This window comes from Serinus canaria, chromosome 6, assembly GCF_022539315.1.
Source record: "Serinus canaria isolate serCan28SL12 chromosome 6, serCan2020, whole genome shotgun sequence".
NCBI lineage: Eukaryota > Metazoa > Chordata > Aves > Passeriformes > Fringillidae > Serinus > Serinus canaria.
This window is the reverse complement of record NC_066320.1, coordinates 1,801,399-1,871,662: the sequence shown is the minus strand read 5'-3', so window position 1 is coordinate 1,871,662 and position 70,264 is coordinate 1,801,399. Positions and strand designations below refer to the sequence as shown.

Here is a 70,264-nt window from a genome sequence, read left to right as displayed (position 1 = left end):
CCCAAAAGGGAAGGCTGAAGGAGGAGGCCCCATCCCACTCCTGGAGGGAGGAGAAGGCAGCCAGGGAAATCCCAGTGCTCCTCCAGGTGTGCTACCACCGGCTTAAAAATAAAACACCCACTCCTGGGATGTAAAACACTTAAAAACAGCTAAGCTGGCTTTTTTCAGTGCCAGTTTTACTCAATGAGAAGCTTTGGCTTTTAGTACTTAAAAGCTTTCCCTGACTCAAGTCACTGCTTCAGGTTTTGAGAGCAGCTTTTTGTGCATTAATTGTGCAATTAGCTGGGGGAGGTTGTCAACAAACAAGGAAATGGAGGAAAATGGAAGGAAGGGAAGATGCAAAAACCAAACAAGATTAGATTTCTCTCATAGATGGAAATGATTCCAGGAAAAAAAGAACCATTTTAATTGCCAATTTAACTGCCTGGCAGATGAAAGCACACAGAAAACACTTTTATACCAGACCAAAAAAAGGAGCAGCACCCTCTGCCACGCCAGGGTGGGCACTGGCTACATTACCTCTTGGTCAATGGTTTTGTATCCACACATTGTGTTGATAATGTCTGTCTGAAAAGAAAACAACAAATATGAACTGCAGCAGGAAACCAAAATCACAGAAATACTATTTACTCTGTGCTCATATAAAAGCAGTGACAGGGTTATTTCCCAGTCCAACACCAGTTTATCCCAGCAGCCCCAGGGTCAGATTTAGTTAGAGCTCCAGGTGATTTCAGAGCAATGAGTATTGCCAGTGTGTCACTGACAATTTGAGCCATTCCAACCCAACCAAAGCAGGGTGGCACCAGCATCCAAATCAGAGCTGTTGTGACACAGCTGTTTGCACAGAATGAACAGCTGGATTTCCTTCTACAGCCTTAAGGACTTAACACACCTTGTTACTAAAACCAGGGGTTAACACAGCCTTGGTGCCAAGATGACAAATTACTTGGGCACTCCCAAAATATGTGACCACAAGGAGGGCAGCCCCATCCTTTAACTTTAAACACAGAATTTGTAACAGGATGTCTTGGCATAAGCAAATGCACACAGAGGAGATAAATGCATTGGAAACAGAGGATTATGAGCATTTGGGACCCATTTCTGTCTGCTCCACTAGTGTAAGTCTTTAATAAATAATTTGACATGGACATAGCTCCTTCAGAGCCCCCCCAGCAGGAGCTGGCTGCTGTGAGCAGAAGGCTTTTACAGAGGAGTTTTCCATGACTGCAGAGCCCATGAGTAATCACAAGCCATCTCTGCAGCTTTCCAGGACAGAAACCAGCCTGTATTTGGAAGGATTTGTCAAACACAGGGAGATTGATGCATCTCCTGGTTGTTTTTTCCTGAGGCAGCCATGCACAGCCCTGGTGCTGGTGCTCCAGCATCTCCTGCTCAGAGCCACCAGCCCTCACCATCCATGGACCACACTTCCACCTGGGGCTTCTCCAGTGCTTTTCCCTGGAGAAGTTTTTATTTCAGTGCTTTTCCCTGGAGAAGTTTTTATTTCAGGGCTTTCCCTTCCCTGAGTTGTTCTGCTCCATCCAGCTGCAGATTCTTATTCTCTCACAGCTGGGACTCAAAGCATGACTGCTCAGCTTTGGTTGCTGAGAATGAATCAAAGCTCATCACAGACTTAAGCAGATCCATTCCCCCACACCAAAAATGAGTGTGCAGACATAATAAACACCTTCCTGTGATACACATTGCTCAGGATTACTGACACAACCATTGCATCTATTTTTCCCTTTATTTTTTAATTAAACAGCCATGCTCAAGGCAGATGTTGAAAGGGCAGCCCAAAGCAGGCAGCAGCAGAATATCCATCACGAGCTCTGCTCTTACACACACCCAACCTCTCTGTCTGGTGTTCAGACTGGAGACAAACCCCAGTGAGGCTGGGACTGCCTGTACTGGAGCAGCTGAGGAACAGTTCTTTATCAAATCCAGCATTACATGCATCCCCCAGATGAAGAGCAGTGAATTACAGAATTAATTAAAGCACATTTGCATGAAAATCAAGGCCTGCTCCTGGAGCTGCCAGCACCAGTTAGGACCAGTTCATCACAGACTGAGAAACTGGTTCAGACTCCAGTCCTTCCAGGATTTTACAGGCAGGTGGTTTTCAGGGATAGCTTGGGGCAGACCTGTGCCCACAAGCATGCCCTTGCCCCGAGGTCACATTTTAGATTATTCTGGAGATGTCAAGGTCACTCTGAGTGGCTTTTAATTCACACAGCAGCTGGAGCACATCACTCATGGAAGCCACCAGGTCCCAGGCTTCCTGGCAAAGCTGGAGCAGCAAACCCTGGGGAAAACACCAGCAAAACTGAGTTTTAAGCAGCTCTGGTTCAGGAGAGCCACGAGATCAGTGGAGCTCCCAACATCCCTTCTGGGCTGGGAAGTGGGTCAGTAAAATGGAGCACAGCCAACACATCTAACCCACCATTTCCTCCCTTTCAAGCTGCCAAGACCCACAGATCCATTAGGGCAGGAAAGGACCCATTTTCCTTCACTTCTCACCCCAGATTTCCTGAAGTCAGGCTCCTTTTGGAGTGAGCAGCAGTGATGCTGAGGTGCCAGGACTTACCCTGTTTCTGATGCAGCAAGTGTAGGGCACCCCACAGGCCAGTGGTCCTGGAGCTGCACAGTTGTGGTACACATTTTGGGACCAGTCTCTATAATCTTCCCCACCACAGCACTTGAACTGGAGAGAAATAAAATAAAATAAAAAAGACACAAAATTCAATGAGCTTCAACGTCTTCTCCAACCCAAATGGTTCTGTGATTCCAAAAGGAAAAGAAAATTTGTACCTTAAACTCTTTGAACAAGCAGAAAACAGAGTTAGAATAAAACAATTTTGAAAGCCCTGAGCTACCAAAAAGTTCTGTCATTTTACCAGCACAGCATGTATGAATGCACATGATAAATACAATTAAAAAGCATTAAAGGTGATTCTCCTCTGTCACCTGTTGAACTACAACCCAAGGTACTTGGTGCCAAGTTCCACCTCCCATCTTTTCTGAGCTGAAAAATTATCTTCCCAGCTCTGGACATCACCAAACACTGCTTTTACATGGACTCTGTCTTGACCTGCAATCTACCTCTGCAGTTGTTTTAAGGCTTCCAACTACATTTCCAACTGGATCTAAGAGACAAAAGGCATAAATTAATCTCACCAAAACATTGTGGGTGTAATTTAGAAGAACTGAAAGCTGGCAAACAAATACTCTAAGTTTACACTGACTTTATATAAATATTCCCTTCCTAATTTAAACTAAGGGGAAAGGAGGAGCTCATTTAATCACTCCTGTGTATGTAGCCATCATTTTGGGCAGTGCATGGAAAATTTAAAGCATTATGGAGTCTAATGACAAAATTTCCTCAGGGTGCTCTGCTTCTGACAGACTTTCCATGCTAGCTTTGTTTTTCAAAGCAGGCTGCCATCTCCATAACGATGTCCTAGAATCTGTGGATCACTTCCTAAGTCAATTTTTTCTAATAACCATGACTTGGCACGGTCACAGACACCACATGGGCCCTGACATCACATTGCTGAACACTTTTTGCTTCTTCTACAGCCTCTGAGCTGCATGGCAGAGCTCCTCAATAACCCAATAAACATTTCAACAGATCAGCCTTATTAAAAATAAAACATAAAAAAAGGCTGTGAGTCAACTCCACATTCCATGAAGTAATGCCCAGCTGGGGTCACCACAGTTTCTGAATTTTAATGGCAGGTAGATCCCCTTGCAGTGGTATTTCCCTCCAACAACCACCTCGTTAGAGAGCTCTGTGCATGCCCTCCAGCAGCCACACAACAGCCCAGGCTGTGGCAGCCCAAGTGCCACCTCATTTCTCCTTTTCCAATGCCTCCTGTTACCAAGATGCTTCTCAATCTCCTGCACCAGCCAGCAGAAGTGTTGAGTGCCAGGCCAGGGCTGGAATTTAGGCTGAATTTGTCCCTATCCAGCTGTGGGGTCACTACAAACCTGCAGGTTTGTAGGATCTGACCCTGAGCATTCCAATTGCACCTGCCAAGGCAAAAGCTGCATTTTGGGCCTCTCTTTTTGCAGTGATGTAAGAGGGTTTTAAAAGCCAGCTGGAGTGCTGGATGAGCCCTGACCACCATTAGAGATCTCACACAAGATCTCATCCCCCTCACCAGTAACAACTTGATTGGCACACCACTGGAAAAACTCAAAGCTGTGGCTCAGTTAGTCCAAGAGGGGGGAAAAAAACCCCAACAAACCTGCTTTTGAACAGAATCCATGATGTTCTTGAAGTCTAAATCATCATAGTAATTCTCAATTCCTCTTCTAATGTTATCATTCAAGAATTTGATTGTCTAGAAAGCAAAAGGAAACAAAGATTCATGGGTTGCACAATGGGCTGGAAGAGAATCAGGAGAGCAGGTTAGAGTGACAAGTGTAACTGCTGAGCACAAAGGAAAAGGCTTTTTTTCCCTTTTTTTGGAGAAAAAACCCCAAACACTCATTACAAACAAATTCTAGCACAGCCCTGCAGGGACCAACCATCTGTTCCCCTCACTGCTGGGGTTGGGCTGGCAAGCTGCAGCACTGTGACACCTCTCCCTGCTGAGACCTTCCCAGCTCCTCCCAGAGATGGTCCCATCACCCCTGGCACATGGATATCCCAGGATCCTGTCACTGGGGACCCTCCTCATCTCCTGGAGGGCAGAGCAGTGGGGTTGGGTGGTGCATCTTGGCACCATGGTCTGCAGCACGCCCCAAGCAACAAGACTTGGCTGTGTCACCACCAGGCAGGAATTTTATTTTCTGGGAATTTTCCATTAATTTGATTTTCCAAAGAGTCCATAATTGCCAGATAGAGAGCTTTGCTCCCCATGGTGTGGGAAAAAAAGGTGTGTTTGTGTGTTTTACAGTGGCTGTTTTGAGAAATATGGCAGTGTGGCGACAGCAGATATAAAACGGTGTCTCCTCAGCGTGGCACACTAAAATTAAATCAACAAAGTGTTTGTAAAGTTCAGAAGATGAGAGAAAAGGGGAAAAAAAAACAATATTTAGTTTTCAAGAGCCAGCACAGCAAAACCAAGGACTAGTCACTACCAGAATGAAACAACTTTCCTTTCAATCCAGCTGCTGAAATGGACAAAGTTGAAGCCTTATAGGTCAGAAAACCCGAAATACACCCACTCATCTTCTCAGTATTACAAACTGCAACACCCACAGACTAGCCAGAACAAAAAGGACTATCACATCCATGATGAGAAACCATACAGGACCCTCCTAGCTGGTCAAAAACCTCATTTAGACTCTACAGATTTGAAAAGGAAGTAGAGAAAGAAATGGGGAAAATGCACAAGACTTGCAAAACAAACAGGACACACACAGAGGCTATTACACTAAGCTTCCAGAAATACTTTTTTGTTCTCCCCACACTAAGCCAAACTTCTCCACTAACCTCAAAAAACAAGGGAAGGAAGCTGTCCCTAAGTGTAGCTGTCCTGCTAAAAATCAGAGCATAGGCATCTAGTACTTGCCACAGTGAAAGCATTTACGTTTTCAAGCATTCCTAACTGAATAAAATTGATTTTTCAGCTCTCTGTGCAGAAAAACCAAGGGTTGAATACAGCTACAGCATGCCTGTCAATGCTGGAGTCTCCCATAGAAATCTGTTATGTTGCTTATGGATGTGGGCAGGGAAGAGCTGTCCTTTAACTGAGGCAAAACATTTGGGCCATTAAAGAACAACAGCCTCCAAATCCGTCTGGAAACATCCCAAATCAGCAGTCAGACCCAGATGGCAAAACAGAAGAAAGCATTTTGTCATCCACCAAGAGCTGGAAACTCATCCTGCCCGTGTTGCACATTTCCAGATTTCCTCCAAGCTCCTCAACCTGGAATTCCTCTCCAGAAAGGTGGCAAACCCCAGAAAAGCCTTTCCTTACCTCTCCCACACCCACTCCTCCCTGGGGGAAGGGGAACACCTGCTGATAACAGGCCATGGAATGTCCCTGCATGGCTGATAAGAACTGCAGCATCCCATTGGGAGATGTGAGCCCAGAGGGAGGAGCCAAGCATTCCTACCCAGATATAATCTGGAGGTTCTGGAACACCAACACAGCTTCTCCACTGGATTTCCCAGAGGAAGATTCCACCTGTCTCCAGGATCCCTGCTCCAGCAGAACCAACCTGACACTCCAGGAGGGCTGCAGCCACAATTCCAATGGGACTGCTGCCAGCACCCTGACCCACAGGGTGTCAGGTTGTGTTCTGACTCTGTCAGTGCTGGTTTAGTTCACTGCATTGTTTATTTTATCTTTTTGTTTCCTTCCCTAATAAAGAACTGTTATTCCTGCTCCCATATTTTTGCCTGAGAGCCCCTTAATTTAAAACCTACAGCAATTCCAAGTGGGAGGGGCTCACATTCTCCATTTCAGGGGAGGCTCCTGCCTTCCCTAGCAGACTCTTCTCTTTCCAAACCAAGACAGCAGCTGCTGTTCAGCAGAGCTCCATCCTGCCAACACCTGAAGCAAGCAGCTCACCTGGTTCCTGAAGATCAGGGCCACCACTCCACCTGTCAGCTCGATCAGCAGGCAGATACCAAGGATGTACATGAACTGCAGGCAAACAAGTGCAAGTGAGTCATTGCACAGAACTCCAATTACTCTTGCAATTACCTCCCTTAAGCCCAGCATTCTGGACTTGGCTTTCAGCCTGGCACTTTAAAGGAAAATACAAAATTATGGGTTTGTTCTTATGAAACTGTCAATGTCCTGAGAAAGCCTTTTTTTCCTCACTTAAATTATTCTGGGTTTTGCCCAATTGGCAAGAACATTATTTTTCTGCTCTGAAGGGACTCAAAACCATCAGATTAAATTATCCTGCCAAGATTCTCCTCTCCACACCAGCATCCCAGAGAAGCACATTGATGGCTGCAAACCCCACCACACTTCATGCTCTGATCTTTGCTCCCTACAAAACCACTACTTACCTGTTAGCTTTCAATTAGTGGATAAAGCAGCACACCTTAAGATAATCCAAACCACCTTCTTCTACACTGCCAGTGCTAAATCAAAGCAAAATTCCAGGCTTAGTAGCTTTTAGTGTGTGGCTTCCCACATTTATTTGCCTGTTTATATGCACGTGCTCACAAGTGCACTCACACACAGCCACGTGTGCATCCGTGACTGCCCATCAAAGAGTGTGCAAAATGTGAAAAACATGAAAAAAAACAAACCACTGGACTGTGAGAGAGCTGCTGCATGCCAGTACTTGAAATGCTTTTCCAACCCTTCAGGCACAAAAGACAGGTGTTGAGTGAATTTAGGTCTGCTGTGTAACAATGAGCTTCATCAGGAGTGAATTTCTCAGATCCCTTGTCTGAAAATAATCCCTAAAGCTCTCCCCTGAAAGCTGCTTGAACTCCTGTGTGCTCAGTGCCAGGAATTCAGCAGACAGGTGTCTTTTCTCCTGCTAAATCTGGAATCAGCCTGGGAAGCTGGCATCAGGGACTTGCTTTTTTCAATGCCCAGCTGGGTTTGCTACCAGGATGGGAACAGAAAATGTTCCTGGCATCTGACACACCACCATGCTCAGTGGGAAGAAGCCTGAGGAGGGGCTCTCAGTAAAATTCCAGGATAACTTCAAAATCCACGGCTATTTCTGGCCTTGTCCTCCATAACAAACCAGGAATTTAGCATTTTGTTAGACTGATGTGACAAGGCCAGGCTGGGTTGGGTTTTGAGCAGCTTGGTCTGGTGCAAGGGGCTCAGACCAGGTGGGCTTTAAAAGGCCCCTTCCAGCCCAAACCCTGTGTGATTCTCTGCACGTGGAAATGAAGTTTGCACACTTTAATTTTAATTAGTCACATGTGCAGCTCCCATCTGCAACCACAGGAATTTCCCTAAAATTCACCTTTTCAGGGGCACTGGGGAGAAAAACCTCATCCCTTTCATTTCACCCTCTGGGAGCTCCAGGTCTAACTTTGAAGACACATTTCTCCATCTCCCCTCTGCACTGCACTGCCCAGGGGAGGACAGACAGACTCTGGCCACTGAGCCAGGGCTTCCCTCTCGAGCTGCTTCCTCTGGGCTGAAACCCAGCATCAGCTGGCACTGAGCAGCTGAGTTTGCACAAGGTACACAAGGCCTGATAATAACTCACATTCTGGTTATTTTCCACAACACCTGAACTGCTGGGATGCTCCTTTTCCCAGCACTGGGCTCAGACCCTCCCTGCTCCTGTCATTGGCAAGACCCAATGCTGCTGCTCCCCGAGGGGTGGGGAGGGGAGAGTCACTAAATTCAGATTTTAATAAAACTTTTTAAAAAGAAACCTCGTTCAAATATTTTTCAGTGCAGACATAGTCCTGGGTGTGAATTCAGAGGAAGAGTGGAAAGCAAAAGCAACAAGCCTTAGAAACTAGGAATAAAAATTCCAGCACTTACTGCTTGCAGAAGGCATAAATTGTCTCTCAGAGAAGCCAGTACACCCACAAAGGATACCAGGAACATCACAATGCCCAAAAGTATTAAAATAATTGCTGGGGCTAGAAAGGCACTTTCTAGAGTTTTGTACTTCTGTCTTTCAATTTCTGCATAAATCCCAACAGCGAGGATGAGGGCTCCAATCACCTGGAAGAGAAACAGATTATTTAACACAAATAACATGTTATTTTTTTTCTGCCAGTTAGCACAGAGATGACAGGCTGTGAGTACACAGGAACCTGCCACTGCTCACTTCAGGATTCATTATAAACAATGAAACAACCAAAGCAGAAGTCTGGATTAAAATAAATAAATAAATAAAAAACCCTCCAACACTAAAGAAGAAAAAGAGCTGAGTTGGAAAAAAAATGAAAGTTGTTCACTTCAAAAATATATTTCATCATGTTTTAACATTCTGGTAGTTAAACTAATCCAAATATACATCACTGGCTGAAATGCAATTTATTACCCATCTGAGATCACATTTATTACATGTATGAGCCACTGCCATGGCATTAATGACCCTCCTTTGCGTGTCTGTCTGTCTGTCCTTCTCTCTGTGTGTATAAATGTACAGAAATACATATGTGCCTCTGATATAACCCAGTTTCTAGGCTGGGCTGCAAACAGCCTCTCTGTCCCTTCATATTAACTCCTGCTGTATTTGAGCTCAGTAAATACACTCAGATATTTCCTATACCTCCACTCCTGCTGCCAGCAGGAGAAAGGCACCAGATTAAAAACTAAAAAAAAAAAACCAACCAAACCAAACAACCAAGTCTGAAATTATATCTCCTCCTTGAGCAATACCAGATAAAGCTGACAAGTGAAATAGGAAGGGACATATTTCATTTAACAAGGTAAAGATATTTCAATCAAAATAATTAGTTAAGTCTAAATCATTTGGTATTAAAACTACAGTGTGCTGCAAATCACTTTGAATTACGGTGAATTAATTTAAATTAAAAATAGCCCAGAATACTTAATTACAAAAATTGCAGTGGAAAAACTTTGCTGCCAGGGAGAGACCAGACACAAATCAATCATCCTGGCAATGTGATAAACAACACTCCCCTTTCCTGAGCTGACATTTCCCCAGGAAACACGAGTCTGCTCCCTGCACACCAGTGCTTCTTAATTATACTTCTTAATTTTCATTTTCCCTCCTTAACTTTGGATGGGACACAGTGTATCCCAGACAAAGGGCTGGAGGGACTCACCATGTGAGTTACCAGTTCATGAGCCAAACAGCTGAAATCCTTTTTTTAATTATGGGATATCTTAAAATAAATAGCAACTTACTGGAAGGTCTTGATTTTCTATGGAAAGGAATAATGACACCAAAGGACAATAAGTAGGGAATGCCACCAGTTTGTCATCAAAAGAGAGAAAATTCTCAGCAGGGTTCACCCATAAAAAGGAAATACACTGAAGCTATTTAAAAAGCAACTTAACATTTGAGCAAATTGAGAGCAACCCCAAAACCAGATCCTCCTGCAAACATTAACAGCAATAACTCTTGCCTGGTAGATCCCTTGTTTAAAAAGTAAAAAAAAAAAAAAAGGAACACTGGACATAAACCACAGGTATTAAAGCTTGGTAGGGATTGTCAGAATTTCAAATAGTGTTGTTTCAAGAACAGAACTCTTTACTGAAATGTCTTTTTCTGAACCATAGTTAAAGCATTAAATTTCAGGGGGAATATTTCCTTTAAGATACATAAATATATAGAGCATCTTTATATACACATATCCCCATCCATTTTCACTTCCATCTTGCTCCCACACCCTCCAAGATTTCTGCTTTCATTATCTTCTATTTCTTAAGCATTTAATAAAAATCTTTAGCATGGCCAAACCAAGAGCAGCATTTACTGGTGGCAAGCAGATGTGCTCACCCAGCAGCCAGCCCAGCCCAGCCTCTGCTCCTGCCTGTGCTCTCCCTTCCTGTGCCTGGGGCTGGGGACACAACCCCTGCCTGGGGAGCCAGGGGCTGTTCACATCCTGCATCCCTCACACAGCTCCCAGCTTGGCAATTCCAGCACAGGAAAAACCAACTGCCCTGACTCCCAGGGGATGAGCATCCAGCATCAAACACCAGGGGATTTCTCTGGGGCTTTTGCACACACAGAAGCTGCTTTCCCAAGAGAAAGGAGAAGAATTTCTTTATTAGCAGAAGCTTTAACCCTGTAATTCCAGTTCTTTCTCTTAAATAAAGCTCAACAACAGCAGCTGCTGTTGAAAACGCTGGATGTTGTTTCTGCTGGGCAAGAACATTTCATCACAGCCCCATTTACCCCAAATCACATCACAGCCCCACTCACCCCAAATCACATCACAGCCACATTTACCCCAAATCACATCACAGCCCCACTCACCCCAAATCACATCACAGCCACATTTACCCCAAATCACACCACAGCCCCACTCACCCCAAATCACACCACAGCTCCATTCACCCCAAATCACATCACAGCCCCACTCTCCCCAAATCACATCACAGCTCCATTCACCCCAAATCACACCACAGCCCCACTCACCCAAATCACACCACAGCCCCACTCACCCCAATCACATCACAGCCCCCCTTCACCCCAAATCACATCACAGACACACTCTCCCCAAATCACACCACAGACACACTCTCCCCAAATCACATCACAGCTCCATTCACCCCAAATCACATCACAGCCCCACTCACCCCAAATCACATCACAGCCCCACTCTCCCCAAATCACATCACAGTCCCATTCTCCCCAAATCCCATCACAGCCCCATTCACCTTTTCCAGAGGTGTCTGGAAGAGTTACAGTGACAGCTGGATTTTTAAAAAGCCCTGGGTGACAGGGGGAGATCACAAGGCCTGTAGCAAACATCTCCCCCTGGCATTCCCAGCAAGGCTTTAATTTCCTTTCTGCTTTGGAGAAGGCTGGTATTTCATTCCTGGGGGTTTAAATCCATCCTGGGGACTCAGATCTGGAACTTCACCACTCATGAGGTACCAGAGGAAGTGCAGCAGCAGGGAGGGAACCGAATGAACTCGGCATCCATTTGGGTCAAAGCCCCAAACAGCAGCACAACACCACAAATCACCCAACATTCAAGAAATCCAACACTCCCACAGCTTTACTTCCATTTACACTGATTAAAGAAAAAAAAAAAAACCAACACCAAACCCAAACCAACAAACTCAGCAAAAAGAACAGTGCTGAGAAGTGACATTTCCAGCTGATGAGATCTGCTTGGCTGAGCTGCAACAAAAGGAAACCCCGCGGGCGATGCCCACGCACCTCCCACAGCACCAGCAGGATGCTCCCACAGCACCAGCAGGATGCTCCCACAGCACCAGCCTTCCCAAAACACCCCCCTGTCCTTCCCCATCCTTCCTTCCCCCCCCCCAGCCCCCATGCTCCCCCTTCCCAGTGCAAACCATCTCCCCCGGCCAACAAATGGAAGCTCTCATTTAGAAACGAGGGCAGAGCATTGAAAATCCAGAGGGAGCGACTACAAAGAGTAAATAAAATCCTCGGGCTGCCTGAAAGAGGCTTTGTCCTCTGAGGATGGATTCAAAAGGGCCCTTTCTCTGCCCCCAGATGAATGTTTACATCCCACCAGCCGGGGCCCTGCTGCCGACAGAAAATGCAGAGCAGACAACGAGCACGGCCCTCTGCGAAGGACCTGCTGCAAAAAAGGGTCTGAAAAATAACACAGAAATAAATAAAGAAATTTGAATTTCCCTTTTCTGAGACTCACAACTGCAGAATAGCTGTGGAGGAACTCAGGGAGCCACAGGAGTCTAAGCCCAAGGGTTGGTTTGTCTGCTAAGACAGACAAAAGATATCTGAGATCCCAAAAAGCCTGAATTGTACCCGAACACTTTGCATTTCAGTCTTTGTTCATTAAATCCCAACGTGAATCTGACACTCACTATCAAACCTGGTGGATCTAAGCCTCTTCTCCCACGCAGCAAAGCAAAAATCCTTATGCTCCCAGCTGGTAAACACCGTGTCAGACAAAAACAGACGAGCCAAACTAGAACTTCAGCAGCATTTCAAGTGAAAAAGCCAGTCAGAAAAAATCCCTGCCTGAGCACCTCTGGTATCAGCACCACCTGAAGCCAGCATCTTCCTGAAAAAAGCACCTTTAGAAATCCCGGTGCTTTCAAAGAGCCCTTGCAAAGAGCCCCAGGGGCTCCTCCAGCCCGGGGGGTGCCCGGTGTGCATTTACCCCATGTCAGAACTCGGTGGCCACAGTCTGGCCCCACCACCTGCGACTCTCTGGCTTTACCTGGATGAGGAGGAGAGCAAGAGCCACCCACCTGTGACTCCGCAGCCTGGCAGCCTCACCCTGCCGAGCTCAGGACATACCCACCCATGGAGCGGGGAGTGACGCTGCGGGGCAAAGGCTCCATCTGCCCACCTGCCCCGCAGGCAGAGCCGCGCTTCCGTGCGCACCCCAACGATCCTCACCTGCCGAACCTCCAACCCCTGCCCGTCCCCATCCGCCAGAACCAGTTTGGCACTCCCTCGGCAAGGCTGTCACAGCCACGGGTGCAACACCCACGGCCACGGGTGCGACACCCGCGGAAACCCCCCTCTCTTGCCGAGGCGCTCCCCGGGCCGTGCGGGACCCCCCGAGGGCCCCGAGGCGCTCACCCAGAAGGTGGTGGAGTAGGTGATGAGGCTCAGCTTCAGGCACAGGTACGAGAGCCGCCCGCAGTAGCGCGCCTGCTCCGGGTCACCCGCCGCCATCCTCCCGCGGCACCTGCCGCCGCCCCGCCCGGCCCTCCGCCCCTGCCCGGGCTCTCCTCCTCTCCCGGGCCCTCCGCCCCTGCCCGGGCTCTCCTCCTCTCCCCGGGCCCTCCGCCCCCTCCCGGGCCCGAGCGGCCGCCCCGACGGGCGGGCCCGGCCGGCGCTTCCGGCACCGGGAGCGGCACCGGGAGCGGCCGGAGAGCTGCGCCTTCGCCTGTCGTCTTTCTTTTCCCTTTCCCTTCCTTCCTCTTTTTCTCTCCTTCTCCTTCTCCTTCTCCTTCTCCTGTTTTTTCTCTCTTTCAATTCCCTCGCGAACAAGCACCCGGCCGCTCGGGATTAGCCCCGCAGGAGAAGCCGATCTGGCTGCTCCAGCAGCGCTACCCGCATCCCCCGAGCTCTGCCATCGCCATTCAAGCAGCCGGGATAAAAATACAGCCGTGGGAAGGTTTTTGGTGGAGCATCCCAAAACTGGCAAAGCAGAATCCCTGCGCTTTTCGCCGGCACGAGGAAGCGTTCCGGGGCATTTCCCTCTCTCTGTGTCACCCAGGCGATTGCACAGGCAGGGAGGGTCACGTCCTGCCCGTAACAACAGCACCGGCCACGGGCTGTGCCTGCACCGAGCTCCATCCCCGTCCCGCCGTGATGGATCATGAGCTGCGAACGCCATCCGTGCCTCCGAGATGAAATCAGCCCTTTCCAGCCCGCCGTGCCTCGCTCCTGTCCCACAAAAGGCTGTTTTCCCCCCGGGGGATAAAAGTCTCTTTCAAAGTGGCAGACAAGTGTCACAGAGTCGGTTGTTTCACCCCGGCCCCGGAGCAGAGACAAATGGCATTGAAAATCAGTGTCTGCTGTCAGAGGAGATGAAACTGGGCAGCGTTTGTCCTTAAGTTACCGAGCAAAGAGACTGGGAAACCTCTGAGAACTGTGTAAACATTTCAGTCACACATCATTTCTTTAGGTCATACCGTGCACCAAAGTCTCGTTTCTAAAGGCTAAAAAATATCCCTGGATAATTCTCTTATAAAAGTGCTGCTGCTATCGCCTGCAGTGCTCCTACATTCTGCTTGTGGAAAACAATCCAGCCCAGGACACTCCCAGCAGCAGAGCAGCTCTTCACCTCTAATGTTTCTGACAGAAATACAATGTCCCAGAGCAGTCATCCTCTAAAACATCAACAGCTTCGATTTTCAGGGAGATTTGCAAATATCCCTGACACTTAGCAATGGCATGCAGGCTGGAAATCCCATCACATGCAGTTGCTGGGAATTAGTGTCTGTCACATGGTCTCCATGTCTCAGGGGTGTCACTCACATCCAAGCATGTTCTTGTCACTTAGGCATCCTCCTTGTTTGACTATTTAACTAAATTAATTGACTCCTTTAATACCTTAGCTTGTCCTTTGTGCTGATTCCTGCACATAAAATTCCTGCTGGATGGGGAAGCTGAGTAAAGGAGTGTCCCTTTTCCTGTTGTTTTCCCTCAGAACTGAGTCAATGTATCCAAACAAGTTCCTGTTTTGAAACTGCACAACCATAATTGGGCAATCCCTTTCTTTTCCTGAATGCCAGACTTTGTCTATACAAATGGCAAGATTTCTGGACAGAGTGTGGCAGCAAATAGTGGTTAAAAGCAAGATTTTATGGACTGCCTCAGGGTCCATGGGGATTGTGTTCTCTCCCCCTGAGCCTACTGCAGCGGAGGGCTACAGTTTGCCAACATAGAGCCTGGCAGATTGTTCATTACAGCATCTGCTCCTGGGACCATCCAACAGCACAACTAGCAGTGGTTTTGTTCATATTGTGGAAAATGTGTATTTTATGATTGGCTTTTCACAAATATTCAAATTAATATTATATGTGTTGTGTTAGAAAGTGATGCTGTATTAATTCTCTTAGGTAGTGTGTTAAATATAGTTTTAGGGTATAACATAAGGTTAAAATAGAAACTATTCTATGTAAGATACTTTTTTAAAGAGAGGACTCCCACCAGAGAGCAGCCACAGGACACCCAAATCTTTCAGAGAAAGGGAATTTATTGCTCTGTTATCAGAAGAATTGAACTTCTTCCCACCTCACTCAGCCCTGAGGACACTGTCAGGATTCAGAGGAAGAAGCTGACACTGCCCAGACAGAATCCTGTGTGTGAATGGAATTGATGCATCATGGATGAGGTGTGTGAATATGCAACAGGCTGTTGCTTTTAAGGGTTAATCCTCTGTTAACGTGGGGCCTTTTTCGGGCTTATTTTGCCCAGAAAAGGTACCCGGACTGTCTGTAACTCTTTATTTTTATTGTCTCATGTTGTCCTAATCCCAATTGTCCAAACTATTATTACTCTAATTATATTGCTATTCCCATCACCATTTTATTATCATTAAGCTTTCAATATTTAAAAAAACAAGTGATTGGCTTTTTCAACAATATTAAGGATCAGTAACTTTCACATTTCCTCACTCATGGCCAGGGGTTTTCCTAAAGACACCAGGAGCCATGGACTGCAGAGCATTTGCCCCAGGGCTTTAGGAGCTCTGCAGGAAGAAGTGAACTACAGCTATCCCTGCACCAAACCATGTCAGAGAGACCCAAAGCTTTTCAGAGGCAACTTTGCTGCTTCCTTCCAGCCCAGCTCTGGCTGATGGAGCTGCACATTGCCCCACCCAAGGTGGGTGCTCATGGTCCTCATCTCCTGCTCTCAGAGCTGCTCCCTGGACAAAGGTTCTCCCTCCAAAAGCAGAGTCCAACTTGCAGCACAGTTAAAGCCTCTACTGCCTGTGTTACCTTGTATTATGTTTCCAAAGCACAAAACCCCCCTCAATCTCCCTTCTGACCTTGCAGACCCACACCTTTTGTTTGAATCTCTCACCCTTTGCTCAGACCTGGGACTGGTGACTCAGCATTGCAATGTTTGGCCTTGACAATCCTGCCCATAATAAAAACAACAGTGAAACCAGCCAAACCCCAACCCCCTGCTCTCAGGTAATCCCTTTCTTGGTGTAACTCCCCAAAACCACTGCTGAGGCTGCTTTTACCCACTCTCTCAGGCAAATGTGACTTCCCTGAGGAATCTGGAGCCAGCCTGTGTCAAAAAATTGCCCCAGTTTCCAAGCCAAAAGGCTGACAGCACCCACTAAAGGGCTGGCCAGGCTCCAGGATGATAACCTTGTCAATGCACAACCAGCACAGGAATAAAAGGAGTGGGTGTGGATACAGGAAGGCAAATCCCTCCTGGCTCCTACGACCAAAGGGTAGCTGCTCTTCCATTGTCACCTGAGTGGCAGATCAGGGACTGGGGCAGATGGCTCACAGGAAGGTTCCTAAGGAACCTGAGCACCTTGAATGTCTTCAGAGTCAGCCAAGAGTAGTTACAGCTCCCCCACTGAAGGGTCAATAAGTGCAGCCCTTTTTCTGTTCTACTTTCTGTAAGCAATAAAGCACTTTGGTGCACTCCCAGTGAAATATGTGGAGGTTTTCCCTCCTATTCTTCAATTTTGCAGGGATTTCAGACAGCATATTAAAAAAAAATAATTAAAGAACACTATTAGCTGTCTAATTGGCATTGCAAGTCACAAGCAGCCCTCCTGAACTGTGCACAGAAGGTGGAAGGTCCCTAAGGTGGTTAATGAGGTGTAAGGCTTGGAAGAAACACCTGGAAGAGCTTTGCAATGCACTCTGGAAGATGTGCACACGTGTGCATTTTCAGTTTGTGGGCAGGGAAGTGAGAGGGATTATCTGCAGGGAAGAGGAGGAGACATTACATGCAGGACTACAGGTATTGGTTTCTTTAAAAGTGTGAAAAACGCCAATCACTTGTTTTTGAAATTTTAAAAGTTTAGTAGTAATAGAATGGTTATGAAAATGGCAAGATAATTAGAGTAATAATAATAGCAATTAGCAAATAGCAAATAGCAATATTAGAGTAATAATAATTTGGACAATTAGGATTAGGACAATATGAGACAATAAAAACAAAGAGTTAGAGACAGTCCAGGTACCTTTTCTGGGCAAAATAAACCCAAAAAAGGCCCCACATTCACAGAGGATTAACCCTTAAAAGCAACAGCCTGTTGCATATTCACACACCTCATCCATGGTGCATCAATTCCATTCACACACAGGATTCTGTCTGGGCAGTGTCAGCTTCTTCCTCTGAATCCTGACGGCCTCTTCAGGGATGAGTGAGGCAGGAAGAAGTTCATTTCTCCTGATAATGCAGCAATAAATTCTCTTTCTCTGAAAGATTTGGGTGTCCTGTGGCTGCTCTCTGGTGTGAGTCCTCTCTTTAAAAAAGTATCTTACATAGCACAGTTTCTATTTTAACCTTATGTTATACCCTAAAACTACTATTTAACACACTACGATGACACTACCTAAGAGAATTAATACAGCATCACTTTCTAACACAACACATATAATATTTCTTTTTAATATTTGTGAAAAGCCAATCATAAAATACACATTTTTCACAAAAAAAAAACAATATTGTAACAGAGAAAAGCTGCTTGAAAGAGTTGGTTAGGTGATGGGTTAACTCAAGAAATGAATGAAGCAAGGAAAGATTCCGGGCTGAGCTGGTGCAAAGGATCCTGAACTGGTAAACACTGCCCTGTTACAGGAGAGCCTGGCACGAGGAGCTGCAGGAGCTGGAAAACTACTGCCAGCCCAGCACTACAGGCACTCTGAGTCCTGAAGGCAGCTTCTCATACCTGAAACCCTTTCAGCTCCCAGGCATGAGTCAGTGCCAAGTACTCTTGGAAATCTCAGAGATTTCTGTTTTGCTTTAAGCTGACAGCGAGCAGGAGCGCTGCGCTCCCAGCAGAGGCAGGGGCTCCTCTTTCCTACAAGAACCCAAAATTTCTGCCTGCATCAGGGCACCAGGTTCCTACAGCACACACTGGGAATTCATCTTGCTGAATTGCTTCAAATATAGTTTCTCTCTTGCTGTGAGAGCTCACGGGAAGTCAGGTAGGATCCTGGAAATTTGAGGATTTCAGGACTGGTAAACCTGGGGAAGTACCTACCCCTGCCTGTAAGCCAGTAAAATCCTGGCAGAGCAGCGTGGCCGTGGCAGAGGTGATTCAAAACTGACTGCAGAAAGGGGGGAAGAAGCTTCACATACCACTCTGCCACATTTAATTTGATGTCAACTTGGTTGTTTAGTTTTCCCTGCAAGAGGCTCCACCTCCTTTCGAAGTCCCCTTAAAACCTGTTGAGATTTTTATCCCAGTGCAACTCCTGCCTCGTGCTTAATAGTAACACAGGGAAAGGACAGCAAATCAGTCCCACTGCAGAGCATTCAGATACCTGCTGCTTTAGAAAACTGCTGCTCTGACAAAGAGTTTCTACTTGGACTGAAGTGGTTTTTAACTTCCATTTATGTTCTCTTGCCCCTAAAAGTAATCTAAAGGAAGACATCACTTGCCGCTGGCCTGGAAAACACCTTCCTTTTCATTTTTTTTTTTTTTTTTTCAGAGGAAAAAGAAACTTGAAGAAGAGAGTTTTTCTTCAGATTTTTGCTCTTCAATCATAGGTTAAAATGCCAGGGAAGAAGGAGGAGGAGGCCCTTGGCATCCTCTCCTCCTGGAACTGCATTGCATCACTCGGAAAACAGGAGGAGAGGACATGAGGCAGCTCATCCCGACGTCCTTTTCACAGCACTTGGGTAAATGCATGGAAATCCATACCCCAGCATCCACTGCAAGGAAATGAGCAGGTGCCAGAAGATTTTCTTCTACTCTCACAAGAAGTGAGAAGCCATGGGCGTTTTTAACGCCAGCAACGTTTCGCAGGCTGGCTCCCTGGAGGATGGCAGCAACTGGACAGCAGCAACCCAGTTCAGCCAGCCAGGCTGGAGGATTGCTCTGTGGGCCATCACCTACTCCTTCATCGTTGTCACATCCATCCTTGGCAACGCCACCATCATCTGGATTATTCTGGCTCACAGGAGAATGAGGACGGCGACCAATTACTTCATCGTTAACTTGGCCCTTTCGGACCTGCTGATGTCGGCCTTCAACACCATCTTCAATTTTATCTATGCCAGCCACAATGTCTGGTACTTTGGTGAGGAATTCTGCAGGTTTCAGAACTGGTTCCCCATCACTGCAGTGTTTGTGAGCATTTACTCCATGACAGCCGTGGCTGCAGAGAGGTAAGAGGCGAAGGGAGGAGATGAGGTCCCAAAAGATTTCCTGTAAGTCATGGAAAGAAATCATTGCAATGGTTTGGCCCCCACCCTGTCAGGTGCCTTATCAGCAAAGTGGAAGGAGTGCCAGACTGTGGGGTTTGATGCTAATTATGGCATGAGCCTCTGGTTTTTATCCCTGGTCTGAATCACACCCGAATCTGGAACGAGTGGAAGTGGCTGGTATTTTTGTTGTTCCCACACTATGGATCATAAATTGTTTCCCAATCATCCTGAAAACTCTCCTGTGGCATTGTTGGGTTTTTTTAAACCATGAGACAGATACATCTGGAAAAAGGAGAATATGCTGCAGGCTGCTGAACCTATCAGCAGCCCTAATCCTGCTGTGAGTCCAGCAAACCACCAGAAATAATGGGAATTAGATTAGAAATGGCAGAGTCTGCTCCCCTGCTTCGTTAGAATGACTTATTCTGAGAGGGAGGGAAGTATTTACAGTGTTTCTCTTTGACTTCTGGGGCAAATCATAAAATTCACTTCCAACTTCCAAGTCACTTTTACTTAAGCTTTAATTGCTGGAGTCTGACTGTGTTTACAGCTCATTGCTAAATAGCATGAAGCTGTTTTTCCTTTTTTGCTAGAAAGTGGCCAAAAGCCTGTGGGAGTTTCCTCCCTCTGAGGCAATGCTGTGTGCAAGAAACAGAGGAGGTTATTTCCCTTTAGGCTCTCTGCCCTCCTTCCATCCTTCCATCCCTACTTCCCCTCTCCCTGCTGCAGTCTCACGGGGAAGGACTTCCCTGGGGCAGCCCGACCCGGCAAAATACCATCATTCCTTTATCAAAGGAGTGAAATACCGACACTCCTCTATCAAAGGAGTGAAATACCGGCACTCCTCTATCAAAGGAGTGAAATAAAGGCACTTTATTTCAAAGCCTTTATCAAAGCCCTGCTGTTGACTTTGCACTTTCCCCTTTCCACAGGGATCCAGCCTCCCTCTGGAGCCCCCCCAAATCTTTGCTGCCTGAGCCCCCGGGGTGGCAGCTCGGAGCTGCCCGGCACACCCAGACTCAGGGAGAAATCACAGAGTGATCACTCCGGATAAACAGGCTGGGAGAGGGAGAAGGGCTGAAAGCTGTGCAGGAGCTGGGGACAGGGCTGGGGGATGTGTTTGTCAGGCTGAAGTTGCTCAGATGGAAGCAAATCCCTATTTAGAACCAGTGGCAGCTCAGTTTTAGACTCAAATACTCTTTTGCTGCTCCTGGCTGTAAATCAAGGGTTGTTGTTAGCTGCTATTTTATACGTGTTGTCCGACAAAGAATATTTTTAAAAAGCTGTTTCAGCCTGTTGTCATGTCTTCCTATTCTTGTTCCTTAGGGATTTTTTTGGTGAAATCACCTATACAGCCAAGATCTCTTTAGTCACATGGCACAGATCAGAAAGAGAACTTGGCACCTCACTGCAAACCATATTTAGCTATTCTTTGGTTGTTCTTAAAATAGATCCTGGAAACCTGACGCTTCCATTTATTGTTAAGAGAACTTGCGTCCACTCCAGCCCCAGTGTTTAACTTCTATAAAAACAACATCTTCTGAAGTGGTTTATTTTAAGGAAGGAGGCTGAGAAGTGATGGCTCTAAGTCACTTTTGTCTGGGGTGGAAAAGCCCCAGGTGATATTGCTCACTGCTGGGTCTAGGATCACTCCATTTCCCCATTCCCAGAGCAGCTGTTCCCACTGCAGTTCTCCAGGCAGAAATGCAGCCTGATTGATCAGCTCCAGTCTCACACTCTGCTTAGCAAAGTCTCCTATGGCCTGCTTGGAAAGTGCACCAGAGGGTCCAAAATCCAGCTTGTTTTGTTTACATGGATGAGGAGCAGAGAAAGATTGTGGTCCCAGCACCCTGGGATGTCACAGGGGCATTGGGACACAACAAGCACCAGCAGCAGGCTGTGCTGCCACACAGCAAGAGGGACCAGGAGATCTCAGCAGGTTTGATAAATTTCCCAATGTGCAGGAGCTCACCTAAAATCACAGCTTGCCCTGGGGAAAGCCTGCAGCCAGCCCTGTAACCCCTCTGATGGCTGCAGGGACAGCACAGTGGCTGGCATCATTTCTTCCCAGGATTTGCCATTCACTGAGGGCCACAGATCATCACCTCAGGCACTTGTGGGGGCAAACACTCTGGAGAATACCCACCTGTGGATTGCTCCCTGAGCACTGTGCAACACTGCCCATGGCAAGCTGAAGGAGAACGAGGTGACATGAACATTTTATAGCTAAATAAGGCCCTGCACTGCTCACTGTGCTGCCTGCCCTGCAGCAGCAGCTGGGCAGAGCTCCCTACCAACAGCCTGGCCAAGAGACAGCACAATTTGTCAGATTTTTTTCTCTGAAATCCAGGAGGCAATGGGAATTTTCCACTCTCCTGTGCCTGTGTTACAGCCATGACAAAGAATGGGGGCAGCATGACAAGAAATGCATAATTGATTGTGTATTCCTTACAACACCGTGCATTTCCACACAGGGAACTTAAAACCAGAGGGCTCCTGAGTAATCCAATAGTCAGATGTGCCTGAGGGCTCTGAGCAGGTGTGGGTGAAAGGGGCAGCCCTTCCTTCCTTCCTTGCAAGCACAAGTGGCAGTCACAGACAGAGGCAGGTAGCAGAGTTCTCCACAGCTCAAAATCAGTGGGGAAAAAATCAGGGTAAAAATTAAAAAAAAATCAAGCCCAGTCTGCTCTTGTGCTAATATGAAGCATCAGAGATGGACATAATTAGGAGGGAAAGGCATGCATGACTGGGCTTTTTTTGGTAAGACATTGCAAAAATAACTTCAATAAAAGAGGGAGAACATTTTACAGGAGTGACAGGAGGGGGGGGAATGTCTTCATGCTGTTGGAGTGAAGGGTTAGATGGGATATTGGGAAGAAATTCTTCCCCTGTGAGGGAGGTGAGGTCTGGCACAGGGTGCCCAGAGGAGCTGTGGCTGCCCCTGGATCCCTGGAAGTATTCAAGGGCAGGTTGGAGCAGCCTGAGGTAGTAGTGGAAGGTGTCCCTGCCTTCCAACCCCAAACCACTCAGGGATTCTATTAAAAATTCCATAAGGGGAACTCTTGCAAAGCCTGTCTGCAGGAGACATAAAGGACTGCTTCCTCCTCACACAGAAGCATCCATCCATGTGGGTTTAATAAATCCTGCCCCAAGACTTGCAATCATTCTCTCCAGAAAGGATTTAATTCCTTATTCTTTACAGCCTGGAACCTGTCAAAATGTCTGTATTAACAAACCCACTCACTCCTGGTGAGTTTTTACACTTGCTGCACTGGTTGCACAGACTGCCAATCCCACTGTAAATGCAGTATGCACTTTAAAAGCACTCCATCTGTTTGTTGCAGGTATGTGGCCATCATTCACCCCTTCAAGCCCAGGCTGTCTGCTGGAAGCACCAGGGTCATCATTGGGATCATCTGGCTGGTGGCATTCGGGCTTGCCTTCCCCCAGTGCTTCTATGCTGAGATCACCCTGGACAATGGCACCATGAAATGCATCGTGGTCTGGCCTGATGATGTTGGATCCAAGCACCAGCTGGCGTAAGAGACACCATGAAATTCCCAATTCAGCCTAAAGTGAACCAGGAAAATCATTTCAGCTCCAAACTGCTGGCTGTGGAGAGTGCTGGGAGAGAGAGAGAAGGGGAATGTGGGGCAGCCCATCCAAACTCAGCTGGAAAAAGCTGCCAGGTGATGGTGGCTCAGGGTAATCCTGAACCTGCCACCCTCCCCTGCTTTGAAAAGTGATTATAATGTCCAGAAAGCCTACATACAGGCCTTGGGGAATTTAAGAGAAACCAGTGCAAAAAGTCTCTAAGCAATCAGTAAATCCTGGTTTCAAAGGTTCTGGGTTTTCTTCCCCTGCCAGGCAGGAGGAAACTGGGTGTCTTTAATGCTGAGAAGCCACAGAACTAGTTAAAAATTATGCTGCTCTTTGTGGGGTAAAAGGAAAATAAAACCTGAGAGCAGCATATTTTAAAGATCCTAGGGTTTTATAGCCATATTTATTTGGGCACACATCTGCACTCCTCAAGGTTCCTGAGCCTCACAGAGATTTCCTCCTGCCTGAGAGCAAGATTGTTCAAACAGATGAAAGAGGCCATGCCCTGCATGCAGGGGATCTGCTGGGATTACTCAGCAGCCAAAGCACACCCTGCACCTTGGAGAAATTTATCAAGTAAAACTTATTCATGCAAAGTAGCAGGGGAAGAACTGAGGAAAAGGAACCAATCCTTTAACCATGTGCAAACAATTTTTCAAAGCAAACCCCACTGTGAAGGGTCCATGCAGGTGGGACATTTTCCCTGCTCAGTCTTCATCTCTGGCAGGCAGCTGGGTGCCTCCTCAACCCAGCTATTACCAAACTAACTCATTTTCACACTCATGTGTGCCAAGCTCCACCACCTTGGTGTCACTTTGGCCAAGCTGCAGCATGTTCAGACAGTGGTGGCCAGTTGTTGCCAGCTGAGCAAAGAGTAAAATCAGGCTCAAACCTCCCATGTTGGGTGATGCTCCTCCTCCTGGGGGCTCCTTTTTGGTACTTTGGGTACTTTTTGGGGACCAGTGAGCCAGGCTGCTGTGGATTGAGGAGGAGGGGGAACAGATAACCACAAATACATGAGGCACTGGTGACTGTTCCATTCAGATGAGAAGCATGAGGATTATCTGTCCCACATCCATGGCATGGAAAAGATTCAGATGAGTTCCCCACCGTGCTGTGGGCTGGAAAGGCTGGTCCTGAAGGTGGCAAACAGCAGGGCAGGTCCCTTCTAGGATCTCCAGCTGAAGAGCAGCAGCTCCTGAGCACAGTCCATCACTCACCAGCTCTCTCTCCCTGAACAGCCTCAGATCTGCAGGTTTTGGTGTCTCTCTTAGAAAGGGAAACATTGCTCCCCAGAAATCATACTGAGTGATGGCTTTGGTGGGACAGATCCTACAACACAGGCCTTGGAGAAAAAGCCATGTGCAGCCATTCAAACTAGTCCAAATAACAAGGAAAAGAAATATTAAGAAATCCAAAGAAAAACAAAAAAAAAAAAAAAGAGAGCAGCGTTCCTGAGTTGACTGTGTGTCCTCTGAATCCTTTGCAGTTGAATAAACCCATCTTTCAAGATTTCTAGACCTCAGAACATAGGCAAATCCTTTTCTGAAGGAAAGATGTGTATAATTATGACAGAAAGAAGTGAAAAAAAAAATTAAGAAACCCCAAACAATGCACTACTGACTGCCAGTGCCTGAAAAATATTGGCTAGAAAGGATATAGAAGTTTAACCAGAGTAAAGAACCTTAACCACAGAGGATTTTTCTTCTGGTGACAGGTTAACTTTGCAGCAAAGTGGTAAAGATGTAAGATTAAAAGTTTCTTTTTACGTGTGCTCAAACTCAGGCTCCCATCCCCCCTTGCATGGGAACCCTAAAAGGGCTTTGCTGCACTCCACCCCCAGCATCAGACCTTCAAAAGAGGAACTGCTCTGAGCACAGCAGGAAAAAGTGGAAGATAGGCAGGGATGAACTGCCACACCTCACAAATATAATATTTTCCTTTATGCAGCCACCAGTCTGGTATTTGCAGCCACCCCAAGGAACAAACACCACTGCAGACCCCAACACCCATTCCAACAGCAAAGCACTCATGTGAGGAGGAACCCCAGAGCCTGGTCAGACTGAGAAAGACCATTTTCACCCCCCCAGCCTTTTGGGGTCACTGCCAGCAGCAGCCCTCCTGCCTAATCCTGCTTTTCACTCTGTTTATGTTATTTGGCAGCTGCTGTAAGGGACTGAGCAGGTTATTCCCTTCCCAAAAATGGTGCTTGCTTAAACTGATCAGCCCCCAGCACGAGGGAACCAGCAGAAGTTTGTGGGGTGGCACAGCAAGGGCTGAGGTTAAAACACAGCTAAGGGGATGGGTGCCAGTGCTGTCAGCTGGAGCAGAGACTGAGTACCCTGCTGGTGGTACATTAACTCTGTGTGCTCACACAAATAAACACAGCCAGCTACACAAAGACAGGCAGCATCCCTTCCTCACTGTCTGCACCTTTGTGCACCCTGTTAGCAGCCAGACACCTCCCACAGTCCCTGATCTGGCTTTTTTCCACTGCTGCATTCATCAAGTTGCTCTGTAGTTTCTGGGCTATTCCTTTCCCATACCTGTGGTTTAAAGGCTTGTGATTTTACCACCCTCTCTCTCTCTCTCCTGGCTGCAGGGGGATTGCAAAGCTCAGTGCAGGTGGCTCTGGAGCCTCTGCTAAAACACCAATGATGTTACTCTGTCTTGAAGGAGCAGGGAATCCAGCCCAAGGACCCCTCATCACACCACCAGAGAGATGAGATTTTGATGCTTACAGAAATCCCTGTAACAATAATTATAGGCAAGATTTCTTCTTTGTGGTTTCACTAATAGGAGCCAGCATTACATATCCAAAAGACATTTTCTGAAAGAGCTGTCCAGGAGCCACACTGACTGTGAAAAACTGCTTGTTCTTCTCTTCCAGGTACCACCTCGCTGTGATTGTGTTGATTTATTTCCTGCCTTTAATGGTGATGTTTGTTGCATACAGCATTATAGGAGTTACCCTGTGGAGCAGCACAGCTCCAGGCAGCCACCTGAACAGAGTCCACTACGAGCACCAAGTTAATGCCAAGAAAAAGGTCAGAAGTGAAACTTAAGTATCATTACCCCCAGCACACCAGCCCTGCTGGCTCCAGCTCCAAAATGGAGCTGGTGTTCCATACAAAATCTTGTGGGACTGGGTTTGAAAGGGTAACAAAATATTTTGGGTCCAGGGTAAAGGGACCAGGCAGCCTTCAAGGAAGAAAGGCTCACAGCAGCAGGCTGGCTGCCAGCCGCCCTTAGAGAGTGAAGAGAATCCACACAGAATAAAACTCTGGGCAGAGGGGAGCAGTCTCAGTGCAAGAGCAGAGATCTCCTTTCCCTGCACATCTCCCTGGTGCAGCTGCAAGCAGCTCCTCTGCAGAGTGCATTCAGTGCCCTGGGAAAGGTTTGCTTTAACCCCCACCCTGTTCCCACCACCTGGGCACTCCCTCCCTGCTCCAGTTTCCATGGCCAGGGCACTCCCTCCCTGCTCCCAGTTTTCATCACCAGGGCTGGTTTCTTTGCCACAGCAGTCCAGGTCTGCATTCCATACTCTGCACTTTGGGAGGGCCAGCCAGGCTCAAAGTGACACCAGCTCTTCCCACTGCCCCAGCAGCCCAATCACCCAGAGCCCAGGAATAACCCCCTTGGCTTTGTTTTCCTAGTTTGTGAAGACCATGGTGGTAGTGGTGATCATTTTTGCTGTCTGCTGGCTGCCCTACCACATCTACTTCATCCTGGGGAGCTTCAAGGAGGACATCTACCAGCAGAAGTACATTCAGCAGGTGTATCTCGCAGTCTTCCTCCTTGCCATGAGCTCCACCATGTACAACCCCATCATCTACTGCTGCCTGAACCAGAGGTGAGCTACTGTGAGCCTGTGTGCACAGGGAAAATTAAAATCTCAGCCTGAAAAAAGCATAAATCTCTGGAGTTGAGAAGAGCTGTGATTTTCAACTGCAGTCCCCAGGCCAATGAGACAACTTGACTTACCCTGTGCTGATAATGGGATAAACTCTGAGCTTTTAACTCAGCCCACAGCCTTTTCTGTCTCTGAATAAAGCCCAGGCAGCAGACACAGGATCAGCACAGCAGACCATCCCATCCCAAGGGAGGGATCTGCAACCCCTGCACTGCATCTGCTGGGCTGGCTCAGCCACCTCACCTGCTCTTCCCAGGCCACCCCCCAGCAGTCCTGGGCTCACCCCACGGGTGGGAAGCAGCCCACGGGTGGCTGTGAAGGTGCCATCGGGAGGTGTCACCAGGAGGGAGCAGCTGGGGGAGCACATCCCCAGCGTGCCAAGAGATGTCCCTCTTGCTCTGCGCTGCAGAGAGCAGGGAGCTGCTGTGGCTGCCCGGGGATCTCTGTGACAAATCCCGCATCCAGAACCCCCCCCCAGGGCCCTCTTCAGGCTCGCTGTGAGCTTCAAAGGCAATAAATGGTTATCAGCACAGGTCCTGTGCAGGGTCACTGGGACTGCAGCAGGCAGGGCTTGACCCCAGAGCGATGCTGCAAGGCTCGCTCCTGTGAGCTGGCAAAGGAATTTTGCAGCCCACTCACTCAAACTGCATTTAGCATGAAGCACACAAACATCTCCTCCTCCTCCTCCTCCTCCTCTCTCAGAAAGCAGACAGCTTCCTCCTTTAATAATGAAGCTTTCTTTTAAAAGCTCCCAGGAGGTAAATGCATGTGTTTTCCTCAGCTGTTCTGTGTGTCACAAATGCAGTTACCAGCACAGTCAGCACCATCCACTGAGCACACCAAACTCCCTGCCAGTTCACTGATCTTACAGGTTTACTTAAAATACAGGGAAATCTGTGTCTCACAAATGCAGTTACCAGCACAGTCAGCACCATCCAGTGAGCACACCAAACTCCCTGCCATCCCACTGATGTTTACTTAAAACACAGGGAAATCTGATCAGAAACTCCCAGTGCACCTCCCTCCATGCTTTCATGCATTTAGCTTTTCACCTCATTCCTTTGATTTCAGTGGAAATATTTCTTTCCATAGTCATTCACAGCTAGGACCAAGTCATGAGTTTGTTCATTCTCTGCACAATTAGGAAGATCATTTCACCATTAATTGCTCCTCTCCCTTTGCCAGGTTTCGCTCTGGATTCAAGCTGGCCTTCAGGTGGTGTCCCTGCATCAAAGCCACTGAAAAAGACAAACTTAAACTTATGTCCCCATCTCTCTACCAGACAACCCACAGGAAGTCAAGAACAACAAGTTTCAACACAGAAACTCAGCTGAATGAGAAAGAGAAGACATCCTTGACCCTCACCAGATTAACCCTTTGATTTCCTGCTCCTGGTTCTGGCTCCATCCCATACACCATGCCAAGGCAGCAGATCTGAAGAAGCCTGAAAAGCAGCTCTTTTTCTCTGGAACAACTGTTTGCTACAGGACTTCTTTAGATGCCATCAGCATTGAAGGCAGAGTGTTGGTAACACTTACATCCATGTAGGTCCAAGCTGCAGTTCCGAGTTTAGCCCTCCCTTACATCAACAACTGCAGTACAGAACAGACATCAGGCCCAGGAGGTCCAAAAATCAGCAAAGCAGATCTGAGGCAGTGCCAATGAGGAGAATAGAAATTGTTCTCTTCTACATTGTGATCTCCTGACTTCTGTTCCACCAGGACACTTGAATTGAGAGAAGAGGTGATGGAGCAGAAAGGCTGGGGCTCATGTGGCCCAGCTGGGATGGACCCTGGGGCTGTGTGGGCAGCCAAGTCCCAGGGCTCAGCAGCCCCAAGGCACTGTGGACCAAAGCCTGGTTACAACAAAGGTAAATACTAGCACATCCAGACTGAAAAATCCTCACAGTTTTCTGCATTCTGGGATTTTCATGCCTGCAATTTCACCAGCAGAAACAGTTCCTTAAGATGTTGTCCTTGCACGGATTTCTAGAACCTTGCCCCAAAATATGATGTTCTTTTTCCTATTAAACCATGCTCAAGCCATTTCTCCTTCACATTAATTGTGAATTAATTTGGAGAGTGAGGCTCCCAGAAGAGTCAGTAGCCAGGGATTGTCACTGGCTTGGTCAGGGCTCATGGATCCACTCAGAATCTACCTTCTTTACATCCTTTTAGTCCAAACAGCAGTGGTTCATCACTGTCTCTTCCCAGGTAGTCCCTGCCCCTCCCCTTTCCAGACTTACTCCATATTTATCCTCACTGCTCTTCCCAGGTATGAAAATAAAAGCTGGAATATGTCATCTTCCCAGCCTGAGGCATTATGTGCAGGCACACAAACCAGGAGAAGCTGAAATATAAACATTATGTAAAAGTAATACAGCATTTAATAATGGTGTGATAAGTAAGCACCTTCACTTCTCATGGCAGGTTTGTAAATAATACCACAGAGCCATACTTGATCAATTAAAAAGCTCCTGTGATGTTGACAAGATCCAGTTATTTGAGATATTCTCCTTTGCTCTGTGAAAGCCAAACTACAAAGTTCTGCCAGGCCTAAATTCTGCAGTAAATCCAGAGGAAATGTTCATGGCTTGAACTGAAAGAGTACTTGGGGATAAGATTTTGCCAAGTCTGTTCCTATACAGGTATGAGATATCTGTTTTTCACTTCTCCACTTCCCTGGCCCTGTGGAGAACAATTATTTCAACAAATTTGTCCTACTATTGGGACAAGAGACCCAGGCCCCTCTGCAAAATTCACCATTTTAAATCATTCCAGCAGATGGTTTCTAGTCCAGATGTCACCTGGCCAGCCTGCCCTTCCCACAGCTGTCCTGCTGGGGTGTGTGCAGGGCAGAGGGAGAGCAGCAAGAGGCATTTACCAATTTTTGGTGGCATTTAGCCAGCCATCACCAAGTCACTCTGCCAGAGGGACTGAAAACCCTTCGGGAGGGCATGTTCTGCCAGGCACACATTACTAGGACCAGGCTAGACATGGCAGATACTCCTGCTCTGGGGAGCTGAAGGACAGCTACTCACAGAGCTCAGTATTTGATATATGTGAGCTGTACTCCCCCTAGCCAGCTGCTGGAGTCTAAGGCCTTTAAACTCTGCAGCTGTCTATGCAGAGCTTTTTACATTAAACAGGCCTTGAGCATCCCAGCTTTCTCCTCCCTCTTCCATCACACCTGAACATCCAGCCAGAGCCTATTCCAGATGCCCCAGAGTCACACAGGTGCTGCCAGTGGCTCCCCTGTGCAGTCCCTGGCTGGCACTGATGTTTTCTGACAGCTCGAGGCATCTCTTTCTCTTGCTGGGAGCAGAAAGCAGAGGATGATTTCTTCACCTTGCAAAAGGAATTCTCCACACCCTGGCAGACTCACAGTGCAGATCCTGAGGTTTTATCCTATAGAAACAGCAACAGTTAAGGAAGCAGAGGTGCTCCAAGCCCTTGTCATACAGCAGGCCAGGTTATTCCTGTGATACATGAGGCAACAGGAACACCATGCCCCATGGTAAGTACATGCAATTCTCCATTAATAAATATAGACAGGGTTAAATACCACACAGCAGTAAAGGCATCCAGGTCAGCAATAAATCCCTCCCCTGCATGTTCACTTGTGCTCTAAGAAGCAAAGCAGTCCCCGCAGTCAGTAAAGAAAAACACTAAGAATCTCATTTTTATGGCAAAGGAAAGAACAAAAAGCACAGAACGGGGTTCAGAAGTTCAGAAACACTTTATTTTGCCTTCTGCTATTTTCTTAAGAAAACAAAACAAAACAAGGTCTGCTTGTTTTAAAACCCATTCAAAAGGCTTCTGAGAGAACCCCAGAGGAGTAAGGAGCAGATGACATTACAACAGTGGTATGCAAATGGTCTTTTCCCCAGGAAATAAAAGATTTTTGTGTTCATATTGCAGTAATTACAGCTTAACAGTTAAGAGGACTGTGATTTTATACACCAAGCCTAAAAGCTTTAAGAAAGACATCTCAGTCATTGATTGGGTAACATTGGAGACATTTCTTCAGACAGTTATAGCTTGTGATTCACTTGGAACAGTTTCCTAGGGGTAAGAAGTAGTCTGGAAATGGAAATCCCGCCATGTCTCCCTTTGGAAAAAAACTGCTGTGTCTTACCAAGCACATCAACTATGGTCCACGGTAGGAAAAGTTAGAAACACAAACTCACTCCCTATTTGTTATGAGCTGGATCCAATAAATCCAACACGACCTATGCCAGCATCTCCAAAATCCACAGTCACCCTGAGACCAAGTTTAACTTCCACTTCTCCTTCACCCTCTATCCTGCTCTGAGCCTGGCCCTCAGGTGCCAAAGAGCTCCAAAGCCAGGTCCCCAGGCACGGCTCACACCACCCCTACAGCGACGGCAGGCACAAGATCTGCAAACCTTCAAGCAATTCAAATGCAACGTGTCCCCTGCGCCCAAAAAAAGTTTCTCACCTTCTTCTGTCTCCTGTTTTGGGGTCATAGCTGCACAGCAAGGCTGTCACAGCCTATTGAAGCTGTAACGTAAAACGTGTTATTGGAGAAGCACAGCTTTAGCGTACGCAAGAGGGGCTTTCATCCAGCACAGCTCCATCACAGGCTGTGCCAGCCAGGGCTGCAGAGCACCTGACACTGGCACTGAGCCGGCGTTAACCCTGCGCACACAGGGAGCTCACAGTCCATCACAGCCTAATAAAACCACAGCCTGCCCTAGGTGCAGCACCCCAAGGCTTTCCTGCAGCACAGACCTCCCTGCACAGGACAGGGCAGGAGGGGCACCCGGACAAGCCACAGGGCCCCCAAGATTTGGGCGCTGTCAGCGCTGTGCCTCTGCTGAACTACGTTAGGAAACACGAGGCATGGGGACCTGTGTGAATCTGACCCCGAATGCCCGGGAATAAAAACACACACACAAAACACAGGCACCACTGGGATTAGGTTGCAGCTCTCCCTACACAATAGCTCTTCCCAAAGCACTAAGCCACCAGCCAACAGCACCTCTTCCAGAAAGAACCACTAAACACCAGTTAACGCACATCAAAAAAGTTTAATATTTTCACAAGTATCACGTAACACTAGTACCGGAGCTACTAGTGTGCAAAGTAAAAAGACCCTCTACCTTTGCAAAACCAGTTAGGCATGCAATTTTTCAGGTAGACACACACTTAAAGCTGCAATGACTGTTTGTGACTTACAGGTTACTTTACAACATTCACTCACAGTGCACCATAATGCATATTGAAATGTTATCGATAGGTAGGGCAATCCAAATCTTAGGGAGTGGACCAAGAGCAGAGAAGAGCAGCCTGCAAATTTCCATCTACTTTCTGCAGGAAAAGGCAGCAGGGAAAACCATGCGGACATCTCAAATTCATTTTTGGTAGAAGAGTGGGAATTAAGGACTGCTGTGTGGTCTCCCTCTTTGCAGAAAGTGGCGTGACTTACAAACGTTACTCGACATGTACCTTCCTAACTGCTTCTCAATTTAAGTGATGCAACTGGTATGCAAATATAATAATGGCATTGACTGGACAGAGGACAGGGTACACCACATGTAAATGATCTGCTGTTGCCTTCGTCCTTGGAATAAGCTGCACCCAATTTTGGCTTTTTGGGTTGTTTACGCACCCGGGCCCTCAAAGGCAAGATCAAAACGCAACCTTCCTCTTCCTTTCTGCACACTAACTCTGGCTGGGTGTCTGTGCTCTGAGTGACTGCTGGACAGCATGAAAGATTTCAGCTCTGTGTGGAAGCAAATACCCATTTAAGGCGAGAGACGGAAGCAGGCGCACCCGGGGGACGTGGCTGAGTTGCAGGTTTGGTGGCAGGGCAGCTGCAGTGCCCCAACCTGGACTAACGAGAAGAGACAGGAACTTTTTTCTCTAAGAACCCTTTGACAGAAGAACAGAGCACGTGTAGGGAGCACAGATCTACCCATTTGGCAGGGCTGGAGATTTGGACTACCCCAGTCACTGACCGCTCTTTAGGGATTTCTCGCCGAAACGTGACGGATTTCGCCCGGTAACACAACACTACTCACAGAAGCAATGGGGGATACCAGTGGAACCAGGTCTGTGGGACAAGGGTGTTTACTTTCACCATGACAGGAGGCATCAAGGAAGCGAGTAAGTCGCGGTGTCAAGTCCCACTACAGAGTTACGTGCGTGCACGGTGCTGACATACCAAAATGTTTTCACAACTGCTTGAGACGAAACAACAGCAGGTAGATAATGCAGGAGGGAACTGTTGCTTCCCCTTCACTTAAAAGCATCAACACCCAGGTCTGGTGGTCAGCGTGCTGGCAGTGTGCTTAACAGGGATGCTGCAAAGAACACGTTTGGTACGATGCAACGGGAGCTCTCAACGCATATCACTTGGGGGCAATTTCGTCTCAGACAACAACTGATTTTTGACAACTGCAGAAATTATAGACTGGTTTGTTTTTTTTTTTCCATGACCTACAGATGGGGAAGGTACCAACAAGGTGAGTAAGAAACATGCAGATTGGGGTCCAGAAACAGGAGATATTATTAAGAGCACACATTCTATCTTGTATCCTATTTTTTTTATGTCATTAGTTGTAATTTTTTTTTTTTCCCGATAAAGCAGTGAGTTCTGAGTTTTTTACCAGTTCTGACTATGCAGTCGCTGCTTTATGAGAAACACAAGACAGAATAGAGGCCAGGGTTGTGGAGTTCAGTTCTGCTCAGCCTCACGAAGCCTGCATCCCACGGCTGTGATGAGCGCTGCCCCTTTCCCGCTGCCATCCTCCGACAGCAGGAAGGTCACGTCGCAGTTGGGTGCCAGATCTTTGACTGTCTGGTGCATGATCCTTGAGAAGCTGTGAAAGCAAACAAGGGCAGTGGGTGAGGAAGGTCCTGCAGCAGCTGTGGAGCACTGCCACGGGCATTTGCACTGAGTGTCCCCTTTCATCAGGCCAAGAAGTAAAATGTTGGAAACCAGGGTGGATCTGAAGCCTGGGAGCAGTAGGGGTTAAAGGAAAAAAGTACTTGCATTCCAGCCCCACCTTTCTGTGTGAGATTAACTGGGATCAATAAACCACAGCAAAGGGAAAAGAGCAGACCATATAAGTCTTCTCTTTCCCACCCATCTCCTTCCATGCACACTAGAGGTGGGCACTAGTTCTCTTCTCCTCCTGCCCCCAGCTCTTCTAGACTCCTGCTCTCACCTGCATTGCTCTGCAGCAGCTCTTCTCCTCTGAACACTGAACAGAAACATCCTCCAAAGAGGCACCAGGTATTTCAGCACTGCTCTGTCACTGCCTGTCCAGAGCCAAGAGATCCTTCCCTTGCTACACAGCTTCCAACTCACTCGGCAAGCTGTGTCCCCTTCAGTTTATCACCACCCCAAGAATCTTTCACAAGTCATTCTTGACCCTCTCATTGCCCTTCAGAAAGCCCTGAGCTCCCTGATTAAGACATTTTTTCCTCTGGCTCTTATCCCAGCAAGTGAGAGAGTCCAGTTGGGAGCATCAGGAGGAAGGACGCGCACGCAAGGCACAAACAAAAGCTGAGAAGGCAAACACTCACTGTGGGTGCAGTTTGTAGAGAGTGCCATCCACACCAACCGTTATCTCCAGGCGCTCTAACCCTCTGTTCTCCCTAATTTTATCTACAATGGCAGCCATTCCAGCACCACAGAGCTGGGCTGCTCGCCTCGACACTGCCCCGCAGACTGTCTTGACGATGATGCTGTCGTCGCAGGTGCTGTTGAGCCCCAGCTGCTGGAGGATGGTTCTCACCTGCAGCAAGGCTAACCTGTCACTGTGGGAGGAGAACACCGTGTTACAGCCTCCCCTCAGTCAAGCCATAAACCCCACAGAACTGATGGTGCACCCAGCCCAGGCAGCAGCCTCTCCTGACAGCACAAGTGACCCCGGGAAAGGCAAATTCAGTCACCCCTGCACTGTGCTGCAGTGCAGGAGAGAGGTGCAAGCAGCAACAGAGGCTCCAAACCCAGCTCTGCACTGCCTCCCCTTCTCTTTTCTTACCATGGGGCATTCTAGGAAAATAATTTTAACCATGACCTTGGAATTTTTTTCCCCCATGAAGCCTCAGAGATGGCTTTAAAATACAGAGTCCGAGCAATAAAAGCACAAAACCACCCAGTAAGCAGTGCTCACTCAGCTAGTGCTCATTCAATTCCACAACTGCAGCTAAACACACACAAGGGGCCCAGGAAAATGGCTTGTTTTCCAAACAAGGAAATAAAACGATAGTGAGGGAATCCTTGACAGCCCTTCCCAGGGTTTAGAAGTGAGCATTGCTAGAAATTTAGTTGATATTGTAAAGAATCCTCCTGCACACACACAGGCTGAAACCCAAATTCCCACCAGAGAAGCAAGCAACGCTCTCCAGCTGTCCCTCCTATCCAGCAGTGTCACCAGATGAACACTACTACACTCTTTCACCTCCCCTGCAGTGCTCTTACCTCTCAATCTGAGAAAGGAACTTGGTTTCAAAGATATGCCTCGTCTTCAGTGTCTCTGAAATCTGGCCTCGGAACAGGAAACCCCGCTTGGTGAAGTCGATCAAAATATTGCGGACTATCTCCCCCAGGTACATCCCACTGATCATCTTCTCATACCTGCAAGGAAAGACAGCAGCCCAGCTCAGAGGGAGCCTGCCCAGTGTGCAAAGGTAGCATCATCATCAGCCAGGTGTCCTATGCACAGAGGGCTGCAGGTACCAGGGCCAAGCATCACTCCTGGGATTTCCCTTATCCTGTCAGCAGGTGGAAAATATTTCCCCTCTCTAGCCTGAGGCAAGACTGCAAGTGGGAAACTTGGGCCCTGTGTGCAGAGTTGGGGGCTGAGAGGGGTTCCAGACAGCTTGGTTCCTCCCTGGGGTTTTGGGGCAACTGGTTTCCTACTGGACACCAGGTGCTTGAATTAACTGAAGGGCATAAACCAACCCTGGACCACCAATTTGCCAACTTGCAGGTCAGTGGTCCTGTGAACACGCTGGACATGGCTTTTCCCATCCTTTATCTTGCACAGGGCTGGTTTTGAAGCACTCCCTTAAAAACACTGCATTTGCAGTGACTGTACCTCGTGGTTTCCCTGCAATTTTGCTGCATGGAGCCACTGAGCTTTTCTGTTTGGAGGTCTCAGTGTTTTGCACTCTCTCCCCTCCTGGTGTGAATAGAACATTTTGGGGTCTGTAAGTTGTGTCCTTACCAACAAGAACTGAACAGCTCCATTCCCTGAGAAGGGCATTCAGTGATGCATCCTTTATTTCACCTCCTGAAGTTCCACAGCAGGGTTTGTGCCCTGGCCTGAGCAGAGCCCAGCACGCCATCCTGCTGGAAGCAGGCCACGCAGTCCATTTAATACCATGAGCTCTCTCAAGCTTGTACCCAGCAAGTGTCCTCCCTCCTGAGTGCCTGACTATCTCTGGAATAAATTATTCCCCTGGCAATCTCCACTACTGCCTTTGGCTGCTTACTCCATGCCAACTCTGCTGCTGCATCAGGCTCGCTCCACGTCTGCCCCTCTGGTCTGTTTGAGCCTCAGCTTCTAAAGAGCTTCCTGTGGGATTTGCCAGCTTGTCTGTATTCCTCAGGTTTTTGTGGGCAGATTTACTCTAGTCACAAAATCTTTTTAAAAGCTCCTGGCATCAAAGCACTGCTGCAAAGAAATGATGAAAGATTGTAGTCCTAGCAAGCAACAGTCTCAGCCCAGTTTTAGCAGGGCTGGGTACACCTCCTTGTCAAGTTTTTTTTGGAAGAGGAGAGGGAAGCACTTGCCCAAACAAAAGCTGAGCCCCAAAAAGGGGAACAAACTCCAGAAGCAAGAAAAGCTGGCCCTCTAACATGACCTATCCCATCCAGAATATTGTCTGAAATAAGAGCTGGCTGCAACTGCTTGAGAGCTCCTGACTGCTTTCCAGTGAGCAGCTTCAAGTTTAACCATGCCAGCTGCTGTGAGTTCAGGACTTCCACAGGCACAGCCCTCTACAAAGAGTTCAGCTAAAAGAAATTAACCTGAGACCCAGAGTAAAAGAAGAATCAGCCATCTTATCCCCCTCCAGAAGCATAGGATGAGAAAAAGGGTCTCTTCATAATTTCAAGTCCTCACCAAAAGCCCTGCTGTGGAGTCCCATGGCAGCAAACAAGTGACAAAAAAGCATTATCCAGGAAAAGCACAGAAAGGGGAGATCCCACAGGATAGCAGGACTGCAGTCATTTTCCACTCTCAGCCTCTCCTTTCTCAGCTGGGACAAACCCAGTTCTGCCTTAAAAGCATGGAATGCAGCCTGGCTGACAGGCCCAGCACCCATTTGTGCTGCAGTACCTCTGCTTGCCAGCATTCAGGGAGAAGTCATCAACTGCTTTGTCATAGATTGTCCTGATGTCATCCAGGCAGCCGTTGTCCCCAAAGGCTCCCCACTCCGTGTTCACACACATCCTGCCCTGCTCACCATCCACCATCTCTATGTTCCTCATCTCCTCCATGTAACAGGCATTGCTGCCCGTTCCTGAAACAAACAAACACCCAGGTTATCTTTGGTTGGGACAAAACAAGGCTGAAGTCACACCTGACAAACCTTCTGGGGGGATCTTGAATCTGTTTTTTTTCTGAAAGAAGTAGTTGAATCATCATTTGAAACATCACCAAAAAAAACCCCAAACCCTGACTCTTCAGCAGCCCTAAACTGAAGGAGAACATGACTCCTGTGGTGCATTGCTCAGGGTGGCTCAGAGAAGAAGCTCACCCAGGCCAGCTGGGCTGAGGGTCCCACACTGCAGGGAGGAAGAGCAGGGCAGTCCTTTCAGCACACAAAACCCCACATGTTTCTGAGCCCAATACTTCAGGAAGCAGACAGCTGGAATTTGCAGCGGGGAACACCTTCCACAAAACCCACATACCCACAGAATTTAGGGTAAAATATGTTGAACTGGAAACCTCAGCAAGTTCTAAGGCAGCAGGGGTTTTACCAGCTGATTGCTTGGGGTTTTTCTGATTTTAATTGCTTATTTTCTCCAGCAGGAAGGTTACTTCCATCTTGAGATGAGGCCATATCTGATATTTCTTCAAAGAGGATCCTAAGGAGAGTGGCAAAGTGCTCCATGTACACAGAGGTCTTTAGGGAGGAAAGCTTTATGAGCAAGCAGAGGCAGCTTTAGCTGCTACCAGGGCAAAAGTTCTCTTGAAGTTACTTAAACTCTCATTAAATCCTGCATCCCAGATGATATAGCAGTTGCTACAGCACGTCTGTTTTCCTCTGCCATGTTTTTAGGGAATTACATCAATACAGTCTGAGCTAAAATAGATCCTCCCCCAGTACTCCCCTGCTGCAGGAGAGCTGAGCCCCAGCACGGGGTTTGGCGAGGGGAATGTCTGGGTTTGCAGGCTGAGAGCCAGGCTTGCAGGAGCAAACCAGACCAAACCCAACTGCAGATTGCCACCAGTGTCCAAGGTTCCCTCAGGTGCTGTCAGCCAGGCAGGGCAGAGGGAGCTGTCAGAGCCCTGGGGCTCTCATTCCCTTTATCCCAGAGGTGCCCAGGCCCCCTCTGGTGCCCTGTGTGCACACAGACACGCTAGCTGCACAGCAGACCTGGTAGGGCTGCAGGGGACAGTCCCAGGGGGTGTCTGAGCACCCCAAGGACACGCTGTCCTTCCTGCAGGGAGCTCTGGTTCCTGCAACAGCCACCATGGAGCTGCTCAGGCACGGCTTCCTACCCACACTGCACCCTGCTGACTCATCCTGGATGCTTTCCAGCTGTCTGCAGGAGAAATTGGTGGTGGTTTATTTTCCTACAAGCCACCTCCCAGCTGAGAGCATTCCTAAAGCTTGCAGGTGCCTTGTTCCCTTCCCTCCCATGGAGAACTCATTCCTCTGGAGAGCTCTGGGAATCCACACTGCCCCGTGACTCAGGCTGCCCAAGGTGGCATTTGCAAAGGCAGCAGCCTGTGGAATTCCTTCAGCTGCCTCACTGCTGGGAAGGGAGCTGTGTGTCTGTGCTCATGCTGTCACAGCTCTCCAGCACATGCCATCTGGGAATTGTGGCTGCACTTTGCAGCTTTATTCTGAGATACCACTTGTTACCCTGATTTAAGATTTTCTAATCTTTCTGATGTTTACATTCTTGTAACAAACTTTTTCACACACTTTCTGTAAATAACTTATAGCTTTGCATTCTTTATAGAAGAGGAGAAATTTGATAGACTGTTGGTTTGCCCAGTGTCATTGGAGAGGTGGCACTCTCATCCTCCAATCCACTGTCACTTTTGAAAATCTATAAATGTTGGAGTCAGAAAATAAACTTCCCTTTTTTCACCTTGAAAATAGCAGTGTGTGCACTCGGGTTGTTTTGTGTCCTATAGTGACAACCACTCGCTTGAGGAAAGCTGTGGGCCACCAGAGCACCCCAGCAGGGACACTCTGACAGGCTAAACAGGACTTACTGAGGCTCTCTGAGGCCACATCTGCTCTCCTCCCCAGCAGCACTGTGCCTTTATCAGCTAAAACAGGCAGGATTTATTGTGCATCACAGCCTCTGCACATCTCAACTGATTGTGGACAGAACTAAGCTGGCTGTTGAATTTTGCTCTCTTTTATTCCTAGATATCCTAGCTTTATTTTCAGTTAACCACAGGGATGCCTCCATGAGGACACAGATGTGCTGTTTCATAAAAAGCAGCTCTAACACGTACCCACAATGAGCCCAATTTCACAGTTTGGATCTTCATAAGCACAAGTCATCATTGTGCCCACTGTGTCATTCACCACAGCCACCACATCCAAGTCAAATTCCTTTGGGAGAGAGAAAACAGCAATGAGAAAATAGCAGTGAGTCCCTCCCACCAAAGGGGATGATGTAGAAACACAGTGAGAACAACTGAAATCACCAGCCTCATTTCACACATGCAAAAACAGGAACCAGCAGGCAGCTGGGGTATGTGCTCTACCTGGGACAGACTGTCACAGAATGAAGTTTATCCCTGGCTTAAGCATGTTTAAGCACACATTTTTTTTTACACAGGCACATGGTATAAACATTCAGTATCACAGCAGTTGTGTAGCAATTCCAGTAACAAAGCTTTTAAGACTTGCTTTTCATTGGCTGATAAGATCTGTGCAAAATTAACACCTTTCTCAGGCTGGTTTTCTTCCCTTCCTAGAAACTTTTGGCTAAACTAGTTGAGGCTTTTTCAAGATCAAGAAGAGGAGGAGAAAACTGTCCTTTAGGGTGCATGGAGGTGCATTCCTAAATTTCAAAAACTCTTCCTTTCTCCATGCAGGTGGAAATTGCCACAGAGTTTGAAAGAAGCCTGGAAAGTTCTGGCAAATGTGGAAAGTCAGGAGCCTCTGAGGAAAAACAATCTTCTGTGCAAGACAGGAGGCACAGCCTCTGTCTACAAGGCACAGAGATCCTGTGGGAGGGAGCCAGCCTGACTCACAAGGTCTGTCAAGTCTGGAGAGGAGTAGAATGAGGAAAAAAAAGAAAGAAAATTCACCTCTCTTCTTTTAATTCCTTCTCTAAGTAAATACACCACATCTTCTCCCTCACAGTCTGTAGCTTTGAAGCCTTTTGTCCAATTGAGAAGGATACCCTATAAAGCAAGAAAAGAGGTTATCAAGTTGCTAGGACTCAGATGTTATTCTGTACACTTATCTCAAATACTCAAACTCTTCTGTAAAACATCACTTTAGTGTGATGTTTTACAGAGGAGTTTAAGTATTAGTGTGAAAAGGAATATCTCTTCAGTATGTTGAATTTACATCTAAAACAACTAATTGTGATTGGGGTCTAAATTTCCAGAGCAATGCAACAAACAAAACAAAACAAAACAAAACAAAACAAAAAAAAAAAAAAAACACAAAAAAAAAAGAGGTGACAGGAACAACAAACTCAAAAAAAGTGTTATGGAAAATATGCCTTTCTTAAAAGAAACCCCAGCTAAGCACACAGGAAACTATGAAGAGCTGCAGAGATTGGTGTAAGGATGTGGCAATGAAGAAATTGAACACATAAGTGCAAAGAACACAAGTTCATTTGTCAGGGATGTGCTGCAGGCCACACTGTCACCCTAAGGGTGACACAGCCCACAGACAGACTCTGGTGCAACCACTCCATCCAGTGAGACAAGATCATCTGGGAGTAGGCACTGGCAGCAGGGATGGGCTTTTGCTTACTGCTTGTAGAACCAGGAAAGTGTCACAGACCAGCGGGTTTACAGAGTTGGAAAAAAAATAATGCCTTATAAAAGGGCTATGACCAGCATGGAAAATTTAAATGCTCTTATCTGTCACAGCTACAGGCAGCATTTGCATTACTACCCTTAAAGGGACTATTTATAGGAGCAGCTGTACTGGTCAGGGTCAGCACAGGAACCTTCCCCTCGTGTGACCTTCCTGTAAGTGTCATGTGGATGCCATGAAGGCAGAGAAACCAGGTTATGGCTGGTATAAGCACAGAAGCAGATTGAAAAGATACTAAGGGACTTACAGCATCCAGACTGGTCTGCTTGCAAGGGAAGGAAAAGGTGAAGCCAAGAGGAAGACGTGCTCCTTTTATCCCCATATAATCCAGGAAGTCAGAAATGCAGGTAACGATGTGATCAAACAGCTTTGAAGAGAAAAGTCAAAATGTTTGAAGTTGTACATGTTATGTGCTCTTAAGGAGTTATTTTAAAAGCAGCAGTGCAGCCAAAGAGAAACACAAATACCTCTTCTCCTGTTCCCTGCATCACCTCTATGGGAATGGCATAGATCTTGTTGTGCATCTCAACTGTTCTCCTTTTACCACTGCGGATTTTCACCAGCAAAACTCTAAAGTTTGTCCCTCCGAGGTCAAGTGCCAGAAAGTCTCCATTCTCTGTAAAAGAATATGTGTGTATCTTTGGAGAACCAGAAGTAAAATCTGAAGAAATGCTTTTCTCAAAGTATTTTGATAGAAAATTTCCTAAAAACTCAGTTGGGAAGATCTTCATCAAAGGAGGACTTCGGATGCTGCTCTGATTAATTTGTTTTCCATTAAATCAACAAGGGAAAAAGGACTCACACAACTGTTCCCTGAGAGAGAGCTGAAATTTGGCCAGCCACCCTGAAATGCAAAGTACCCAAGTAATGGCTGCTTTGGGTTTGGGTCACATGGGTTTGGGTTTATGATCCCAGCTGTGGTTCCCCCCCTCCAGCTCTGACTTTGCTTGCACCCTGAGGCAAGGACACAGGATCAGGCTGCCAGCAACCACCACAGGGGCCAGCACTGAGATCTCCTCCTTTGCACAGCTCAGGCTCCTCTTTGGTTGCACCAGATCTGCTCAGCTTTGACAACTGGGAGCCAGTTTTGGGGCTGCAGCCCAGCCAGCATCCCCACTGCAGCGAGGGCGCTCTCTACCTGTCCCATCCGGCGTGCTGCGCACAAAGGTGGGCAGCATCTTCACTTTGGCCGTGTCGTGAGTCTTCTTCTTCAGCCCCGCCTCCATCTCCGCCCTCATCCTCTTCTTCACCTGCAGCAGCTGCTCGTGGGTGAGCTTGAACTCGGCCAGGGTCTCGTCGATGAGGCGGTGCTGCTCGGCCAGCCGGTACGCCACGGCCGTCACCATGGCCGCGCCCTTGCCGCTGCCGCTCTCCGACAGCAGGAACCGCACCTCCGAGTCGGGCACCAGGCGCCGCGTCGTCTTGTGCAAGCGCCGGGCATACCTGCGGGGAGGGGAGGCTGCAAGCCCGGCCTCTGCACTGCCCAGTCCCTAAATCTGTGCTGTATCCCCCCCCCAGAATATGGGCTGCCCTTCCCACCCAGAATCTGCGCTGCATCCCCCCAAAATCTACACTGCTCCCCGCCAAAATCTGCACTGCCCTTCCCTGCAAAACCTGCGTGGCATCCCCCCCCAAAATCTGCACTGCCTTTCCCACCAAAATATGCACTTCATCCCCCCAAAATATGCACTGCTCCCTCCCCAGAATCTGCGCTGCCCTTTCCACCAAAATCTGTGCTGCATCACCCCCAAAATCTGCACTACCCTTCCCTGCAAAACCCACAGTGCCACCCCCCAAAAATCTTCACTGCCCTTACCCCCAAAAATCTGCACTGCCCTTACCCCACAAAATCTGCACTGCCCTTACCCCACAAAATCTGCACTGCCCTTACCCCACAAAATCTGCACTCATCCTCCCCAGAATACACGTTGCCCTTCCCCCCAAAATCTATACTGCATTCCCCCGCCAAAATCTGCACTGCCCAGTAATAAAATCTGCACTGCCCAGTCCCAAAATCTGCACTCATCCCCCCTGGAATATGTGTCATCCTTCCCACCAAAATCTGCACTGCATCCACCCCAAAATCTGCACTGCCCTTCCCACCAAAATCTGCACTGCCAACACCAACCCAATGCAAGAGGAGCGGGCAAACTCACCATGCTCAAACTAACTACAGCCTACCAAGTAGGAAAACTGCCAGAGAAGAGTTCTTCCCCACTTCTCTTTCCTCCTGAATTTCTCATTTCTTCCTCCCTCCTTCCTCCCAAATTTCTAAGCAAAGCCAGCAAAAAGCAGGGGAGAGCATCAGTCTCATTCCCTGAACCTGATCCTGGATGGGAGAAACTCCCTGGCTGCAGTGCTGCTCCAATTCCCTTCTCCTCGGGTCCTCTCCTGAACTCACTGGTTTAGATGGTCTGGGAAACAGTTAAGAAACCAAAATTGTCCATGTTCATTATCTTAACAATCCCCAGACTTTGCCCAATCTGGAAAAGCTAGTCAGAACAGCACTCTTGGAAATTTTTCTGTTCTATGGTTTTCTTTAACAAAGGAAAATATCTTTTTCAACAAATAGTGAGAAACTGAAAATGAAACACTAAGCATACTTCTCCTTTCATAAGTTTCCCCATAAATATAATTTTCTGATTTCTACATAAATCTATACAGCTATTTCACTAAAAGTGTAACTTTCAAAATGGGGAAAACAGGACAAAGTTTTTTTTTTAAAGGCCACAGAAATCTAAGCACTGTTTGTTTCCCCCTGGTTTCCAAGTGTATTTTCAGAAACAACTAGCAAAAAGAGGGTTAGGAGTCGGCATTGAACTGGAAATGGAGGTGAAGGTGAATTAATGCAGGTCCCGTCACAGCCCAATCAATGGGCACAAAGTAGTATTTTATACAAAGAAACTCTCCTCCCAAGAGGTCTCTTGGTGATACCTTAAGCTATCTATTCAGCCCACCTTAGCTTTCCCTGACATTGCAGTATCCAGTCACTCAGGGTTTTGCTTCTTTCCTTCACTTAAAAGACATCTCTCCTTTCCCCCAAGCTCCCCAGCTCACACCTGAACCCCCATGCCCACAGTTTGGGTTCATCATCTCACAGCCTGCCTGGGTGATATCCTGGGACCACAGACAAACCAGAGCCTGCCTGGGTGATGCCCTGGGACCACAGGCAAACCAGAGCCTGCCTGGGTGATATCCTGGGACCACAGGCAAACCAGAGCCTGCCTGGGTAATGCCCTGGGACCAGACAGAACCTGAACCTGCAAACCAGAACCTGCAAACCAGAACCTGAACCTGCAAACCAGAACCTGCCCGGGTGATGCCCTAGGACCACAGGCAAACCAGAGCCTGCCTGGGTGATGCCCTGGGACCACAGGCAAACCAGAGCCTGCCTGGGTGATGCCCTGGGACCACAGAAAAACCAGAGTCTGCCTGGGTGATATCCTGGGACCACAGGCAAACCAGAGCCTGCCTGGGTGATATCCTGGGATCACAGGCAAACCAGGGCCTGCCTGGGTGATGCCCTGGGACCACAGACAAACCAGAGCCTGCCTGGGTGATATCCTGGGACCACAGACAAACCTGAGCCCCTGGGTGATGCCCTGGGACCACAGGCAAACTAGAGTCCCCTGGGTGATGCTCTGGGACGACCCCTGTGCAAAGCAGAGCCAGTGGCAGGAGCGGGGGCACTCACTGTGGGTGCATCTTGTAGAGGGAGCCGTCCACGCCCACGGTGGTGCGCAGGCGGCCCACGCCCTTGTTGTCCCTCAGCTGGTTGAGGATGGCACCCAGCGTGGAGGCCACCAGGTTGGCAGAGCGGAAGGACACGATGGTGCAGACGTGCTGCACAGCGATGCAGTCCTCGTGGGACGGCTCCACCCCCAGCCGGGTCAGGATCTCTTTGGCTTTGTTCAGACCTTCTTTGCTCCTGCAAAGCAAAGGGGACTCCTCAGTGGGCATGTGCTGGGCTGCAGGACTGAGGAACATCCAGACATGGGTGTCCCTGCCTGCCTGGGATTTGAGAAAGTTAGAAAGAACATTTCTTAGAGATCTGGACTAGAACGCTCCATGAGGCTTGAAATGAAACGCTCTGAACATGCATTCATTCACAGATGGAAAAGCATGTCTCCACTAAAGCATGTCTCCACTAAAGCATGTCTCCACTAAAGCATGGCTCCACTAAAGCATGGCTCCACTAAAGCATGGCTCCACTAAAGCACGTCTCCTAGTGCAAACATGCCACCTACAAACAATGCAATTCCAGGTACCACAGCAGCCGCACCATGGGAAGGACCTGGAGGAACTGAAATGTTTTTTCATTACAGTGATGCTTTAAACTGCAAATGGCTTCTCTCGAGCATGAAGCACCAGCCCCACAATTCAGCACAGGCCTGAGCACACACCTTATCCCACACTCATTTCTTTGTATGTCTTGATAAATTAAGCCCAGTGTGAAAAACAAAATCCTGAGCAAAGGTTGCCTAAGCAATTTCATCCTAATGGGTCTCTTTTCAATCTTTGACAACTCCAATCATTCTCTGCCTCTTGCAGTTTTTTTTTCCTCATTAGCATCCAGCCTGAGAGCAAATCTTCTGGCCAAACTTCTCCTTGTCCAGCTCAGCCATTTCCCAGACAAAAACACAATGGGTATATATCTTGTCATCCCTAACTGCACTCCATACATCTTTTTAAGGACTCTTGCATCTTGCTAGCACCAGCTAGAAATTTGGAGCTGCAGAGGCATATGCCCCCTACTTATAACCAAACTGCCTCTTCAGGAAGTAAGTTGGGATTTCAGGGCAAATTTTTGCTCTTCATAACTGAATTTCTCAATAATTGCATTTTTCTCACTGCTGTTCAACATTACCTTGGTCCACAACACAGACCTCTGTGGTTAAAACAACTGAACATACACATTTAATGAAAAGCAGGGAGAGGAGTAAACTGTGGCAGGAGGAACAGGCATTATAGAAGTTGCTGGCTGTTCCCTTGGAGTCGTACTTGCCATTTCAAAGAGAAAATCCAGCCCAATGACTATGGTACCAACTATCCCAGTGATGTGAATTTTAAAAACACAGAGGGGAAGAGCCTGTGAGTACTGACCAAAGGGGTGATGACACTCTAAGAAACCAACTGGCACATAGCTCAGAGGTCACTGTGCAGCACCCGGCCCTGCCTACGAGACTGAATGCTCTGCCTTGTCACACTTGTTTTCCTTCTGCCCAGTAATTCCAGGGATACAGCAAGGAGCAGCACAAGCATTTGCTAGGAGGCACTAAGCCAACTCCCTCCCATGTTTAGCTGCAGGGTACCAACTCTGTGAGCAGTGAGAGAAGTACAACAGCTCGTACCCTGAAAGCTGTGTGGACTGGCAGACTTTAGAGTTCTTCCCAACACAGAAGAAGGGAGAAATCTTGGGGAGGAGGGCACAGACTGTCTGCTGGGGGTCCCCACATGCCAGCTCTGTGCAGGCAGTAGAGAATGGCAGACACCCCCTAAGCAGCACACTTGCCCACAAAGCAAAAAGAGCAGGAAATTCAACATTCAGAGTCACTGTGAAGCCCAAGGAGTGAAAAGGGATATATTACTCACTTTTCAATGGCAGAAACATGCTTTGTCTCAAACTTCCCTTTGGTGAGAAGCTCAGGGGTGATTCTCCCCTCAAAGAGCAGCCCCTCCTTGGCCATCTTCACCAGGATGAGCCTTACCAGCTCCCCCATGTACAGCCCACTGACCATCTTCTCAAACCTGCAGGAGAGGACAGCAGTCACCCACGACACCACAGGCAAAACCAGGGAGCAGAGCCCAGCTGTGCCACCGTAAGGCCTGGCCCAGTCAGAGGTGTTTTACTGACCTGCAGAATTGCTAACACAAGAGGGAAATGGGCCACAGAACTGAAAACAAATGTCCACAAATGACTCACAGCTGCTTCCCAGGATTAAGGGATCCGCGGTCAATCTCTCGATCGAACTCGGTCCTGATGTCCTCCAGCGAGCCGTCATCTCCAAAGGCCCCCCACTCGGTGTTAATGCACATCCTGCCCTCGTCCCCCTCCACCAGGTCGATGTGCCTCATCTCCTCCATGTAGCAGGCGTTGGTGCCCGTGCCTGGGGGGGGAAGGAGAGCAGGAGGTGCTGACCGGGCCGGGCAGGCAGAGGCAGAGCAGCCCCAGCCCGCCCCGAGTGTTACCGATGATCAGGCCAACTTCGCAGCGCTGGTCGTCAAAGCCACAGGTCATCATGGTGCCCACGGTGTCGTTCACCACAGCCATGATGTCTGCATCATAGTCCTGGGGAGCAACAGGACATGGTTGGGTAGGGGGATTTTGGAAGGAGCTTTGAATGAGTTAGAGACAGGACCTCTGAGTTGGTCTTGATGATGTGGTTTATTTTTTTATCTTCTACGTAGGTAGGAAGGGTGAGTTCAGCTCACATCTTTGCTGCATGGCTCAGAAGGTCACAAGACCCCTAGTTACAAGACCTTTTAAAGATTTATTGACTAATAAAACACTATATATGTTTCTGACTCAATCCTTAAATATTTAGTCTTATGGATTCATGCTACAGTGCAAGCTTTCTTAGCCAACCATGTTATGACACACAAACCTACAATGCTGCATTCTAAACTTCTTGTTTACCCTTGTAGCTACTTTTATTTTTATATCTTAAACTCTAAACTTTTCTCCACTTAGCTTAAGGTGTTTCTGCTTCAAACTGTAAGTCCACATTCTTGTTTCTAGCACCTTAGTTTGGGAGCCTTTCCCAAGGTCTCAGATCAAATACTGTGTTTAATTCTAAACTCTGCCTGACAGGCCCAAAGTTCTGAGAATTCCCTGAATTTCAAATTCCAACAGCTTGGGCCACAGGGCTGCTCTGGAAAACATTGTTCCTGTTCCTTATCAGTTTCCTTTCAGCAAAGAGTTTCACAAGGAACAGGAGACAAATAATCTGCCTGAATACCACAGCTCATCTTTTAAAACATTCCCTGTTCTGTCTGCCAGCTTCCCATCCCACGTACCCAAGAAGGCAGTGAGAGCAGACTAATGCAAGCAATAAAATAGCACCAGGATCACTCCAGAGAGCACAGGCCTGCTCTCACACAGGAAAGAAAAGGCCCATACACGAGGGAGAAGGAGCTTTGCACTGAAACATCATGGAAGGATTTGAAGCAGCTGCTTGAGGCATCAATCTAGAAAATATTTCTTACAGATTCACTTAAATCGTCAATGTGTTTTATTTCAAGTGAAGATTTTAATACAAAAATAATGTAATCAAATAAATTACATGGAGCCATTCCTTTCCAGGTTCTTCAGTGTGTAAGATTCTGCCAGTTCTAATGATAGTAACCGACTCAGTAATGTTGTTTGGTGAGGGCAAAATTCAGGTTTCCCTGAGTCCACAACTGTCCAAAGAAAGCAAATACTTCACAGTTTCCAATGAATTTTTGGATGCTGAGTAATCAACATATGACCTGGCTGCAAGCATTATGCAAACCCAAATTCATTCCCTCTCACGCTCAGTGCCTTTTTACTTGTTTAAATCAGCAACCTGGTCACCTTCACTCTCTATAAAGTCAACACAGAGAAACTGCAGGGAGCAAGAGCTGGCTGAGCCTGAAATCCCCTTCTCCTCTGCTCAGCTCCTCTCCTGCTCCCACGCACAGCAGGTGCACAACTCAGCCAAGTCCAGTCCATGAGAAACAAGTTTCTCAGGAATGGGATGCATTGGTATCACTGAAAAGCCACAGCACTGCCACACAGCACTTCTTCAGTTTTTGAAGAGTGATAAAATCACTGAAGGCTGCCAGCAAAAAGCCACGACACAGCAACTCAGCTCTGTGCTGTGAGGAAAATCACAGCTTCCACACGGCAACTCTGACGCCGCCTCCTTTTTCCAGCAACCCACGCATCTTCATGCAAGAAAGCAGAGCTCCACCACCACTCAGACCACCTGCTCAAGTGAGTGACACCAAGAGTGGTCCCTGACAAAGCTGAGATACAGCTAAAAGAGAAAAAGAAGTGCAATTTACCCCGCGTTTCTTGATGGCCTTGTTGAGCAGCCTCACGACGTCTGCTCCCTCCACTCCGCTCGCTTTGAAGCGCTTCGTCCAGGTTATCAGATAACCCTGACAAAACAACACAGCAACAGTCAACATAAGACACACACTGGTTTGGGGTTTTTTTTCCTTAAAAACAAGATTTTATACCTCAAATGAATGTTCAGGTCTCTTTTCACACATGACCTCTAAAAACCTAACCTGAGACAAGTGGTGGCCTTAGAGCCTAATTACAGTGAGATCAAAGATAGAAAATTCTTTTCCCCTCCCTTGCTAGAAAATGGTGTGTTTGCATTTTGTATTTTCAGCCTACTCTCCTCCCTGCTACTCCTCGACAGTTTTTCTTGGAAAACCATTTAATCCTTTTGGGCCATGGAAATAGACTGCTTTCAGAAAAAGCTGACTGTACAGGACTGACTACAGAGCAGGGATATGATGTTGGCATGTCCAGGATTCAGCTGCAGTGGGGATCAGGCTGCTGCACATTTACTGCCTGGAGTCCCATCTGTCTGGGCTTGTTTCACTGTGGGATCATGTTTATGGGTTGAGGCAAATGAAAATACTGGAGATGTAACAATGCATGTCCCTACTTCACAGCACAGATCAAAAAGGAAATCCTGGTATTGAATTCCTTGTCTGCAAACCATCTTGAAGAGCCAGCAAACCCCCCAAGGTAATGACTACACTGATTTTTTTGCTATTTGCATAATTCCTGGCTGAATCAGAGCATTCAGTGCACAGGTAAATAATAATAAAAGAAAGAGTATTGACAGTAATCAACTGACAGAAAGACAACTCGAACCAGCTCAGCTTTGATACCTACCACAATGTTCAAATCTGTCACAACAGGAGTCCAAGAAGCTAAAAACCAGAAAAGCTGAAGCCTGTAGGCACAAGCAGCCGTTTGCCCAGGTACATGTTTGCCCATATCTTAGCTTAAGAATAAATTTTCCCTCCAAACTGAGACAGCTACAGGGACCAGAGGGTCAGGGCAGCTCTTTCCAAACCAGGAGATACTCTCCTACCCCTCAACCACAAACTCAGTTTGTGTGAGTTTTGCCAATGTGCTGCCCTCATGGCCACCATTTAGAAACCCAGCAAAGCCCCGTGCTGCTGTGCAGGGAAACTGTGGGCAAAGCCCACTCTGCTGGCACAGCTTTCACGGGCAAAAAGGGCACCTTGTTTCACAGCACTTTTATAAGAAACTGGTCAAACCACACTGGCAAAGAGCAGCTCCTCTCAGTGTGACTGGCCACTGTGCTGAAAGGAATTTCTCCTTCCTCAGCAAAGCCTTGGCAGCAGAAAGGAGCCCTTGGAATGCAGCAGGGTTGAGTGGGGCCCAACCATGCAGTGCCCATCTTATCACCCTTGGAGCCAACAGGGACCACCTTGTCTCCTTCTGCTCACCAAGCACAAGAAAACAGCACCCAGGCAAGCAGAAACAGCAATCCAAGAGCAAACCTGGCCCACAGAAGCCAGAAAAAAACATTTTTCAAACACTCAAAACACATCAGTAAAACTGTCAACGATTTTTTTTTGTTGTAGGCTTTTTTCTTCGAGAGGAACCCTTCCTTGCCTCGTTACTACCCCACTCCACTCTGCCACTGCTCAGGTGTCCCCAGGGCACCCCACGTGCTGCCTGCCCCTGCCCCACACAAGCACAACTCCATCCCAGCTGGCTGGAGCAAACCAGCCCACAAACAAGCACCTTTCATCATGCAGCTAAGCAAACCTTCCCAAGGGCAACTCAACCTCACAACCACAGGTTAGGGTGGTCAGGAGCCCGAGCCTCACCACAGCCAGATGGGAGAGCTGCCCCAAGATCAACTCATCTCTTCTGATCTGATGCAGGTAAAGGCAGCTCTCTGCTCTGAACTGCTTTCAGACCCTGAGTTAGTCAGCACCCTTGGGCTCAGCTCTCAGCACTGCCCAAGAAGTATGAAATGTAATGAAAACCATGCCTCACCTGGCCCTCCTCAGCACCAGCATCTGAGGGGCTGTTGCATCAAGCTAACCTAGAGACCTGCAAGCTGGAAAAGCAGGTCATGCTTTAACAGGGCAATCTCTGTATGTTTTGTGTAGATTTAACTTTCCTGCACTCGTTTGCTACACCGTTGCCATGGCAATGCTGTACCGGGAGCCTGCTGAGTCATTTGTGGTACAAGGAGCAAAAGAAGGAAAACACAACAGCATCCTTGTCCTGGGAATCTCACAGTCAGTGCACAGGCTGGTTATCCCCATCCCTCTGGGCAGCAGGCTGGCTCCAGGTGACCTTTCCAAGTGGCCCTGGTGCCAGGGATCAGGATCATGCTTGGCACAGACACCCGGATCCAGATCCCTGTGCATTCTTAAGGGGCAGCAAAACCAGCAAACCCTGCTGGGCTGGCTCACACCAACCACACCCCAGGGAGAGGGGAAAAAGGCTGCACAGGAGGCAGGGAAAACCACTGCCATGTTTAGAGGGTAAGCTGTAACACTGAGGAGCTCAGCACAAAACATCACAGTCTCCTCCTCTTTTGTTACCCAGCTCTTTCAGGCAGAAACATAAACACAAACACAGTCTGACAGTGAAATGTAATACTCATTTATCCCCAAAACAAGACCTGTCTGGGATACTGCTTCAATAACATGGCAGCTCTTCTGTGTATTAAGAAAATTGTGAAATCTTCTTACCTCATCTAGCTTGGATTGTCGACAGGGGAAGGAAAATGTAAACCCGACTGGCAGTTTCTTGTCTTTGATTTGTTGTTTCTCCATAAAGTCTCCCAGGCATTCAGCAACATGATCAAAAAGCTGTAAGAAAAATACAAAACCACCATGATTAGAGATACAGCTTCAGGGAGAAAATGTTTCAAACTCTATATGAAAACTGCTATGAGTGAGGGATAAGGGGAAAATAGCTCTCCAGATTTTAAAAGATGTATAAATGGCATAGCTATGGAAATACTCTCAAGCAGGGTATATTAACACCTTAATAATTAATACATTATGAAATGCACTGTCCTTTTGCACACCTAATTCTGCAGGCATCTTTTACACCCATATAAAAACACTTCCTGCAACAAGAGGCTCGTGGCTCTCGAGCCTGCTGTAACCCTTCCACTTAACATTTGATGAGAACAAAAATGCTCTTTTAACCTTTCTATAACAGGAAGGAGCCAGTCCAAAGAACATTTGGGATCCAGTCCCAGAGGAGGTTGAGCACTTTTACAGTGATGTAGAGAAGACAACATCTGCTTCACTCAAGCCTTGCTGAGACCCAGCACTTTGCAGGAGCCACCCAAAAAGAACATAATCTCAAATCTAGGCCTAAAGCACACAAAAAACAAACAAAAAGGAAACCCAAGGGATTCATCTAAATATTTTCCATGATGCTCTGAGAAACAGCCCAAATAGGGGATATTTTCTGCATTTTTTAAAAGGTTGAACTCTGCAGGCAGCCTGCACCAGGCTGGTGGGTACCAACTCCCACCCAGATGCCTCGATGGCACCTGTGACCATGGCACTCTGTGTCCCTGTCAGCCAGGCCAGGAACCAGGGAGGCACTGAGCCACCTGGACAGCCCTCAGGTAGACTGCAATGCTCAAAGCTGAAATCAAGCCTGAGCAATTGAAGCAACAAAAACACAGGTTTGTATTTACCAGCACCAGAAAGCCAGACCTGCCTTCAACTGACCCATACCACAGATGGATGGCAAGGTATTAACAAGCCACTGCCTGCCCCAGGATATAACTGTGCCTCACCTTTTAACTCCCTGAAAAACAAAAACCCAAAGAAAATGAAACAAATCCTATCTACAGCATTGGTGCGATGAGAGGAGGTAATCTGCCTAAAAGACTGGGGATAACTGGGAGGGAGTACACAAAGACATCCATTGGTTCCAATTAGCCCACACAGCTTTATTAAGAACAATGAAGAGTCTTGGAGAGACAGGAATGTACTACAGACAGACTGCAGCAATTACAAAGGATGAATAGGAATATTTTGTCCTTCAAAGCAGGTCAAGAAGCAGTGTGTGTAATGTTACAATTAAACTGAACACCTTAGACTCATGCCTTAAATGAGGTCAGATTTGATTAAGGAAAAGTACAGTGGTTTCCCAGGGAGAATGTTGCCATTCATTGCCCTGGGCAAATCAAAGACATTTTTCTGAGCCCACGCAGAGAAACAACTTGGGAATGCAATGCACTCTGCTGCACTTCTGGAAGACAATTTTCAGCTGTCCAGATGAGGGACAGAGGAATTAGGAAAAGAACTACAGTTACATCATAGAATATGGCAACTTTTCCAGGAGGAACACAGAAACAGCAGGAGTCTGTGTTTTAATTATGCTTCCCATCTGAAAGTATCTTGCTGAATACTCAATCCTACTAAACTTTCAGCTGCTTCCAGGATTACAAACAAAATCCAGGGCCCAACCTCAAACCCCTCGGGAGTTCAGAGAGCAGGAAGCAGAAATGTTGACTGTGTACGTTGTTACAAAAATCCCTCTCATGCAAAGAACCACGAATGCATAGAGAAAAGATGGGATCTGCTTTGTAAGTCTAAGTGCAAAAAATTCCTGGGCATTCCCAACAGACACCAAAAACTCCATGCACCTGCTGTGTTTGCCCTTGAAGGCCTGGCAGGACCTGCTGAAGCCCACCTGTGTGAGTTAGCAGCACACTGGGAGGACAGTTAATGAGATGCAAATGCAGTTAACCATTAGCCATGATGTGGACACTACAGGAGCTGTGTCTAGTCAGTGATGCACGGTCTGGCTGTGCTACCACAGAGGAATGGCATGGCTCAAAAGCAGAAAAAAGACAGGCATTTATTAGCTTTGCTACCACTGACACTTGTGAAATTTTCTTAAGGAGACTCCAGGCACATTGTGTGTGCCCATGCCCATGTTAACATCCAAAGCTCAGCAGTGCCAATATCTCTGACTGGATAGTAGAGGCAACATTACAAAGATCCAGTAAAATTTCATTAAAGTAGGGAAGGTGCACTGAGGAAAAATCAAAATCTTCTTTTACCCACAGATTTGCAGTAGAGAACAGTGTGAGCCAAATATTTTATCACATGTCAAAAAGATGGACAGAGAGAACGCCACAGCCAAGAGGAAAGGGCTACTCTGATTTATAGACCTGAGGCAATACAGCCTGAGACCCTGAGCAGCAGATCAGGCTTAATGCCCCTGACCAAGAAGCTGCCTGCTCAAGCTGGGCTCCAAGAGGTCTCCACAATGATGCCTTTGGCAGACAGGAGACTTGGACAAGCAACTGGAGATCCAAGCCCCTCAATGGGGATGATTTAAGGAGCAAGGAAACCACAGTTTCAGATCCAGAAAACAGCCACAAATTCATAAGTTACCTCCAGTGGTAACACCAAAATCAACACCAAAATCAACACCAAAATCAAGTTTCAGGCACATTCCCATTCATTGAGCTGACACAGGAGACAGGATTCTTACAAATTTTAGACCTGCTATTACACTGCTGAAGTCAATCAGAGTTTTGCCCTTGACTTTGACAGGGAACCATCTCTGACTGGTAAAACTGTAAGCCCATGCCTGACAGATGGACAAAAATGGAAGTTTGAATGCCGTGAAGTGGAAAGTATCCAAAGGAACCATGTTAGTGAGAGGTGAAGCCATAAATCACAATCTTTCAATAAGCTGATTAGGCACTAAGCTTTAGGAGTGTAATTCAGCAAAGTTAATGACACAGCTTGCTGGAAATCATTAGTAGCCTACCCTACACAGGCAGCTCAGTCCAAGTATTCCACAAATCCAGCTCGGACATTTCAGAAAACCTCAAGCACAGACATCAGTCATAAGCACCAAATCATCAGCTGCCTGTCTGCCTCGTGGGGATCCCCCATGCTTCCCTCTGAAGGCACACAGCAAGCACTGGATATCATCATGGAACAACTTCAAATCCAGGTGCTATTCTGATAATGCTTCCAAGTTCTGTTCTCATTTTCCTGGTATTTCAATACTGTGCCCATGGGGTCAGTAGAAGCCTTGCTTGCCTTTCTTTCAGCCTAAAAGCCATGACAAAGCCTATCAGCCTGAGCTCCACACTGCTGCTTCCCAACAGCCAAATGGCCTTTGCATATTGAAAAATTAAAACACTGATATGACAAAGACATGGAAAGAAAGCAGACCTGATGTCTCCCTTCCCAGCTTATCTTTACTACCCTTATCATAAGTCTCCATCAGAATCCCCTAAAGCCAGCCTGCCCTGACTCCCCAGGGGGTGTGCAGACAGCCCTGATGCCTGTCAGCTTCCAGCTCCTGGCACCCATCCGTGGACAAGCAACCCCTGCTGCCACCCTGCCTCCAAGCAGCCCACCCAACTTCCCTGCCCCTGCCAGCCAGAGGCAGCTCAGCTCAGCTCCCCTCCAAAACCACCCTGTGAGAAAGCCACTGCACGGCCTTTTGGCCCAAAAACAAAGCAATAAGGTTAGGAAAAGTCCTTCCAAGAAGGTTATTTTATTGCTGTGGTTCAGATATCATAGCAATGCTTTTATCAGTTCTACTGACAAGCCATGACTGCCATCTTACACTCACTGCTGCACTCACTTATTACACACAGACAATTAAGGTGACTACAGAAAATATATGAAAGGTAGAAAAATTATGGGAACAGCTTTAATTTCTCTCCTATTTTGCTTATTCTTCTGAAACAAGCTTGAAGTTTCCTGCAGGTCTCACACTCCTGAACAGCACCTCATGCTAATCAAAAGTATAGAAACCTTGCTGTTTCCAGCAATGAAAATTACTTGTTTTGCCTTAGGCTGACATGGAGACAAATCTGCCAGTGTAATCCATTTCCTGATCATAAAAAAAAAAAAAAAAAAAACCAAAAAACTTTCAAAGAACTCAATTTGAAATCCAAGTGAATGGATATAAATATTTTCTACTCTTGGAACAGGGAAGACTAAAAAAAAAAAAAAAACACCTTTCAATTACTCAACAAAACTTAAGTGAAGCTGTGCCAAAACATTCTATCAGCTTCCCGTAATTTTTTCAATGTACTTGTACTTTTCATGAATGCTGAGTTGCTCAGACTGCCAGCACAGAGATGTGGCTGTCATGGTGATTTCTACCCCTCATCTAACACTACAATTGCAGGGCTGGTCATGTCCATTGCTTACAAAGACTAAGTTGTTTTCCTGCTCTCCATTTATACTAATGGAAAGTAAGTTCACTATAAAAGCCAGAATTTTTATTTCTGAGCCATTTTTTCCCCTCTCTTATCCAGAAGTCTCCCACATGATGACAGCAGATTTGTAGCACCCATGCAGGCTCTGTTACACTGCTTACTCCTTTTCAGTGTTGACACTGAGGTGCAGCCTGCATGCTGTAGGTACAACTGGCTAAGCTCAGCCTTGTGGGGGTTTTCTAAAATCTAAGGAGCTAATTTCCAGAGGGATGTGCCAAGGAAGAGGTGCTTACCCGTGTTCCACTCCCGTGCATGATGTCCTCTGGGGTATTGTAAATTTCACTTTCCATCTGCACCGTCTGCTTTTTCTCGTGCGACACCTTCACCCGAAGGATTCGGAAGTAAGAGCCACCAAGATCCAGTGCAATGAAATCTCCTTTCTCTACGTGGAAAACGACACAAGTGATTAAAAATCATATGCAACACAAATCTGGGAAACATCAAGCTTGGTTAAGTGCAGCACTGAAGCAAAGGTCCAGTCCCTACAGTGCCAGCTGCAGGGTATCCATGTGAACCTGATTCCATCGATCTGATTCCCTACAATTTGGCAGGAAGCTGGTGCAATGGCAATGCCAAGCACCACTGATACACAGGCAACTACAATGAAGGTTAACCCAAAAGGAATTGAAAGCACTGGACAGTCTGTATCCAGATCTCATGATGAAGATGGCATAGCACAGATCTCAGGAGAGACCCAAAAGAGATGTTGAAAGAAGACACAGTAGAATGAAGGGATGCCAGACCACTGACAAGCAGCCTTTTGCTGTAAATAAGCCTGTGTCATTTTGGCAAGCAACAGTGGATGGTGGCTGCTCTAAAATCAACAAATCACACACAGATGTAATGAAAGTAGGAACCACCCCCCATCTCGTGTCCAGAAAGGCTGAGATTCACTGCAAACTGCAGACAGATAAGAGAAGTCAGAGAAAGGACAGCTTAAAAAACCACCCCTGTACTGCTGCAGGAGTTACTCAGAAGTTGTGATGCCTTGCACAGAGTTCCTAATATCTGCCCAGGAGGAAAGAGTTGGGGTACCTCCATCTCCCCCTGTGCTGGAGAGAGCTGAAGCCAATCCAGTACCCTCCACTGTCACAGACTCCAGGCACGTGGCCTGGGTATCAGAGGAATGACACCTTTGGCACCCCTGGAGAGCAAGGCAAACATATTTGCCTGACCTGCTCATGCTATCTCATGCCCTACCATGGAGTGAGCAAAGACAGTGATTGCCAAAGTCTGCCAAAAAGAGAATATTCAGGGAAGCAGTGTGCACAGCTTTCTCACACAGGAGTGCATGTCCAGGCTGCAGATAATCACCAGGGCTCTTGGCAAGGATTTGTGTCTGTGCATGGCATCTCCAGGCTAACTGATGCTGCTCAGAAGGCACCAGAGCAAAGGCAGTGGTGTTTTCTCATCCTGCTTCCTCATCAGCTGTGACTTTCAGAAGGCCATTCCTAACATTGCCACTTTTCCACTTCTACCTAAATTCAAAGTGGGAAAAGCTCTAGCATCTGGGAAGATTGTTGTGACATGTTATCTCAAACATGCTCAGCTCCCAGAGCCTCCTGACCCCAGGCTGTCATGAAAATTCCAGGTTTGCAATTTATCCACTAGGATTTCCAGAGCCATACTTGCCTCTGAGACTACTCTGTCCAATCTCATATCAAAACTCCTAAAATCTGACCTAGTGAGCTGCTCCTCCTCATCACCCCATGCACCTCTGGGAGCCTCATCCCAGTCAGCAAAGCTGATGAACTGCACAAGGTATCCCTCAGGACAGGATCTTTAACAAAAACAGACCAAGAGAGGTAAAAACACACTGCAAATGTCCCTTTGGTTTTCCAAGGCTGCAGTGTAACACAAAAACACTGTCATGTGAGAAACCACAAAGAACAATAAACTCCATACAGAAAAACATAGCAAATCTACAGAGGGAGCCCACAACTTCTAATACACCTCCTAAGTTTACTGCACTGCAATGCAACTTGTCCTTCTTGCTGCTCAAGACATGGGCAAGCTGAGTTTGCCAAAACACAGATCTTGCAGTGCTTCCCTACCTGTTTCTGAGCAGGGTGGCTTCAAACACTCCTTTGCACCAGTACAAATGTCACTTAAAACAGGAGCACACACAAACTGGAGACGCAGCTCCCTTTATTTGGCTCAGCATAAAAAATTCATAACCCACTTCACCGCAGCAAGTCTGGAAGTCAAACACTGAGCACGAGTTTCTCATTAAGCCAAATACCCAAATAAGCTTTATCTTATGGGTATCATCTGTTAAGTGCAAGCCATTACCTCCAAGAACTAATGGGAAAATCAACACTGGACCAGATGGCCCTTTTTGAAGCCTAAGTGCATACCTCAAACAAACACTACACTTCTGAAATACCTTCCTTGTAAATAAATTAATTGCTTAGGGTGCTTGATTTCCAGCACCATCAAGCTCACTGCAAGATAAAAAATTATTAAGAATCGTCCTTCACCCTTTAAAAGATCTCTGAACTAGAGTGTAAAGCTTTCTGCATGCACTAGAGTTTTCTCTTGGTGTACTTGTGGAATTAAACCCAAGTAGCAGCATTTATTCTGTGCTTTGTAACACCAAGGTACAATCAAACCTGCTGTGAATTTATCTGGACTTTGAAAGCATTTTGAATTAGATTGAGGTTCCATTCTGGGCACTGTGGACAGAAAAACCTCATGGCTTTTGTAAATTAAACAACTCTGAATGAAGGGGGAAAAAAACTGCTAACATCAACACCTTCAGAGTCTCTAGAATTATTGCTCACAAACTCCTTGCTGAAAAAGAACACAAGCACAGATCTGAAACTAAACAACAGTATTTTTCTGAATAGTCAGCTCCCATAATGATAATTGGACTCAGAGGAAAGAGCTTACAAGGCAGTAATCAGAGACAGGCCAGAGAAAAGGGCAGGCTTTCAGCCTCTGGCTTTTACGGAGGGACAGCTGAAGGCAGAAATTGCCATCTTTGGGCACATCAACACAGCCACATCCGTGAGGACCCCCCAGAACCTTTGGGAGGAAGAGGGAAGGGGCTCTGCACCTGTCCTGGCAGCACCTGTGCCATGGCTGTGTCAGACGTGACGGGTGAGTCAGCGAGAGAAATGCCACAACACCCCCTCAGAGCAAACATTGCTCATACCTGGCCTCAGAACATGCTCCTTCAGGGACAGAATGGAATGGCTCTGCCTGCTTTTCTAACACCTATCCAAAGGGGCTCTAGCCACCCACACACACAGATCACCACTGAGTTGTACAGAGCTCGGGCTGGACAAAGCACTGCCTTGCTCTAATCTGTGCTGCAAAGCACTGCCAGCAGTGTGCCCAGCCTGGAGAGGCTGGCAGGAGCCAGGCAGGCTCAGGAGCAGGAACTGAGTGCCCTGGACACAATACACAAGGTTCTTTTTTAAGCAGGTGTGTAATGCATGATGTGAAATTAGTGCCCTGACAGACAGACACGCCTACACAGTCAGGGCTGCTCACTGCCCTGGCTCCTTCTGGGGCCCAGCAACCTCTCACACTTCTCCTGGCCATGTGCAGATCCCCCTTTTCCTGGGCCATCTCTAAGCCTTCCCAGACGGTACAATGGAACAATTTTCAAAACTATTTGACTCACTGCAAGCAGCTCAGGATTGGTACTGTGCAGTGCCTGACCAAGCAGGGAACTGGGGACAAGTCACTCCTCAAATGAGCTCAAAACAAACATCAATGAGAAAACAGGGATTTTGGAGCCAGTAGAAGTGCTGGAATTCCACACAAAAGCCCTCAAGTCACCTCATGTGCAAACCCTGAGTGCAACCCCTGCCTGTGACCCAGCTGTGTGTGTCACAGCTGCCTTTCTCAATAGGCTGCAAATTTCAACACAACATTTCAACAGAACAGCCAGCAGTGCTAAATTAAGGCAAACAGAGGATTCAAATACATTCTCCCTTTGGTTTTCTTTAGACAGCAAATCACATCTCAAATTGAGATGGCAGAAAGCAACACCAAAGCAAAGCTATCAAAGACTTCCACCTGCCAGACAGCAGCACCAATTTACACAAAGCACCTGCCTCATGTTCCTTCACCAAATAAATTCTTGATTTTAACTAAAAAAAAAAAAGCCTCAAAACAGGTAATAACTTTGTTATGCAGTTCTTGCAATTTTTTTGCCTACACAAGTAGGCACCAAACTAGTTAATTTGTGGTAGGCACCACACTAGTTAACCAGCTCATGCTACATGAGAGGGAAACCCAGTGTTACACTATTATATAATGTTTATAAATACATTTAGATACTCTACATATGGTATTCTTTAAAAACACATAGTAATTTTTAAGTAGCAATTAATAGAGGCAATCTTGGTGTTAATTACCAACATAACACCTTTTTGGTGTCTGATAGCAGTTTGTGCCACTTTTATCTGGTACAGTGGGCATGGAAAAAACGAGTCCTGCATCCAGATGGAAAAAGCTTAGCACACCAGAGCAGCAGCTTTGCAGCCACGTGCTACATCCTCCTCGAGTTCTGTGAGTTTTCCACCAAGACAGTCTGGAAGGGGAAGCTACAAATTGCAAAATGAATGCCAGGAAACTCAAATTCAGCCTGTAATGGTTCACAGTTCCACTGGGGAAAAAGTAAAAAGAGGAGATGTTAAAGGAAACAGCACATCACTAAAAGCCACTGTATTTAGGACTCTAGGTCACATGAGTGTGAACTGCATGAATCTGAAATCATTCTATGAGAAGTACTGATTGCTGGCAGACAGCTCTCAGAGTAAATGTACTGAGGCACAGTGCTAGGAAGGGCCCTTCCATTGGCATCACAATGGCTTTGACAAAGGAATCAAAATCTCCCAGCATCCCAGCATCTGTGGGAACAGACCTGCACACAGAGGAGAGGCTGCCTTCAAAATGCTGTCTGGGCTTGCCAGGAAACAAATCCCTCTTGTTCTTGGTAGGACATCGTGCATTTCCAACACCGTGCTTACTATGGAAAACAAACCCTCAGCTGCTTACCTGACCCGTCAGGAATGGACCTCACAAAGGTGGGAAGCATCTTCACAGTGGCTGTTGGGTTGAAATCCCTGGAGAGGCCGTTCTTCATCTCCCTCCTGAAGCGAGCCATGACGTCCAGCAGCGTTTCGTCTGAGAGCCGCATGGCGTAGAGGTACTTGTCAATCTGGGGGGACACACAGCACCCCAGCGTCAAGGGCTGCCCTCTCCTTCACTGCAAGGATAGTGTGCAGCCCCAGCACAGCCTCAGGGCTCTGGCCAAGTTGAGGACACAGCACACGCTTCATGTCTTGTCTTCTGACTCGAAATCATGGAGAACGTACAAGTGTAAGTCCTCCCAAGGTGAGCTCCACCCTACTGCCTTTCCTCCACCACTTCCTGTGCACAGTCCCACATCACTTTTCCTCCTCACTTGCACACAAAACCATCTGCCCACAGCCTCAGACCTCTACCTCCAACCCTTGCCCCACTTCTCAGCTCTCCTGAGTGTCCACGAGCTAAACAGCTGGAGCTAAAAATCCCTCTTTTGGCACCTTATCCCAGCTGGGGAGATGTGGGTGTCAGGGGTACCCTGTGTTTAAAGCCTTACATTGGGAAGGACTTGCCACAGTGGTTTTGGGGCTACATCACAGGCTGAGAAATTATTTTGGTGTAGCAGACCACCTCTGCTATCCCACTCCAAAGCTATAATCACCAGAAGGTCTGGAAAGACAGAACTTCACTGTGAGCAGATGGCACCTTCCTTCCCAAGACAAAACGTCAAGTTAAAAGTTGTTGACTTCTCCCTTGTGGCTTTCAATGACAGGAGCTTGTTTTACCTCCTTGGGAAAATGAGGCAGTTCTAGTTTTCCAACAATATTGCTTTCCATAATATTACAACCACCTTCACTGTCAGGAATAATTTGATGCCTGAAAAATACAACATGGCCTGGAGGGGCTCTTGCCAAACACACCTCCCACCCTTTTTACCTCAGTTGCCAGTCTATTCTTGCCTTGTTTCTTTACCTGCCTTGGAAATTTGGTTCCACAAATGGCTCAGATCGAAGCCACACCTTTGGGATCACTTTTGCTTGCAGCTTAACAAAGACAAAAAATAAAGCCCTACCCATGTTTTCTGTCCTCAGCAAAACTGGAAAAGCCACCTCATTTTAAACCCCAGGCCAGCTCTGTGCCAAGGCTCCCTGTGTCTCCTTGGCTGCTCTGGAAGCCCTGAGAGCAGCTCATCTCCGAGCTGGCATTTGTGTCTTACAAGACCAAGGCCACAAAAAACCACTTTATGTAAAACATAGGCACACAACGCTCCATATACCGGGGACTTTGAGATGGGAAGCGATGAATAATGCCCTTCACAAAGGAAATGCAAGCAAAATCTCATTAAACCCTAAACTGACCATAAAACCAGCAGCAATCTAATTAATCATACAGAAAGCACTCCTGCCCACCCTACTCAAGGTCTCCCCAAAGACAGTATGTCCCTGAGCCAGACACCCTCCAGCCATGACCCAGCACTTATTTACACAGACAGCCAGAAGGCACGGAGAATGCTGCTGGGCACAGCATCCAGCTTGATCCCCAACCACAGGACCGGGGGCTAGGCAAGCCTGGACCACAGGGGACACAGCCAGAGGCTGCACAAGCTGTGAACTTTTCAATGTCATTGCTTGCAGAGGAACAATACCATGATTGATAACACCAGGATGAAATGAGACCGTGCATTTTCCCCACGAACCGGTGACGTGACGGTGCAGGCGTACAGCTGAAGGGTAGAAGAGCTGAGCTCAGGTTCTCTGCAACAGAGGCCAAATGCAAGACCCCAGGGCAGCATCCCCACATCCCTGCTGTGTCCTCATGGGCCGCCAGCCCCTTCACAGCAACAACCACAGCCAGTCACTGGCATCAATTCACTCCAAGAATAAAATCCTGGATGGGATGTGCCCTCTCTGCAGCCCCAAACGCCGAGGGGATGGATGCAGAGGCTGGAGTCTGGCTAAGCAAGAAGGCCTCTCCTTCATGGCAAACCCTGCCATGGCTTTTTTTTCAGCGGAGTGTGTAAAGCCATGATGTCAGAGCATGAGGATACTCCCTCTAAAAGGAGGGGAGGAACCAACCTCTTTTTCAGGCTGAGCTTCCAGCAGCCCACGCTGCCGCTCAGAGGGACGATTCCCCAGCTCTCCCAGTGAAAGCTACAGTAAACACCACTCACAGTCAGACTAATACACCCCTCTACAAAGCCCCACTGCTGCCTCCTCCTCCCAAAAGCAGGGCGGAAGGATTCCCGCTCACCGAAAGCGCTGCTGTGAGCGCAGGTTGTGGCGTTTGCACAGTCAGGACTGACGAGCCCATTCTCCCCACCTCTGCCCCTGTGCTGCCCTCAGCAGCGAGGGAAAAGGGAGGGAGGGCTCTTTCTGCTGCCGGGAGAGACCAATGAGCGCTGCCAGCGCCCTTACATAATTGGGCTGGACGCTCCTCTCCTGCACGCAGGGAGCATCGCTTTGCATGGCACCCAGGCCATCCATCTCCACCGCCGAGATTCCCGGGGCGGGGACACCGAGCCTCGGCTGGAAAAAAAGTCACTCCTACGTGCTACAGCTTCCAAAACCACGGAAAACTAAAAAAAAAATAAATATATATATATATAGGGAAAAAAGGCAGGGCTTTTTTTCGCCCTGGCGGGAAGATGGTTAGTCATTCCAGCAGTGTGGCAGCAAGGGAGTAAGTGCAGCCCTCCAAGGGAAAACTCCCAGCAAATAGCCAAAAATAACTGGGGGGGGGGGGGGGGCTGGAGGCTGGATTATGGGATGGAGGTTTAATAACTCCCTGCTCTGCTGGCAATAAAAGCCGATCACAAAGCAAATCTCAGCCGTAGACACGGGGAAGCCGTGGAAAGGCTGCCCAGGACAGACAGGAGCAGCCCCACTGAGGCTCCCACGGAAGACAGGTAGCAGCCCTTCCCAAGGGATGGCAGAGGGCAGGAACAATTTCAGACAGACAAGGAGCAGAAGACACTCCTTTATTTAGCTGCCACCTCAGAGCCACCTCCCGAGGAAGGGCATCTTCCCAGACTGCCACTATGGGAGTCCTCCAAGAGCTCAGTCACTTTCTTTTTCTCCTTTTCTTAAAAGAGACCAAAACAAACCAGAGACAGAATCTGTGAGCAATTTTTTAAAAATAGGATTTCACCGTCTGAACCACATTCACATAATTTTTCCCGGTCACATAGGAAAGGTGCAGTTTATACCTGGGGAAAAGAAGTTTCTGAAAATCCAGCCGCTGCAGCAGTTGTGAATAATTATAAATGAAACAGGCAGCACTAAAGGCTTAAGCTTAAGGGCCATTCCTTAAACACATGCCTCCATCCCCAGACACTGACAGCAGCCAGTGGCATCCAAGAAGAGAGCACTCCCAGAACAATTTCAGAAATCATTAGCGCCCATTTTACCAACACAGACTTCATGCCAAAACCCTTCACCATGAAAACATTTTTCTGCAGAGCTAATCATACTCCTTTCAGCATGAGGAAGATTCATCAGGAGCCAAAGCAGGTTAAAACAAGTAGTTTAGACATTTGGAAATTGCTTGCGCTTACTTATGATTTATCAGATCGGTTCCTAAAAAGCCTTTATGGGGTGGGTCACTCATACAGGGCTCTTCTGGATACTAGTTGTTACATTTTATACTCCATTCCAACACATTTTTTTCAAGGTTAAACATCCACGTGTCCTTTCTGGACGGTAAGATCTTGTTCTTCACTCAGGTAAGACAACAAAAACATATTGTTCCCCTGACAGGCAGAAACCAGGCAACACCTAGAGGCTCCCTTTGCCGGGGCCAGCTACGGCAGGTACAAACCTGCTGGGAACAAAAGTCAGTTTTACCAAGTTTTACAAAGCTCTCCCGCACACGGGGCAGTAGCACAGCTGCCAGGCACCCTCCGTGGCTCCCTCATCCCTCAGGATGGGAGCCAGCCCTTCAGAGAAATCGGGGCCACAGTAGGGTTTGGGCCAAGTCCCCTGTGTGAGCGAGGGTGCTGAGCTCCTGCTGCTGTCCCCGCAATGTCACAAACATTCAGGCAACAGATGCCTACAAAAACATCTGGATAATTCAAGCTGCTTGGTCCAAATGAGTATTCACACAGCACAGGGCATCACGCAGTGCCAGCTTGCTGCTGCACACTAAGGTGACATGGCAGTGCCATTACGAGTGGTTTCAGTGGAAAATGTCCCCTTGCAGGGGCCACAGGGTTCACACCATGAGCAACCCCTTCCTTCAACTCTACAACTCCACCCTGCCAGGACTCATCTTGAAAAACATTCCAAAAATGACATTTTTTTTAAAAAACCACAGTGAAACAAGGGGGTACACACAAACCCAGCAGAACCACTAGCTCTTAGATGCAGGTTATCCCTTTCAGGGACTGAAACAACCAGCCCCATCCATGTCCTTCCACAGGCTTCCCACCGTGGAAAGGCAGCTGCAGAGCATTACAGAGATGGGAATTTTAAAAAAAGAAGGAAAAGAAGGTCACAAGAGTAGAAGACCGTTCAGCCTTGGCTCGTTGGTACTTTTAACCCCTTCACAGCCCTCCTGTGACCCACAGCAGCATCCTGAAGGGGACCTGCCAGCTGTGCCACCACATGCTGAGCCGATGGCTGTGACAGGCCAGCGAGGCAGAGGAGCAGCCACAGCATCCAGGAGCCCCACGGGGCAGCAGGGAGAGCAGGGACAACGCCTTGCTTGGCAGCCCTGAGCCACAGGCACGTACCAGCAGAAAGTGCTGCTCTCCCGGAAGCCGGGAGGAGAGGGAGGGACCTGAAACGAAGCCGTGCACGTATCCCTTGGAGCAGCACACTGATGGAGCACAAACATCACCAGCAGCACGCTGAGGTGGAGCAGGAGCACTTTTGCCCCGCGGGAAAGCAGGGAATGGAGCCCACCAGCTGCCAGCAGCTGCGGGGCAGCAGAGCCTCTGGCTGCCACAGACATCCCCCCTACAGGACAGCCACAACCGAGGAGGCTCCATATCCGTTCCAAAAGCACACAAACAGGAAAAGATGCCTTACATCCCCTAAAAACAGTAGCCTGCTTTTTCGACTTTTCAAACGGGTTTTATTTTTTTTCTTCGCTTTTCCAGACAAAACCAGCTTGATCCATAAGAATGCTTTACAGCTCCCTGGCCAAATGGTTTCCCATATTGCCAGGCAATAGCAGCCCCATGGTGCCAAACCAGCCTGCAATAAATAACCCCCAGAACACCGCAGAGTTTCTCTGTGCCTTCCCCACAGCCTTTCTGCCGCCCCTTGGCCACCACACACACTCGTGCTTATCTTGGCCTTCTAAATATAACACACACAGCGAGACAGAGAAGGCCCTGGCCAGGCAGGCACGCCTGGCACCAGCAGCAGCCCTCACAAATCCTGCAGGAAAAGGAGCACAGTGGGCCTGGCAACAGGAGAGGCACGGACATGGGGCCAGGAGGTGCAGGGCTGCAGGCTGAGCACAGCCTCTGGCTCCTCAGGAGAGCCCAAAAGATCCAAAGCACGGAAGGAGAAGTGGACACCACGAGAAGCTGTGCTGGGTTTTCTCCGAGGGAGGAGCGGGCACGGCTGAGCCCATCTGGAGTGGGGCAGGGTGGGTCACCCACACACTGGAGCTGAGGTCAGCCCAGGCACAGCCAGCAGCCCGAAGGGATGAGGTGCTCTCCTCCTGCTGGGGAGATGCTTGAGCCCCAAAAACACTACAAACCAGTACTACTAACGCTGTCATTGAGGCTTTCCCGAAATATTTTAGGGATGCCCACAGCCACACGCCCAGGTGGGTCACACGGCACCGCCTGAGGAGGTGGCAGAGGGGAAGCCTCTCTTTCCTGACGTCAGCCCGACTCAGCGACATTTGCAATTATTTTCCCAATTCGTGTCCCCACATCCTAGCCCCAGGCTCCCCGCTCCCTACAGCTCTGCAATATGCTCAGCCAGGACCTAACTGCCATGTTCTTATTTATCCTGTGCTCCGCACTCTTTTCCTTGTGGCAGAGCTCGATCCCAGCGCTGTGCCAACCACACAGCAGCAACCCCCTAATGCTGGAGGAAAAGAAGCCTATAGAAATGCTTCTTTTTAAGCACAACCGACAACCATTTCCTGTAAATTCCGATCCTGCGGCGGCACATAATTCAAAAACTGCCTGCTGGAGTGGGGATGCTCCCAAGCATCCTTGGAACGAAGGGGAAATCCCCTTTCCGGGGATGCCGGTGCCGACGAAAACCAGGAAAAGCCATCACCCCCATCCCTCACTGCCAAAGCCCCCCGGGTCCTGCCTGACCGGCCGCTGTGCATCCATCACCCACACCCCTCTCCCATCTCCGCCGGCGATGCTCTGGAGAGTTCAAACCCGAGGTTATCCCTCATTCCTCCCGCAGCCGGGTGGCTCTGGGGACAAAGCAACGAAACCATCGTGCGGGGGGAAAAAAAAATTAAATTTTTTTAAAAAACAATTAAAAAAAACAAAAAAAAAAAAAAAAAAAAACAAAAAAAAACCCACGAGGCTGGGGCGTGGGGCGGCCCTGGGCGGGGGGGGTGGATGTCCATCTGACCTTTTTGACCTGGTCCTCCTTCAGCTCCGTGAAGTAGTAGGCCAGGAGCTGGGCGGCGATCATCCTGCCGGCTGCAGCGGCGGCTCCGCGCACGCAGCGATGCGGGGCCCGGGGATGGCCGCGCCGAGCCCAGCCCAGCCCAGCCCAGCCGAGCACCGCCCCTTCCTCCTCCTCCTCCTGGCCCGGCCCCGCTCCGTGCTGTGCCCGGCCTGCAGGAGGAGGAGGAGGAGGAGGAGGGCACTGCCCAGCTGTCACCCTGAGGGGCTCCACAGCCGCCATGGAGGCGGGCTGCTGAGGGCCGTGCTGAGGGGGAATAAAAAGGAAAAAGGAGACAAAAAGCCCTTCCTGGTGGGCAAAAAAGGAGACAAAAAGCCCTTCCTGGTGGCATCGTGGCCTGTGGCGGGGATAGTGTGAGGAAGCAGAGCCAGGGGAAGGGCGGTGATTCTCCGCCGTGCTCAGCACGGATGGGGCCTCACCTCAAGTGCTGGGCCCGGGTCTGGGCCCCTGGATTCGGGAGGGTGCTGGAAGAGAAAGGCGGCGGAGCTGGGGAAGGGCCTGGAGCACAAATCCGGTGAGGAGTAGCCGGGGTGTTGAGCCTGGAGAAGGCTCAGGGTACCTGACCACTCTCTGCAGCTCCCTGGCAGGAGGTGTGGCCGCGTGGGGACCAGGCGACAGGACAAGAGCACATCGCTTTGAGCTGTGCCAGGGGGTGTTAGTTTGGGCATTGGGAGGAATTTCTTTAGGAAAAAGGGTGATTAGGCATTGGAATGGTGGAGTCACCTTCCCTGGAGAGGTGTGAGGAAAGTGTCTGGACATGACACTTGATGCCATGGTTCGGCTGGCACGGTGGGGTCAGGCCCGGGTGCTCTCAGGCACGGGGTGTGATTCTTCCAGGGATCCTGTGCAGGGCCAGCAATCCCGCTCTGATCCTGCGGGTCCCTTCCAGCTCAGGATATCCTATGATTCTATGATAATATGCTGATGGATCCGGCTCCTCCTCCCCACAACTTTGGAGACATCCACCGCCATGAGGGCTCTGAGGGCCCACACACAGAAAGTGACACAGGGGCCCTCCAAAAAAAAAGCTAAAGGCCAAATGCAATGTCAAGTGACACATGTCAGCAGCCCATGGGGCTCTGGCCTGCACCCTGTCCTGCACAGGGACAGGAACACACACCCGTGCAAAGGAGGAGGTGTGATTTGCATACAGATTGTCTACTGCACTCTAAGTGATTAAAAATCTGCCTCTTGAATTTCTGGCTTCCTTTTTAGTGCTGCTTTAATTAAATGGCTTCACTGGCCAAAATCAAGAGCTGCTTTGGCAGATGCATCCTCCATCAGACTGCCCTAGTCACTGCAGGCAGGGTGGGCAGGGTTTCCTTCTCGGGCTCCAAGCTCAGAGAGATTTTCATCGTGCATTTCACTGCTCTGCATGTGCCACTCCTGCTCATCTGTTTGCCAAGCTAAGGAGCCAACTGTGCCCCCCAGAGCAGCCAGGCTCTGCGGGCACGGGGCCCTGCCACCAGCACAGCTGGAGCTCACAGCTGGAGCCCACGGGTGGCACAGGGACGTGGGGCTCAGCTGAATCATCCCAGTGTCCAGCAATGTCACCAATCCCTTACACAGACTGACCAAGCTCTCCTGCAGACGTAATTCCCTGCTCAGTCACGCTCCTCCTCTGCTGCTGGTCAGAAACTATCTTTAATTCCCAGCCAGGCTTGCTCCTGGTTTCAATCCATCTGTCATCTGCTAAGCCCTGTCTTTCATCTGAAATCACTCTCCTCATTCTCGGGTGTTGGCTTTCTATAAATACCCTGGAAGTAACCCTACACATTCACAGCTTTTGCTTCACTAGGTGAGAGAGACTTGGCTCTTTTTGGTCTGAATGCTGCCTGATACTGCTCAATTCCCACAGGATTTATGTCACTGGAGCTGCCTCTAGGTGTGGTTTACAAGTGCTACTATCTATCACCCCACACAGCCCCCACATGCACCATAGCCCCCTCAGTTACCTTGCTGCAGGAATGCTTGCTCATTTAAAACACCCAGACACAAACTTGAGTGGTTTTCAACTAATCTTTGACCAAATAAAAGGAATTCAAAGCGTCCCCTCTGGCTCTCAATCAGACAGCTAAAATACTCACAGTGGACTTCTTTTTAACATGACACCTGTTGCAAGAATATGCAAGAGGAGGACGTTTGTTTTCTTTGTCTGCCAAAATTGTGACTTGGAAGTGAATTCAGAAT

At 48.0% G+C, this 70,264-nt stretch overlaps 3 protein-coding genes across 4 annotated transcripts in view; 1 reads left to right on the top strand and 2 right to left on the bottom strand.

Moving 5' to 3' along the window:
* Nucleotides 1-13,250, bottom strand: part of TSPAN15 (tetraspanin 15) — a 16,718-nt gene extending 3,468 nt beyond the window's left edge. For both annotated transcript variants that reach the window (XM_009098857.4, XM_018923927.3), the window contains exons 1-6: nucleotides 13,126-13,250; nucleotides 8,433-8,618; nucleotides 6,528-6,602; nucleotides 4,251-4,346; nucleotides 2,588-2,704; nucleotides 520-567 (exon numbers count right to left, since the gene is read on the bottom strand). In XM_009098857.4, coding sequence (XP_009097105.1) covers nucleotides 520-567; nucleotides 2,588-2,704; nucleotides 4,251-4,346; nucleotides 6,528-6,602; nucleotides 8,433-8,618; nucleotides 13,126-13,221 — 618 coding nt within the window. In that variant the 5' untranslated portion in view covers nucleotides 13,222-13,250. The remainder of the gene's footprint in view (nucleotides 1-519; nucleotides 568-2,587; nucleotides 2,705-4,250; nucleotides 4,347-6,527; nucleotides 6,603-8,432; nucleotides 8,619-13,125) is intronic.
* On the top strand, nucleotides 13,034-29,231 carry TACR2 (tachykinin receptor 2). Its single transcript, XM_009098880.4, has 6 exons — nucleotides 13,034-13,170; nucleotides 18,690-19,368; nucleotides 22,752-22,946; nucleotides 25,898-26,054; nucleotides 26,664-26,860; nucleotides 28,106-29,231. The coding sequence occupies exons 2-6, from the start codon at nucleotides 18,974-18,976 to the stop codon at nucleotides 28,299-28,301; spliced, it is 1,140 nt and encodes a 379-aa protein (XP_009097128.2). The 5' UTR covers nucleotides 13,034-13,170; nucleotides 18,690-18,973; the 3' UTR covers nucleotides 28,302-29,231.
* A 1,408-nt stretch (nucleotides 29,232-30,639) lies between these two features.
* On the bottom strand, nucleotides 30,640-68,152 carry HK1 (hexokinase 1). Its single transcript, XM_009098856.4, has 18 exons — nucleotides 68,018-68,152; nucleotides 61,434-61,596; nucleotides 56,654-56,802; nucleotides 51,883-52,002; nucleotides 49,183-49,278; nucleotides 47,344-47,443; nucleotides 47,078-47,261; nucleotides 46,747-46,902; nucleotides 44,849-45,082; nucleotides 42,293-42,597; nucleotides 41,622-41,770; nucleotides 41,402-41,521; nucleotides 40,410-40,505; nucleotides 39,606-39,705; nucleotides 37,242-37,425; nucleotides 35,378-35,533; nucleotides 34,477-34,710; nucleotides 30,640-33,767 (listed from the first exon to the last, which is right to left on the bottom strand). Exons 1-18 carry the CDS (start codon nucleotides 68,078-68,080, stop codon nucleotides 33,623-33,625), a joined length of 2,754 nt encoding a protein of 917 aa, XP_009097104.1. The 5' UTR covers nucleotides 68,081-68,152; the 3' UTR covers nucleotides 30,640-33,622.
* Between the last annotated feature and the right edge of the window lie 2,112 nt (nucleotides 68,153-70,264).

What these genes read in the sequence shown, in the direction of transcription:
- TACR2 (XM_009098880.4), top strand. Translation starts at nt 18,974, where the DNA reads ATGGGCGTTTTTAACGCCAGCAACGTTTCGCAGGCTGGCTCCCTGGAG. An exon ending in GGATCCAAGCACCAGCTGGC is followed by an intron (nt 22,947 to 25,897) that starts GTAAGAGACACC and finishes CTTCTCTTCCAG; the next exon opens with GTACCACCTCGCTGTGATTG. An exon ending in TACTGCTGCCTGAACCAGAG is followed by an intron (nt 26,861 to 28,105) that starts GTGAGCTACTGT and finishes TCCCTTTGCCAG; the next exon opens with GTTTCGCTCTGGATTCAAGC.
- HK1 (XM_009098856.4), bottom strand. Translation starts at nt 68,080, where the DNA reads ATGATCGCCGCCCAGCTCCTGGCCTACTACTTCACGGAGCTGAAGGAG. An exon ending in GACAATCCAAGCTAGATGAG is followed by an intron (nt 49,279 to 51,882) that starts GTAAGAAGATTT and finishes TTGTTTTGTCAG; the next exon opens with GGTTATCTGATAACCTGGAC. An exon ending in CAGCACGCCGGATGGGACAG is followed by an intron (nt 41,771 to 42,292) that starts GTAGAGAGCGCC and finishes ATTCTTTTACAG; the next exon opens with AGAATGGAGACTTTCTGGCA.